This window comes from Lepisosteus oculatus, chromosome 14, assembly GCF_040954835.1.
Source record: "Lepisosteus oculatus isolate fLepOcu1 chromosome 14, fLepOcu1.hap2, whole genome shotgun sequence".
Taxonomy (NCBI): Eukaryota; Metazoa; Chordata; class Actinopteri; order Semionotiformes; family Lepisosteidae; genus Lepisosteus; species Lepisosteus oculatus.
Window position 1 is genome coordinate 5,732,566 of NC_090709.1, and position 64,645 is coordinate 5,797,210.

The window sequence follows — 64,645 nt, forward strand, 5'->3', positions numbered from 1 at the left end:
TCAAGCTGGCCCTTGAGGAATGGAGGCACTGGCTGGAGGGGGCTCAGCATCCTTTTGTTATTATCACGGACCACAAGAACTTGGCCTACATTCAATCGGCTAAACGCCTCAATTCTCGTCAAGCTCGCTGGTCTTTGTTCTTCTCGCGCTTCAACTTCATGATCACCTATACCCCTGGATCTAAGAATGGTAGGGCGGATGCACTTTCCAGGCTTCACGACCCCCCGGATTTGGATTATGCACCCGAACCGATAATTTCAACTGACCGTGTCGTGGCAGCAGTTCGTTGCTCGATTGAGGATCAAGTCAAGCGGGCCATGGACAAGACTACCATCCCCCTCCATTGCCCCGTGGACAAACTATTTGTGGTGGATAATTTACGTTCGGCGGTTTTACAGTGGAGCCATGATTCACGGTTCGCAGGCCACCCTGGGGTCAAACGTACGTTGGATCTCCTGAGTAAGGACTTCTGGTGGCCTACCATGAGGGCGGATGTAGCAGAATATATTCGAGCATGTCCTACCTGTGCCAGAACCAAGACCCCGCGTGCCAGAAAGATGGGTCTCTTGCACCCCCTCCCGGTCCCCTACCGCCCTTGGTCTCACATAGGGGTGGATTTCATCACGGATCTCCCCAACAGTCAAGGTAATACGGTTGTCATGGTGGTCTCGGATCGATTTTCCAAATCAGCCCACTTTGTTCCGCTTTCAGCCTTACCCACGGCCCAGGAGATGGCAATGTTGTTTGTCCAGCACATATTTCGTCTTCATGGTTTGCCCAGGGATGTGGTCTCAGACAGAGGTCCCCAGTTTATCTCGGCCTTTTGGAAAGCTTTTTGTCAAGCCCTGGGTACTCATGTGTCCTTAACGTCGGGATATCACCCTGAAGCCAACGGGCAGGTGGAGAGAACTAATCAGACGCTCCTGGCTTTCCTTAGAGCCTTCACTTCATCTTCCCAAGATGATTGGTCATCTTTACTTCCTTGGGCAGAGTACGCTCATAACTCCCTTACATACTCCTCCACAGGCATCTCCCCCTTCCTTTGCTCCTTAGGCTACCAACCTTCCCTCATCTCAGACTCCCCTCTGGTTACGACAATTCCTTCTTTGAGACAATACATCTCGAAGTTAAGAAGGATCTGGAAGGTGGCTAGGACATCTCTCCTCAAGTCTACTCAGCGCCAGGCCGCTTTTGCCAACAGACGTCGTAGACCTGCCCCTAGGTTCAGGAAGGGTCAGTTCGTCTGGCTGGCCACAAAGAACTTACCCTTGCGCCTATCCTCCAAGAAGCTAGGTCCCAAGTATATAGGCCCTTTCCGGATCCTCTCTCGAATTACACCGGTCACCTACCGACTAGCGCTCCCCCCCACTTTCAGAATCCATTCTGCCTTCCACGTCTCTCTTCTGAAACCATTTCACCGTTCACCCCTGGTGGCCCCTCCTGCTCGTCCTCCACCTCCTCGTACTGTTCAGGGGCGTCCGGCGTATACTGTTAATAAGATCCTGGACTCGAGATGGCACCGTAATACTTTGCAGTATCTTGTGGATTGGGAAGGGTATGGACCAGAGGACAGATCTTGGGTTCCAGAAAGGGATATTCTCGATCCAGCGCTCATCACTGACTTTCATCGCAATTTTCCCCAGCGACCATCTCGGGCGTCGGGAGCCGCCCGTGAAGGGGGGGGTACTGTAACAACCACTAACCAGCCCAGACCACCTCCGAAGAGGTCTAATCAGTCCCAGCAGGTGGGTGATAATTACAAACGCCGCCGCACGTGTTAATTCTCTTCAGACGTCTTACCGTGCGGCAGGCTGCATTATTTAAGCCGCTCTTACTCGCATATCAATGCTCGGTATTGAGTTCCCTACTTGTGGCTCTACCTAGCGTTTCTTGCACTTTGCCTTCTGGATTTTCTGACCTCATCGTTTTGCCTTCGGACTACGTTTCTTGCCTTGCCCCGTGGATTGTTTACTACCGGTGATTATTTTTGGTATCGACCCTGTTGCTCTTGTCCCGACCACGTATCTGTCTCTCGTTTTGGATTGTTTGCCACCAGTGCTGTTTACTGATCTTGACCTACCTTTCGCCTCCGGATTACGACCCAGCTCCGTGATAGCTCTGTCCGCCTACTCACCGCCCCAGGAATCCTGCATCTGCATTGGATCCTTTCATCACAACCCAGCCATCGTTACACCGATGATGGCATTCAGAAATTTCCTGCAACAAAGCGATGATATGGTCTTCAACAACACACGTGAAAAGCTTGTTCCCTACCCCTGCAGTCCTTCTCAAAGAAGGACCAAGTGTGCTCAGTGTTAAATGCACTGTTCTTTATTAATAATAATAATAAACTTTACTTTATACAGCACCTTTAAAGGTGGCTTCTCAAAGCACTTTGCAGAATGAGAACAATACAATGAAAAAATACACAAGATAAGCAGGATGAGAATACACAGTTAAAGGAGACAGTAGATGGTGGTACTAAATACAGTAGGAGCAAAGGGGTAAAGAATAGTTAATTAAAGGCTCTTCTAAAGAAGGAGGCTCTGAGTCTGGATTTGAAGGAGTTTAGACAAGGTGACTCTCTGATATCCTTGGGGATAGAGATCCAGAGGTTGGGGGAATAACCGGAGAAGGCCCTGTCACCCGTAGAGTGTAGACGGGCTTGGGGGACAGATAGGAGACCAGAATTAGAAGAGCCAAGGTTGCGATTAGGGGAGTAGGGCAATAAGAGCTCAGACAGGTACTGAGGTGCCAAGCCATGGAGAGGCTCATAGGTGAGCATGAGGATTTTAAAGTCGACATGAAACTTGACAGGGAACCAGTGCAAGGACTACAGGATAGGAATAATCCGATCACCGACCAGGTCCAGTGCTAATTTCTCCCTTGTGGCCGCTTGTTCATTTTCGACTGTCGACTCAGAAGAAGTCCTCTATTTGACTTGATCAACACCAATCCCTAGAGGATTTCGAAAGGCTGAATCAAAATAACATGTGACTCTGGGTGGACTCCAACCCACAACCTTTAAATGACTTAATTCTATTAACATCTAGAAGCCCAACACGCCCTCCATTGTGCCACAGAGCCAACACTTGTGCTAAAACATAAAATACCTGCAGAAAGCTGTAACACATGCATATCCTTTCATCCTTAAATTGAGCTCCATAAATATTGGCAGTGATTGGCCCGCTGTTTATGAATAGATACCACTGGGATTCACACCCAGGATCTTTTGTTTTTTAGTCAGGCACACTAACCAGCTAAGCCATGGCACCAAACATGCAAAATGTTATCTACAGCTTCAAACATCTGTGAGAAACAGGCAGCTTTGCAGTGTTACACCTGCTGGCTCAAAAGGTTAACCTTTTCAAAGATGAAGATCGGGAGAGGATTTCTTTGTCAATTCAATCAAACGTTTCAGAAATGCTGAAAGATTGGTGTGATTCATGCCCAGCGTGGGTTCTTGTTTGCTTACAAATAGAATTAATTTCTTACTCCAATCTACTCAGCTTCAATTTTTGCTAATCTTTTGTTTAATTGCTTCCTAATGTATACTGTGCTGATTACTGCACTGTTCAATTTACCAGTTGATTTTCATTTCTTGTTTTGAAAGACAAAGAGGCTGTTCAAAACGTTACCTCACACTTCAGCCGCAGAGGCGCAGAGAGAGATACTACAACAGGTAACACCCCATGAGAAATATCATGAGCATCTGTAAAACCTCTCTACCTGCCCACTCCCCACACTGACGTGTGTGAGGAGGGTTTTAAAGGGACATTTTGAAGTGTAGAAACATTTTATCGTTCCGTAATTTTCTGTGCAGTTTGTTCCCCTTCAACTCTGCCCAACAACAGAGGTAATGTTTAATACGACAAGAGTAAAGGCACACTGCACATCTGCAAAAGACCACATCCGAGTTTAGTTACAGCAACATCAGAGATTGGAAGGTACAGTAGGTAGTTTCAGATCACTTTTTTATTCAAGTTTTAAGCAACCCTGAATACCTTCTTAAGAAAAATTTGAGAATCCCAGCTAAATCCAGTACGATAGCTGCACTGATCTACAGTATACAGTTAGAACACTGTTTGTGCGTTAAAAGAAGACACACCGCCCAGAGCTTTTCTAAAACAGGAATTACACATTTTGGAATGCGCCCTCCTTTATAAATTAAATAAAAGGTCTGAAGTCTGCTCCAAAGAAGAACTATATTCAGAGCTGCCAAAGAAGTTGAGATTTCACCAAGTGACAGGAAATATCTCATAAAACGAAGGTACAGTCGTTTCCATGTTGGACAAGAGCTAAAGCCCAGTGTTCTTTAATTGAGTAATGTAAGGAAGGAATGTGCTGCAGTAGGTAGTGTGGCTGAGCGGTCTGAGGTGCTGGGTTTTAGGCTACAGTCTTTTTGGAGTAATGGGTTCAAATTCCGCTTCTGCCAGTTTCTTCTATGTTAAGACCTTGCTTCCGATGAGAATTTGATCAGTTAAGAATTTATTCGACAGTCTGTCGAGAGATTGGGATATCTTTCAAAATAGTCTTTGTCAGCTCAACATCAAGGCAGAAAAAAGCTTTAATTTGTCTTCTCAACAGAAATGCTCATTGACCCTTTCAGCTTCATGCGGGGAACAACAGCTGCCGAGATAACTTTTCAGTCAGTGCGAATCGTAGTGTGCTGTAAATTCCATTTAATATTGCTTTTGGCTTGCATTCAGCTTTTATCAGTGAAACTCGAATGCTCTGCTTTTTCACACCGAATTGTCAGCAGGAGTACAGTTTATGAAATCTTTGCACACAGCGCTCCATCAGGAATACTTTATCAAGTTTAGAAGAAATTGTGGGATTCTCTGCATGCGTTCACAACGCATACCTCAAACAACAGCACCATTCAATGGGAAATTGATTCTGCTTCTTGCTGTTGTTCCTGTGGTTGCGGTAGTTATAAAGTTGAACGCTCTTCCACCTTCTGCCATAGAATTCACAGGGTCGGCTTCATCAATTGGCTCACAAAGGTCAACTGTGATTCGGCTCCGGAAAAAATCAGCAGCAGTGTCGTTATTTTGTCAGTGGGTATGGCTGTCTTTTAAAACACAAGAAAAACACGAGTTTGTGGATTTCTCCAAATAGCAACAGCAAGTTTTAAACCTGCGATAAACATTCTTCCAGTTGAATAGTTTTCCTTCAAGGAAAAGGCAGCACAACAGGGAGAGTCAATATTTAAAGACTTCAGCATCTGTATTGGATTGCTTGTATGCAGATATCGCTCAGAATCCCTAATATTATTCTCCCGAATTCAGTTGTGCAGTGCTTTAGTGGTTTCAGAGTTTCTTTTATCGACACTGCTGTAGTAGAGAAGTGACATAATCACAAACACAACCATTTGTGCTGGCTGTTTCACTATTAAGCTTTGTTAACTATCACATGATTTTAACTAATTTAACGTCATCTTCAGGAAGGCAAGAGAGCGCTGCACACTGAGCTGAAAGCTGTGTGAGCTCCTAACTGGGTGTCCTGTGCTGTTACATGCGCTCTCATATAGATTGCCACCTTTAAAGGTGCAATATAAAATAAAGTTATTTATTATAATTATTATATAACAAGCTCAACCCCTGCCAACGATTCGGTGTGAAGAAGCAGAACATTCAAGTTTCACAGACAGAAGCAGCACGCAAGCACAACCAACATTAAAATGGAGGGCATTAAAACTGAGTTTCTCGAGAGACTGTGAAAAAGCAATTCATTCCATTTCATATGAAGTCAGCTGAAAACAACAAAACTACATACAATACAAACAAGAGCACATATAAAATATCAATAACATCGGCAGGGGCACATGCTATAATACAATTACACTTTTTGGAAAACAATTACACAAGGTAAATAAAGATAAGGTCCGCACAGCTTGTTCTTACATTTCGAAAGAGTCCGTAAATACCCCTTTACGTCTATTTTGAACTGTTCAAACGAAGGACTCTTCCCAGACCATTTCACTTTATACCACGTTCCTAAACGAGGATGCATCTCCTGTTTTAGAACTATTTTCGTTTCCTTTCTGGAACAACTTGTATTGAAAGAAATCTATACAGCTTGCGAAAGATGAAACACAAATCTTGCTTATCAGTGAAGAAGAGGTGCTCCCAGCAGGCCAGCTAATACCAGCAAAGTTTTTTTTTCACCCTGACCCAGAGAATGGAGAAAAGCGAGGCGCCTGTGGCTCTGCAGTGTAATCAGTTTGCGAGTTCGGCGGTTAGCTGAAAGAGTGGTAAATGGAGCTCGCCCCAGCCCGTCCTTATTCTTTTAAAGCGGATAAAAAATTAACTGCGCCGCCATTACTACCAGCTTTAAAAGACTGCCATGGGCACGGAAAAAAACACACTACAGATGAGTTTTCTGGAACCGAAGCACAGATTCCTTTTCGAACCAACTGATAAAGCTCAGCCAGTGAATACAGAATTTAACAGAATGTGAAAGCACGATCAACTTTGTAACTGCAACCACAGGAAAAACAGCAAGAAGCAGACTCCATTCTCCAAAGATTTAACAAGCTCAACCCCCGCCAACAATTCGGTGTGAAGAAGCAGAACATTCAAGTTTCACAGACAGAAGTAGCACGCCAGTACAACCAACATTAAAGCGGAGGGCACACTACGATTTGCATTGACACAAAAGTGATCTCAGCAGACGTCGTTCCCTGCATAACGCAAAAAGTGGCAAAACGCATTTAGGTTGAGAGGACGCAAGAAGGATTTTGGTTTGTGCCTTGATGTCAAGCTGAGAAAGTATCTTTAAACACTTTGCTTAGTTTCTCGAGAGACTGCCAAAAAGCAGCTCCCTCCCTTTCGTCTGAAGTCAGCTGAAAGGAGGTTGCGACTGAAGCACCTAGCAGTGGTGGGATTCGAACCCACACCCCCGCAGAGACTGGAGCCTTAATCCCGCGCCTTAGACCGCTCGGCCACGCTACCCACTGTGCCCTCTCTCTTTGTCTCACTACTTGCCTGGAGGAAGCCGGTTGGGTTTTGCTCTTGTCGCCCGACTTAGTGGCGTTATGACCGTGGAATCGACTGCACCTGCTTTTTCTGAGATGCTTCCCCTCTCATGGCGAGATCTCGACTTCTTTAACACCTCTGGATAAAGATCTTCTGCGAAGCAGGTTTCAGACCTCTGTGTACAGCACCCTTGATGTCATTTTATTTTTACAGCAGCCGCATCCGGAAAGTTGTGTCTTTTACTTTTTATTTGAACAACAAAACTACATACAATACAAACAAGAGCACATATAAGGTATCAAGAAAATCGTCAGGGGCACATGCTATAATACAATTACACTTTTTGGAAAACAATTACACAAGGTAAATAAAGATAAGGTCCGCACAGCTTGTTCTTACATTTCGAAAGAGTCCGTAAATACCCCTTTACGTCTATTTTGAACTGTTCAAACGAAGGACTCTTCCCAGACCATTTCACTTTATACCACGTTCCTAAACGAGGATGCATCTCCTGTTTTAGAACTATTTTGGGCGGTATGTCTTATACAACTTCGAGCGGAAGCCTGGGGCGGCGGAGAGCTGTGATCGTGCAGACCTTGAGGTGTCACCTCTTTGTCTGCTTTCCCGCCCCCCCTCCGCCCAAGCTCTGCTCCAAAGTAGCCCGGCAACCCCTCACACCTGCACGTGTCCCACAACACTCTCCCGCTCCTCTTGGTGTGCTCATGCCGCAACACAGGAAGGCTGGAGCAGGTGACTGTGCGTGCTGTGCACTGCTGAAATTGCTCAATTGGGAGAGCGTTAGACTGAAGATCTAAAGGTCCCTGGTTCGATCCTGGGTTTTGGCATTTTGTTTCATCGCGCCCTTTGTTCCTCTCTCCAGCACCCCCTGCCTAAAGTGACGCTTCCCTTTCTCAGCTCGAAACGCAAGCGAGACACCAGCAGCGGTCCCTGCAGGTTTCCGAAATATAGCGGCTATCACGTTCGCCTAACACGAGAAAGATTCCCGATTCGAGACTGGGCGGAAACAGCCTCATTTTGCACGCTCCTGTACTTCACAGAGGTATTGAGCGACCGGTCATTTGTTCCCAATGTATTTCCGGTGCCTTCATGCACTCTTGTACCAAACGCACGTTCCTTCTGTACGCGGAGCCGATCATTTGCAATTGGGCTGTGCCTACAGACCAGGACGAGCTCTGTCGGCTCAAAAGCAGTGCAGGACCTGCAAGAACAACAGAAAGATTAGCATCCAGCGGGGGCTTCTTAGTGAGCCCAAGATCTCATCAAGAATCGGCTCCAGCAACAGGGCTGGGCGCATTGTTCCATTCTCCGACCACTCTCGGTGTAAACAAGTCCCTCCTGGTCTCTGCTTGAAATGCACTTTCCTGCATTTGCTTTGGTGTAACTGGCTTCCCCTGCATGGGCGAATGTGAAGAAGATCCTTAGTAAGTCATTGAAGAAACCGGAGAAGAGGTCGGACAGGCCTCTGTCATTCATCAACTATCCAGTCAGGCAGTACTCCTCTGTAAAGCGCCGTTCGTTCACATCGATTGGCTTTTTTTTGCCTTAATTCGTGCAAGTAGTAAAAGCAGACGCCCCTTTAGGGAGCCTATCAGCACCCGGAGTTTTCCCCTTCTGTAAGCTCTCCATAGCCTCTCAGCTCTTCTACTGTCAAATCCCCCTCAAGTACTTCCCTATCTTCTTCACTCAAAACGTTTTCTAGCTTTGAGGTAAAAAAATGAATTTCTTCATCCTTTACCTCTGTAGAGCTGTACAGTCTTGAGTAGAAGTGTCACGCCCTCTGCAGCCAGAGGGCGGTCCTTCTCTGTCCTGTCCCTAGTTTCTGGTCTGCTGTCCTTCTTGTCCCTCTCTTTCCCTTGGGCTATATTTTTCCGGGTTTTGCACTCTGTCCTCGCTCAGCATTGACGTTCGGATGTCCTGAGACCCGTCTAGCACCAGGGCGCCCCACGTCCGCTCCCTGAGGGCACAGGTTTCTATACGGCATTCCTGAACTCTTTGCACTAATGAGCCCGGGCCTTTTTCCTGTCTCGCCGCTACGCATATGGGTCTTTTTCCGCTCTCCTGTTCCCCACGGTGAGTCCCTTTGGATGTCCGTGCAAGAAGGCCTCGATGCAGGAGAGGATAGCACTCAACTACACTTTCCATGACAGACTTGGAGCCTACCACTTTCCTGAAAAAGAAGCGAGTACACTTCTCATTTTCTTCCAAGAACTGCACTCAGCTTCTTAACAGCACTCCTCGACTACTTTCTTCGGCTGTGCTCCGGATGTCCTTTTTTAAAAGGGTGATATCCTCGAGCACATCGAAGCCACTGTGCAGCATCGTGTAGAGACGCTGCAGCTGCCTCTGTTTCCTGGCTAGCACTCCTCTCCGTCTTGCAGCAGCCTTCCTTCCCTCAGCCATGAAAAAGGCCTTTGTCCTCACCTTCACCTCCTCCCACCACTCTCCTACTGACCCGTACAGACACTGCAAGGACAGCCACTGTGATAGTTTCTCCTTGTAGCGGGATACTACCCCCTCGTTCTCTAGCAGCTTTGTGTTGAGTTTCCAGAGGCCTGGGCCAAAGACAGTCCCGCCCTGGAGTCAGAGGCTCTGTTATTGTCCCCTGACCAAACAGAAGGCCCTTTATCCAACATATCTTCAAAGCTTTTATACCTCTCTTGATAGGCTAAAGCACACTCCTGCAACATCAACACATCTCCCTCTCTCTGCTGGAGGTAATCCAAGACAGACTGGCATTTAACTCTGTCATTGATACCTCTGGTGTTAAGAGAAATTATGTTTAGAGCCATATTACATAAGAAAGTGGAACCAGTCTTTACAAATCACATTTCTCTTCTGTCTCACCTGTTACCTTCTTCTTTTTCTTCTTACCAATTTCCTGCCAGCCATCCTCTGAATGAGCCTTCATCAGGGTGGCAGCAGTAAAAGCGTTCACGGAGTCCATTTCAAGGAAGGGGGTAGAGGGAGGGGTGGAGGGGTTCCAGCTGTCCCAATCGCCATGCTCTCCTTCCTCCTCGCTCGGGGAGAAAACAGAGTCATTTTTCCTTTTCCTCAAGAGGGGAAAGGGGTGCAGCCGATGCACCAGTCTCCTCTTCCCCCTCACCCACCAGCTGCTGCAGATCCTCCGTGATGGACTGGATGGAGGAGAGGAGGGCATCTGTAGCACTTGCAGAGTCTGAGAAAAGCAGCTCCGCTGAATCCTTGGTATCGTCGCTGGACCCGCTCCACCGGGGGGCCCCACACTGGCCCTCGTTCTGAGGAGCAGGAGTGAGGGAGGGGTCCTCGCTGTTCTCTGGGGTTTTCAAACCCTCGTGCTTGTCTGGTGCAGTCTGCGGTTGTGGGGGCATAGTGGATTTCTCTTCCACCGGCCCCGGAGCCACAGCAGGACTGATCCTGGCTGGAGGCTGAGAGTCTTTGTCCAACAAGGGTTCTTTGTTTGCCAGATTCGAGAACATAACAACATGCACTGTTTTCCTCTCTCTCTGTGTCAGAGGCTGCAAGTTGATCTTCTCAAGGGCAGGAACTTTCCCTCTTTTTGCCTCAAACACATCCACACATCGTTCAAACAGAGAATAGGTAGCAAATACAACCTCAAATGCTTTCTGACCTGGGAGAGCGAAGATGAAATCCAAGTGCTGAGGTTCAAAGCCAAGTTCCTTCTGCAACACTTTTCTGCTAAACTGCATGCGATCCATGAAGAGGTCATCCAAAAGCTCAAAACGCACAGCATTCTTGCCGGATCCAAAAGTTGCCATTTCGTAAACTGCAAAACAAACACTGCTTCCACAAAACAAGAAAACAATCCAACTACTCCACCTACAGGATGATCAAGGTATCACCCCTGCCAGGTAAGTATAAGTTGTATAAGGCCCTGCAAGTGGCCCACACCCACAGCACAAAGCGCGCAGCCTAGCCCAGCTACTCGCCCCGCACGCCACTGCCTCCTGCTGGGCCCACTCTTTCGCACACTCACACGCCACACTAACACTCAAAAGGGTGGGCAAAACGAGAAAACGTTTCCTACACATCTACAGTCGCCAATGCGCATTCTCAGCATGTCCCGGGATGCAATTTGGCCTCATTTGCATAACACCAGACCCGCAAATCGCTACGCAAGCTCGCGTTGTGCGCCTGCCACGCACCGAACAAACACCGGAGCCTTTTCAGCAATTTCCAAAAAATGGGCCTGCTCGCCTGCCCACAAGGCTCCATCTCTTACCCGCTCTCCAGAGCCTGCTGCCTTCTGTGCTGTTCTCTCGGAACCACTGCAGCGCACACAACTCCTGCAGCGCGGGGAGAAAGTTTCCACGGTCCGCCGCAGGGAAGGCTCGCTCCGTGCGCACACGTCCTTTCAATGCCAGTTCAACAAGTGCTCCGCATTAGCAGCGTCAGGGCTCCGGCATGTCGCACCTCACCTCACCTCGCACAGTCCCTTCCTCGAATGTCTGGCGCTGGGCATGCCCCGCTCTCCTCCACCTTATCTTATCGCGTGTGACCACCGACAATGGCCACAATGCCGGGGAATGGCACCTGTAAAGTGTTAATTGGGGCACAGGAACAGCCCGTCTCGTCTCGGGGGCCGGCTTCAAAGACAATACAGCAAACACAACGGGGTGGGGGAAGAAGACGACACGACACATGCAGGTACATTCAGCTCCGGTGGGAACGAGTCATTTGTCGGTCTTTTCAAGTGCTGGGAGTCGAGTAATCCTTCGCTTGTATTGTTTCTCCCCAGTGACTAGATCTCACCCTGCGACTCTCGACTGGGCTCACCCACGGCAGCCCAGCAGGTGTGAGCCTAGCCGGCACCCGGATGGGAGATTCCCCCGGAAAAGCTCAGGTTGTTGCTGCTCCTACAAGAGGTGTGACTGGGACCAGTAGGGAGCGCTCACCCTGCGGTCTGTGTGGCTTTCTTATGCCCCAGCATCCTGATGGCGACACTCTGCTGCACGAACAGCCGCCGTCCTTCGGGGGACGTGTAAAACCGAAGTCCCGACCCTCTTTGGCCATTAAGAAATCCCAGGGCGTCTCTCAAAAAGAGACTCCGGGGTGTCTCTCTGGTGTTAGTGTTCCCCTTTACCAATCAGTCGGGGTCTCCTCCTAATCCCCGTCTCATATGTAACAATCAATGACGAGGCCCCCCTGTCCCGCGATATTGTATTTGTCTCCTGGCCGCTGGCTGGCGCCATGAGATTTAGTACTCGCGCAAGAGACCGGGGGCAGAGCGTGAATGTGGTCCCCCGCCCCCCACAAAGTGTGTGCTCCAGGTTCCCTCTCGGGGCTCTGCAATACAGCGGAAAGGCAGCGAGAAGGAGCCTCTTGCTCTGAGGCCACAAGAGTGCTGAAATAAACACGTGACAGCCCAGAAATGTTTTGAGTGCTGTGCACTGGAGGTTTTTGTCTTGTGAAGACTTGCCTTGTGCTCCTCCGAGCAGTTTCTTTGTTCTCCTCCAGTGCGGGACAAGCCAACACAAGGGAGCACATTCGCCAACATCCAGGTATGCAATGCGATTTGGAAAGAGGCTCCTTTCTAAAGAGTTGCACACGAACGATACTTCAGTCCCGCTCGGGGGGGCACAGAGCCCCAGCCACACACAGCTTCAAGTAGCGAGTTAGGCACCAAGACTTTTGCTTGCGGCCACACCACCCTGAATGTGCCTGATCTTGTCTGATCTCAGAAGCTAAGCAGGGTTGGGCCTGGTTAGTACTTGGATGGGAGACTTCCTGGGAATACCAGGTGCTGCAAGCTTTTGCTCTCTCGGCCAGCAGGGGTCGCCGTTGGTGCCGTAGGCTTTGGGAGGAAAACCTGGAGGATGGAAAGGTGATCTATAGCCTCATCTCTAGAGATGTTTTGTTGCTATGGCATGTGTGTGACCCATATAAAAAAAAAACCCGTTTGTAAAACGAATATCGAAGCTGCCTCTAAATCTGCAAATGAAGATGAGTCGATAAACCACTTGTTTTTCATATAACTATACATATATTCATTTATTACTGATTTCATTCATTGAGCACAGATACAATAGAGGTACAGCCATTCACTGTTTGACATGTCTGCACTGGTACAGAACCTAGCAATCAGAAAACGGGTGAAACTGTCTTGAGAATTAGCATACAGTACCGAGGCCCCCATGACCAAATAAATTGGCCTTAATAATGCAGACTACAGCAAAACGACTGACTTTGAAAAGGGAATGAATGTCCGGAAGGAGTAGTGTAACCAGCTTGAAATGCTTCTCCGGACCTCTAACTAAAAGAAACCGGGAACCAGCAGTGGCATCGACTCCTTTCGAACTGGGATCCTATCGCAGCACGTGGTGTCGTAACTCTTCCGTATCTGATATTGGACCAAGCACATCAGGGGAGAGCGCGAACGCAGTCCCCCACTACCAGAAATTATGCAGTCGAGATTCCCACATTTGGGGAATTCGCAGGGGTCAGCACAGCCGGAGTGCAATGGCCGAGCCTCGCCCTGGGTGAATCGATTTTTTAAGAACTTTATTTTCTTTTCACAAAAAAATACAGGACATCACAAATTAGAAAGCTTTACATTAATATACATACTTAAAACAGTATATATGATCACATCTCATTACATTTTGACACGGTACCAGTTACATAGCAACAATTTCTTTTTTTCTGGTGTAAATCACATTCTTTACTTAAACATGATAATGTTTTTCACAGTTTCTTGAGATATTGACCTATGCTCTCTATTTCCCACAGATTTTCTGCTTCCTCCCTCCTGTAACGGACGTCCGAAGGGACAAACCGTGGGGAGCAGGAGAGCGGAAAAAGACCCATATGCGTAGCGGCGAGACGGGAAAAAGGCCCGGGCTCATTAGTGCAAAGAGTCCAGGAATGCCGTATAGAAACCTATGCCCTCAGGGAGCGGACGTGGGGCGCCCTGGTGCTAGGCGGGTCTCAGGACATCCGAACCTCAATGCTGAGCGAGGACAGAGTGCAAAACCCGGAAATATATAGCCCAAGGGAAAGAGAGGTACAGGAAGGACAGCAGACCGGAAACTAGGGACAGGACAGAGAAGGAGCGCCCTCTGGCTGCAGAGGGCGTGACACCTCCTTTCTCTCCACAGATCTCTGAGGTAATAGTTCTCTCGGGTGATGAACAGGGCCAGGCTACCTGCTGCCTTGACTGGGACCTAGATGCCTTTGAACAGCCCCATGTTCCTCACTCTCCACAGGGCGTCTTTCCCACTGTTCACCACAGCCCAGATCCTGTCAAACACTTCAGGAGGAAGTTTGACAGGAGAGATGCCGTTGTAGCGGCAATGCTTGTTATTAAGACAGAATTAAGTGGTGGTATGCTGTCCTAAATGAGGCCCCATCTCACCCTCCATCTCTGTGGTGCAGCCACAGAGAAAGTATTCATGCAGGCTGATTTAAGATGTTTTCTTTTGATAAGGGACAGCTCCCAGATGGGGATGCACTTAGCTAAGCCTGGCTATCATGATCAATGGTCATCCATTGGCGCCTATCAGTCTAGGGAGTGCCAAATGGACATCTGGACTACATTCCTAAGTGTCAAGAGTAAGTGACTCATATCTCACCTAGATCAACCAATCAGGGACTGGCAGGGCGTGGTAATACCATGTGGGTCTCAAATGCCCGCCAAACTCTCAACCAATCAGCACACATCTGTGTCTTGGTCAAAAAGGGAGCGCAAGCTCAGATCGGGGCTCTCCTTTGCCATTTTCGCGCATCCTCAGAGACAATCGTGTGACAACCGCTGTTGTCTGCAAAGGGACTTGGACTTTGTTCTAAGCACAAGGCCGAGGATCCCGTACGTACTCAGAATTCTACCAACGTGAGTGCTCCACTTGATCAACGGCAGCCTACAGTTGGAACCTCATCGACAACCTGAATAGCTTATTCAGAAGCAGCGCTGGACCGGGAACGAACCAGCTTCTTCCCAGGCAAAAGAGTGACTTGTGAGGACTCGCAGTCACACTCTGTGCATAGAGACTTTCTACTAGCCAGCTGGACTGCTGGTAGATCTCCTCGGAGCAACGACTGCCCTGCGTGCCGCAGTCAGATTCCTCCGCCCGTCCTACTCCGAGCTGTACCTCAACTGGTTGGCCGGTAGCCAGAGGACGCCGGGACAACGCCCATTGGACAACCGCTGGAACAGAGGCTGCAACAGAGCCTGTCAGCTGGTTTGGTGTTCGTGCCGGGAGATTCCAAATCCATACACAGTGGATAAGTAAACCCCATGTTCTACATTGTGTCTCGAGAATTCAATTGTACCTCAACACAAGTTGTTATCAATTTAATTCATGAGTAATGTATTTACTTCTGAGTTTAGAGTAACAGTGGGTAATAACACTGATTAGCGATTTGGTAACCGAACGATATATATTGACATATATTCTCTGTTGTGTATCTCCTTGTGTTGGCATCTCTTCGAGATTATATACCTTGTATATTGATAACCCTCACAGTAAGGTCTGCCGCTCGTATCCAGGCAGACTGGTATATGTTTGGTGCACAATTTATATGAATAAATGTATCTCGTGTATTGAACACGTGTGTGTGTGTTGTTAGGTGTTCTGACGATTGATTTTCTAAAAGCCACAACGAACAACCTCGTGATTACTGCTACAATTAATAATTGTCTAAGTAAACCCATCAAACCTCTACAACCACGATACACCACCATAAACTATATTAATTTAGGAACATAAACATATAGTGTAAACTATATATGGCTGGTATTGGTAGTTTAAAGAAAAAATACACACCAGTATTCCACTTTCTTCCTAAACATTTTAAGCATCAAAGTCTTACATGTAGTAAGATTTTACCACGTTTCGGAAACGTTTTTACATGCTCCTTCTGACCATCTTAAGTTTATATACTTTGTGAAAAGTCATAAGATATTAACATTTTCTGTGAATGTGCTCGTTATCGGAGTAAACAAAAGCATACTTTTAGAATTTGATTAATAGGGAATATAATATGGAATCACGTACCTAAAGAAATTAATAACAATATAATTATTTTTATGTACTGTAGCTCAAATAGTAGTATAATACACTTTCTATAGATACATGTGCTTCTACGCAACGCAGAAGCACATCCACAAGTAACATTACCTAGCTAAGAGAGGACATTGGCTAGCCAATATGATAAATACAGTGGAAAAAAGCAATAGGGAAAATAAGACCTGCTGATCTGTTATACATACCAGGAAGAGAACAGAATATGATTTTTTTCTGTTCAAAACGTGTGCTGTCTGTATGAAATTCATGTATTTTAAACGTTTAATTAAGAAGAAAAAAACTTACAGAAAGATACTAAGCTGATCACGAGATAGGAAGATCACCCGTTTTTCGCGCATAAAAAGTGGCTATTAACTGGGTGAACTGTTATTAACTGGAGTCAACTGGGTGAAAACACATAATATGAACATGAAACAAAACAAAAAATAAAAATAAGATACAATCTACAGACATTAAAACCGGTGTCATGGAAATATAGCTATCAAGGAAGCCACAAGAGAGAGTTCTCACCTGAGTAAGGTCTTTATTTCAAGATTGGGAGCATCCAGAGACTCAATTTGTTACAAGCAGTATAGGGTTTTCATAAGACGTTGCGCTGTAAAAAAGCTCAGCGCTTTGTCCCTTCTAAAACTTCCACTTTCCCTAAGAGAAAACAGATTACATCAAAAAGCGAAAGAAGAAGCACTAGATATGTTATTCAAAGCTTATCAGTTACTTTCAGCTAATTCTAACGACCCAGACAGCATATATTGTTTTGGTACATTGTCTTCTAAAGTAACCTAAACAGTGTACTTTGTTGACGCACTGTTTTCTAAAATTCTGCACGTACTGTAGCACAGCAATTACATCCTTGAAATATATTATCTAAAAGCCCCAATATATTTCTTTGCAAAGCTCTCTACATTTTAAGAATCAATTTACAGGGATGGGCCTGGTTAGTACTTGGATGGGAGACCGCCTGGGAATACCAGGTGCTGTAAGCTTTTAAGCGCAGGAGGCGCCCTATCCCCGCTCGCTCGCTCATTCCCCTGTTCACACGCGCAGTGCGGCTTGTCCGTCTGTTTATTTGTCAGCTTTGGCAAGACACGGGTGCTTGTGTATTAGCGTGAGCGTTTTTTATTCTGATCATGAACAGTTTTACAAGTCCGCAAAGGATCGAGGAAAGGTTTATCGCCAGCTGAAAAGAGACACAGCGCTTCGGCTGTGGAGACTTGTTCGGCTGGCGTTCGGAGAGTCGCGTTTTTCAGAATTGTATTGAGATCGTTTTCCACAGAGCTCAGATGTCAAAGCACAGCAGCAGCTCTCCACAGCGATCCTCTATAGCGCCCTTTCTCCCGCAGCTCCGTCCTCATTGGAAGGAAGCAAGAGTGAAAGGCTGAAGTGAAATACAGAGGCAGCCATTCAAAATGAGCGTTAAAAACCCGCGGTTCAGTAACCAACCCGCATGGCACCGTAGGGCACCGCGGTAAGTGATTGGCTGGCCAAAATGACCGACAGGGGCACTCATGGTGCATTGGTTGGTAGTGAAAAGATTTAATCATTTAATGTCATTACTGTGCACGTTTCAATCCGCTTAGTTTTGAATATTTATATGGAATTTTACCACTAAAGGGAAATTTTAGTAGCTGAGCATAAAAAGAAGAGGAGCATAACGCATCTGAAGGTCATAAACGATATTAATTTAGGAACATAAATGTTACTGTATGTACATAAACTGTACTGTGTATGGCTGGTCTTGATAGTTTAAAGAAAAAATACACACCAGTCTTCCATTTCTCCCTAAACATTTTAAGCATGAAAGTTTTATGAAACGGTACCCAAATATGTGATTGCTGTATAGAATTAATTTTAATTTTTAAAAATTAAATTACCACGAAAATCTTCCGCCTGAGAACAGTCACCCGTTGCTACCCAACGCAGAAACACAGCCACTAACTAGGAAAGAGAAGACATTAGCTAGCCAATATGATAAAGAAATAAATGATTTTTTTGTTTATTTCTTTTGCACATTTATTTGAACATTTCCATCAATTGTACAAGCACTTGGAAACTGTCCAATCCCTAGTTCATCAAGCATTTACCGGTCTGGCGCCTGTCTGTGTCTTCTAGGATATAATGCCAACGAACTCTTGTTTTTATGTCCACTATAACTACGCTGGGCAAACGTTCCAAGGTCAAATTCTTCCAGCACGTGGGTACCTTTAAAGCGGAGATGACGGCACCGAAATTTTTTGGCGCGCCTTCTAATTCAAACGGAATTAAAAACTATACATCCCAGTTACCATGGTGGTGCTTGTGATCATTGCGTTTAACCAACGAAACAGGGCGAAAATCAGTCACATGACTTTGGGGCAGAGTTTCGAAAGCTTAACCTATCAGCAACAAAGCGAAATTTACACGATAGGCTACCTCAAACTGTCAGTTACACGACTGTGTATGTCGCTTAAGCCACTCCTATTTGGCATTTTAGTTATGGAGGCGAGAAGACGCCCCCCCCCCCCCCCTCTGGGTGTCTGATTTGCCGCCATCTTTAACTGTTCGGTGTCCGAATCGGAGTAGCTACGCGTAGGAAATAAAGTTAATCCCAACTACAAAACATATATTTTTGTGGTAAGAGGGCGCAAAACATCAGTATTTTCTGCTATTAATTACTGTACGATTTATAGTTGAAATCTGAGCCTAGATATAAAGTTAGATATAAAGTTAAAATCTCGACAAAGCAATGTAGGAAATACAGAGAAAATAAATCCTTTCTGACATCTAAAATCAGTTTCGATCAAGGTCTCTAAAACGAACAAGAAAAAGAGGATTTTCGGAGGGCAATTACGCTGTGTTTATATAGAATAACCGATTTATGAGCAATCTAATTTCTTGTTCGTTTAAAACAGTGAAATGTCAGCTGCAAAAGATCGCACCAGAAACAGCACTCTCTCTGCCTGTCATAGACATTCAGGAAAGGCTGAATGAAGTCATGTCAAGTACAATAATTCGGTGATCAATAATAACAGTTGTAGGACAGTATATAAGGAGGATAAGGATTTTGAAGTTGACTCGAAATCTGATAGGTAACCAGTGCAAGGACTTGAAAACAGGTATAATGCATCCCTGATAGGATTCTTGCTGTCATATTCTGAACATATTGAAGATTGCTCAGTGTGGATTTAATTTCCCCAGTGAACAGGATGTGCATTTATTAATTCTAGAAAAAAAGCCTTTCTTGATTTCTCTAGTTCTTAGTTTCTCTAGTTCCCTTTAAAATAAACTATTATTCCACAATGCAGAGTATTACATGGCCAGTATTTACACATGATATTTGTGATTTAAAGAAATTAACACAAGCAGCTTTTGGAGATATAAGTGTTGGCTGAGTTATTGCAGGATAAAAGACTAGAGATGTTGGCAAGAAGAAGATAATTTGGGGAAAGCTGAGGAATACACTTATAACAAGAACACTTCCTAATGGGGTTAGGCATACTTTTGATGAAGATGATTAAGTTAACAGACTATATGTTTACATAGATACTGAAATAAGGACTGTATTTTAGATTATGTGTAGTTGCTGGCATTGAACTGTGTGTTGGATGCACATGAATTGAAGGAATGGGCAAACATAGCTGATGCGGATCCACAGAGCCAGCATATTAAGATGTTTATAATTAGAGGCAATTTGTTTAAATAACTAGGTATGGATACTGATGTGCAAGAGAGGTGGAAAGGCTGTTTCCTTAAGCCAGCACTATAAAATGTTTTATTCTCAGTGAGATGCTGCCATTTCATAGTGGGTTTCTAACACTGTGTATGGTTCCATCCACACAGTGCCTTTACTTCCATTTCTAATCTCTTTATCCAGTACAGAGGATTTGGAGCCTATCCCAGTAAGGAACGGACACAAGGCAAAATACACCCTGGACATAGCGCCAGTCCATCACAGGACAGACAGACACAAACACACACACACCAGGGCCAGTTTTCCCATAAACCAATTAACTTACCAGTATGTTTTGGAGTGCGAGAGGGAGTCATATCACACATATGGAGAAAAACCATGTAACCCAGAGAGAACATGTAAACCCCACACACACAGGATGGCAGGAATTGAACCTAGGACCCCAGTGCTGCAAGATAGCAATGCTAACCACTTTGCCACCATTATAAATGGATGGATATCTTAGTTATCTTTCTAGTTCACAGGTTTGCATGCATAATTTAATTTTGAAAGCCACTGAGACATCAGGTACTACTGTTGTATTTATGAAAAAGAAACAAAACAAAAAACATACTAACAACTGTGCCATCCTACTCCTTAGTTAATACATTTTATTATTCATAAACAGTTAACATTGTTAGCAAAATATTTTGAATTATATTTAACCCTATTTTTTCTTTAAGTTTGTATTTAACATATTATATGATAGTCAGACTTAATGTATATTTGAACAATGAAAATATATTTTCACCAAGGGGTGCGGAACTATTTACATGGAAAACGGGCGATCTCCCCAGACTGTCCGCCCGTTTCACTGTTACCTGGATACCTCTTTATTTAGAACTCACTAACACTGATTTTTAGTTTAGAAGGATTCAAGTAGGGTTTTAGATGAAAGACAGCGACCTTAATCAAGCCCAAATCATAATTGAACCCATTCAGAGCCTACATTACATTTTAGCGTTTCATTCTGAGCAGAAGACCCTCACACCTGAAGAAGGCTTGCGTTTTCTCTCTTCTCTTTTAAGCATGTGTACAATGTGTAATACAATTACAATGTGTAATTACAATGCTGTAATACAATTTGAATCGTATGAGGGTGTATTATTAGGGGGAGGTGTCTTTCGCTGGAAATCTCGCCTGCTTCTACTTTACGAGTACAACCCCCTCTCTGCCGGAGTGCTGGTTGTGACGAATTAAACCGGTTTCACAGGTTTCAATCACAGACCATGTGACATGGGAGTCAGGAAACTAACACACAGCGCCACCGGATTTGATAACGCTATAAAAACGTTATAAAATAATATGACTAGGCACAGAACAAGTTTACAGCACAGTACAATAATAAATGCTGACCATGACTTTAGAAGCATAAATTGCCTTACACTCAATTTAAACACAAGCTGTCTTTAGCCCTCTAAGCTGGTTCATACAGAACTGTAGAGATCCAGGCTCAGAACACACAGCTTCATTAGTGAATACATATGCAGGACAACTAGAGAAGACGTTTTACAGAGGATGGATTTTTAGAAACATCCCATCAGTGACATCACTGAAGTCAACTCCTAGGTACTGTAACTGTCATGTGGATAGTTTCACAAGAATCAGACAAAGGTTTAAGCATCGCTTGTTCTAGATAAAACTGCAAAAAAAACAACAACAACCCATAATGTACTTCTTTGCGGCTCTGTTTGCCCAAATCATATATTCACAACGTGAAATTTAGAAAATAATATTACGTAACCAAAATCCGCAATATGGAAACAGAACCTGTGTAATTGTTGATAGATGATGTACTCGTAACATTTTTACAAGACAAACTACAACATTTAAAAAATGACTTGTATGTACTTGATATCTCTAATCAATCCACGGCGACATTGTTAAAGCAGAGTCCCAGTAAAACGAAACTAAAACGCCCTGCGCATACCGTTTCGCGCTTCTTATTAGTTGCTCAAAAGTAATTTGACCGTATGAAATGCATAATATAAACCTAGAAACATATACGTGAGCAGTATTTACGTACTGTAGTATCGGTGTTAAGACATACCTCTCAAATACTGTAAATCAAGTTAAAAATATCTCAAGACCGATTCTGGTCATAATGAAACCATTGTTTCGTGTATGCTTTCTTTAAAGTACCGAGACCAGCCATATACTGTATGTTTATGTTCCAAAATTAATATAGTTTATGGCCTTCACACGCGTTGCAGTATGCTCCTATTCTTTTTATGCTCAGCTACTAAGATTTCCCTTCAGTGGTAAAATTAGATATGAATATTCAATACTTAAACGGGCACAGTTAAGACATTAAATATACATATACATACTGTATACAGTACAGTTTTCATACAGTAATATGTTTATGTTCCTAAATCAATCTCTTTTATGAGCATGTGAAAGGCATGGTGAATCGATTCTCAAAAATTACTGTACTTTGCATGATTGGAAACAAATGCGTGATTGCGAAATGCTGTGGTGTTACTTTTACAAAGACGGTCAATGAAAAAAAGAATGTTGACCAGGGCAATACTTTGAGTTTACACTTACAGCTTGTCCAAGGTCATTCATTATTAATACTATTAGTAATATCTTCGTTAAAGACTTTGATGGCGACAGCTCAAACATGAGAGGTTGAGCTTTATTAGCTCCACCTTGAAGAATTTCCGGATACTATTATTTTGCTTGTCATATTATAGGAGAATTTACGGTAACTAGCGGTATTTACCGGTAACTTGCGGTAGACTGCGTACAGCGTACCGGAAAATAATGCGGTATCGCCCACGCATTTTGAATGGCTGCATCTGTATGTCCCCCAGCTCTGAGCCCATTGGGCCTGCTGGTGTGACCAGAGCTGCAGCGTCGCCATGCTGGTGGGGGTCAGTTCGGCTTTTCTGTTGGAATGAACAGGGGGGTTACATGATGGTGCTGTCTGTGGTCTGGCTGTCCTGCTGGTCTGGATGAGGGGTGCGTAGTGTGGTGCAGGTTCTTGTCCCATCCTGCTCTTGGTCCAGGTTGGAGGGCTGCACCGATTCTGAGTCTTGTTAGCTGGTATGGATGGGTTTGGGGGTGTTGATACCAGAGTGGTCCGGGGGGGGGGTGCAGGTGTCTCGGGGGCATTCTTGTTTTTCTGTGAGTTCAGGTTGATTCTGTTGGTTTTGCCACGAATCTCCCTCACGCAGGCAAGCGCTCCCGCATTCCTACGAGCTCTCCCCGTACCAAACGTGCACGTGTCAATCAGTCCTCTGCTTAAACCCTCATCTGCCCCCCGGTCATTGCTCACGATTGAGATTCTCTCCCGGAGCTTACGTACTAACTACACCTTTGCCTTACTACGACTTCTCCCCTGGACCTCGACCCCGCTTTTCCGACTACCGCTTTAGCCACTCGATTTTGTACCTTCGCCTGTTTTACGCTTTCTCGGATCCTGACCCCAGCCTGTCTCTTCGTTTACGCCTCTGCCTTCTGAATCCACACCGACGCAACTTCTACGCCTTCCCGGACTCCGACCCCTGCCAGTCCCTCGACTACACTTTCGCCTGTCGATTCTGTGCCTACGCCTGTGCTACGTGTGGAAGACCGAGTCAAAAGGTCAGGACAGTGACTATGCGTGGGAAAGGTTTTCTGTTCACACCTAAGACCACTGTCTTAGGTGCAAACTAAAGCCTGTGATTCCTCACACCCATTCAACCAGAGAAAATTGAAACAGATTGTAGGATGCCAAATGGCACCCCCCTGTCCTGTTTGTTTGACTTCTGACACTGCCCCTTTCCCTGTATGTTCCTTTGATATGTTAAAGTATTGCCTACTTTTAATGTATAAAAAAGGAAAGTATAACTTCAGTCCAGTGAACATGTCTTGAGTGCTAGGGGAAACCCTTTCTCTGTGATATGCTCCCCTTCAGCTGATTGTATTAAAGATCTCTGTTGACAATCTCCCAACCTGAATGAAGACTGAGTTTTCTTCGACATACGCCTTCCCGGACTCGGACCCCTGCCTGTTTACTCCGACTACGCCTGCGTCTCGCGCCAACCCTACCAAGGACACCGCATTGGATCCCTATCCTCAGCAGTCAGCCCCTGCGTGACAGGTTCTGAGTGTCTTGGTTACATCCGTTTGTGTGTATAGATGAAAAAGCTATTGAAGAGCACCCCGACACCCCCCACCCATCTCAGTGGAAGTTGCCATGTTCAAAAAATCCTAAAAAGATAATTAAAGTTTCACACAACAAAGCATGACTGTGAAAGGTCAGGAGGGCTGCCTAATGGTGGTGCTGGCCCCACTAGCACCTCTTCCAGCAGCAACTTTAGTTTTTCCCAGGAGGTCTCCCATCCAGGTACTGACCAGGCTCACACCTGCTTCAGTACTGAAGGCTGCTGATTATGGCCAGCAGCCATATCACCCTGCAACTCACAACTGGCAACCCACTGAAGCTAAGCAGGTGTGAGCCTGGTCAATACCTGGATGTTAGACCTCCTGGGAAAAACTAAGGTTCCTGCGGGAAGAGGTGCTAGTGGGGCCAGCAGGGGGCGCTCACCCTGCGGTCCATGTGGGTCCTAATGCCCCAGTATAGTGACGGGGACACTATACTGTAAACAGGCGCCTTCCTTCGAATGAGATGGAAAACTGAGGTCCTGACTCTCTGTGGTCATTAAAAATCCCATGGTGTTTCTTGAAAAGAGTAGGTGTGTAACCCCGGCGTCCTGGCCAAATTTCCCCATTGGCCCTTACCAATCATGGCCTCCTAATAATCCCCCTCTTTGAATTGGCTACATTTCTCTTCTCTCCTCCTCACTGATAGTGGTGAGTGTTCTGGCGCACTATGGCTGCCGTCGCATCATCCAGGTGAATGCTGCACATTGGTGGTGGTGGAGGGGAGTCCCCATTACTTGTAAAGCGCTTTGTGTGGAGTGTCCAGAAAAGCGCTATATAAGTGTAAGCAATTATTATTATTATTATTAATGAGCACAACACTTGATTACAGTAAAAAAATCATTAAAAAATAAAGAAATGTTCCACAACTCAAAGCAAGGTTGTATAAGGTTAGGGGAGCTGTCTGATGTGTAAAACACCTGGTTGCAGCACTGTGGCTGTTGTGCTTGAAGAGCTATTGACTCGTGAATACCACCCCCCTATCCCCATGTACCGTGTGTCTAATGGTGCCAAATTGAAAAAATCATTACAAAATAAATAAAGGGGCCGAAGCCACAGCAAGGTTGTTTAAGGTTAGGGGGCCTGTCTGGTGTGTAAAACATATGGTTTCAGCAGTGTGGCTGTTGTATTTGAATTGCTATTGAGCCATGAAGAAGACCCACCTATCCCAATGTATTACCAGTAGTGTTACCTTCAGAAAATCATAAAAAAATAAAGAAAGGGGTCACAGCCACAGCAAGGTTGTATGAGGTTAGGGGGCCTGTCTGGTGTGTAAAACATATGGTTTCAGCAGTGTGGCTGTTGTATTTGAATTGCTATTGTAGCGGCAATGCTTGTTAATAAGACAGAATTAAGCGTTGGTATGCTGTCCTAAAGGAGGCCCCATCTCACCCTCCATCTCTGTGGTGCTGCCACAGAGAAAGTATTCATGCAGGCTGATTTAAGATGTTTTCTTTTGATAAGGAACAAGCTCCCAGACGGGGATGCACTTAGCTAAGCCTGGCTATCATGATCAATGGTCATCCATTGGCGCCTATCAGTCTAGGGAGTGCCGAATGGACATCTGGACTGCATTCCTAAGTGTCAAGAGTAAATGACTTATATATCTCATCTTGACCAACCAATCAGGGACTGGCAGGGCGTGGTAATATCATGTGGGTCTCCAATGCCCGCCAAACTCTCAACCAATCAGCACACATCTGGGTCTTGGTCAAAAAGGGAGCGCAAGCTCAGATCGGGGCTCTCCTTGGCCATTTTCGCGCATCCTCAGAGACAATCACGTGACAACTGCTGTTGTCTGCAAAGGGACTTGGACTTTGTTCTAAGCGCGAGGCCGAGGATCCCATACGTACTCAGAATTCTACTAACGTGAATGCTCCGCTTGATCAACGGCAGCCTACAGTTGGACCCTTGTCGACAACCTGAATAGCTTATTCAGAAGCAGCGCTGGACCGGGAACGAACCAGCTTCTTCCCAGGCAAAAGAGTGACTTGTGAGAACTCGCGGTCACACTCTGTGCATAGAGACTTTCTACTAGTCAGCCGGACTGCTGGTAGATCCCCTCGGAGCAACGACTGCCCTGCGCGCCGCAGTCAAATTCCTCCACCCGTCCTACTCCGAGCTGCACCTTGACTGGTTTGCCGGTAGCCAGAGAACGCCGACACAACGCCCATTGGACAACCGCTGCAACAGAGGCTGCAACAGAGCCTGTCAGCTGGTTTGGTGTTCGTGCCGGGAGATTCCAAATCGATACACAGTGGATAAGTAAACCCCATGTTCTACATTGCGTCTCGAGAATTCAATTGTACCTCAACACAAGTTGTTATCAATTTAATTCATAAGTAATGTATTTACTTCCGAGTTTAGAGTAACAGTGGGTAATAACACTGATTAGCGATTTGATAACCGAACGATAAATATTGACATATATTCTCTGTTGTGTATTTCTTTGTGTTTGCATCTCTTCGAGATTATATACCTTGTATATTGATAACCCACACAGTAAGGTCTGCCGCTCGTATCCAGGCAGACTAGTATATCTTTGGTGCACAATTTATATTAATAAATGTATCTCGTGTATTGAACCCGTGTGTGTGCGTTGTTAGTTGTTCTGACGATTGATTTTCTAAAAGCTACAACGAACAAGCTCGTGATTACTGTTACAATTAATAATTGTCTCAGTAAACCCATCAAACCACTACATTTAATGGCGTCCCTGTGCAGGCGAGTTTAGAATGAAATGAGAATCAGTCGCACAGAATAACTGATGTTGCTGTGAGTTCAAGTTCAGCACAGCACCGCGGCTTCTATACGCGAATACCGGGTGTGCTGATAACTGCGTAAAGAAATCCCCCTGTTTTCTAGCATTTCGTGTAACGTGTGCTGATTGGAAATCCATCTGCTCGGGTGTTTAGATTCCATACTGTATTGTGGTAAAAAGGAAAAAAAGTAATACTCTTAAAGTTTCTCCGACGTAATGACAATGGCTGCTAAAATGTCTGAAGTGGAGTCGCTTATAAGTACTATTTCTAGCGACGACAATCCTGGTTACTGGAGCGGTATCGAAAAGTTGAACTTTGATGATATTGAGAAGCTGCAAGTAAATCTAGTAACTAAGGTAGCGAACCAGCTTAACACAGGAGGGTCTGTGAATGCAGTTCAGGTCCTATCGAGTTTCGCCTTAAATCTAGCTAAACAGCTGGAACTGTCTTTGTCCGAGCTGACAAAGTTTCAGAAGCTTCAGGGAAAGCTAGTAAGATATAAGGCGGAGCGAGTTGAGTTGTTGGATATAATCAGAGAAAAGAGAGTGAAAAATGAGGAAAGTGAAGACAGACTCAGGGAAGTTTTAGGTAAATTAGATGACCTGTCTGCTAGAGAAACTGCGGCTGAGGTAGCTAGGAGAGAACTGGAAGCGAGCTTGAAAGAAAAAGAAAAAGAAATTGAGAGTTTAAATGAGCTCAGCCAGGAAAGGCAAAAGGAGTTAGATGCTGCCGTACTGGAAGCAAAACAGGCTAGATCCCACTTGCATGCCAGCCCAACTAGCAGCCCGGAGCGCTCACCCAGCGTGCCGGGAGGAGGTTTCTCCCGGCCAGGGTCTGTGGTTGGATCGGCATGGGGGAGATCGCCAAGTCCTGCGCGAGACGCAAGGGCGATTCAATTCAGGCATAGACCCCCTGCTCCTGATCACGGCCGTCCTCCTGCCCGCGGAGAAACCGTAAAAATTAACCTCCACTCCCTGAGGCAGTTAGCCAAAAATGTAGAAAGGTTTGACCCGTCAGAGTCAGGGAATAATGTGGAAACCTACATCGATGAGCTGAGATATACTTTGCAGTTTATGCCCGAAGCGTCCGAACAGGAAAAGGCTATGTTAGTAAGGAAAACTACCAGCCGAGCGGTCCACGAGTGGATGTCTAGACAAGGACCGGATGTCTGTAATAGCTTTGAGGAGCTGTGTCAGGCAATGATCGGAGAATTTTCGGCTTTTATTGATCCCATATCTGCCGTGGCCGCTGCGCACCATATTAAGCACGAAAAAGCTGAAGCCCCTCGCGACTATTATGAGAGGCTTAGGCGCACTTATTTTGCGGGGCGGAATGAAGAGGGTTGCGAAGAGAACGTGAATTTCAAAGGTTTATTCATTGCTAATCTGCATCCCTCAGTCAGGAAAATGATTGTGATGCACACTGATGCAAAAGTGATGAAAATGGCTGACATTAGAAGGTTGGCTCAAAAAGCCTGGGGAGCTGAAGTCTCTGCCTCCTCAGAGCGAAAACCTGCTAAAACGGCCGTGTTCGCCACTTAAGCCAGCAGGGTTGACGACTCACCTCAGCTCGAGGGAGCTGAGGTTCCTGAGCCCTATAAGCCCCGGCGCAAAATAGGCAGGCAGGACCGCACTAAGTGTCAGAGCCGCCGTGAGCGCTATGGGGAAGGCAAGGGCTCAGGCAGATCCTATCATAAGGCTGGACGAAGGGAGTCGACTGCAGCCCGCCTGGCCCGGCTTGAACAAGCCCTGCTTGAGAGATCAGGACAGGGTAAACCTACCGCACCGAATGCAAGGAAGCGTGAATGAGCTTAGGGGGACCACGCCCCTTCTCACTGGAGGAGGCGGGGATCCATCCCAAACCCCTCCCTCAGTCTATCTATGAAGAAGGCTGTGACTCTGAGTTGGGCGCTGACCCCGCCCCTGAAGTCAAAGAAAAGGCAGGCTTCCAACAATTCTTAGGGAATCTCAGCCAGAAAGGCAAAGCAAGGCGTATTTATATCAAGGTTTCTCTTGAAAACGTCTTAGGTAGAGAAGCACTGATTGACACTGGGGCTGAAATTAGTTTGATGTCAGCCGATCTACTCAGCGAGCTCAAACGAGTAGCGAAAGGAAAAGGCATCAGACTTAAGGTAGAACCGTGTAAGATAGATATTTCCAGCTATACCCAGGATCATGCCAGGATCACACACCGAGTGTGGGTGGCACTTAGGTTCGGGCCAATGAACGTGGTGCATCCTGTTTACGTCTCTAGGTTTAAAACAGAGCCACTACTCATTGGCCAAGACCTGCTTGACAGGCTGGAGCCTCTGGTGGACTGCCAGCGTGGAAAATTGTGGGCTCAGGTCAAAAACCCTAAGCCTGTTGTACAGCAAAAAGGGGGGTTCAGTGGTTATGCTGTGATCACACAGTGCCCACTGAACACTATAGCTGAGTTGGAGGTCCCACCTGGTTCCTCTGGACGAGAAATAAATGTCTCTTCTTGCTTTCCAAAACTACAGGGAAGTCCTGCCCAGGCCAGCACTCCCACGGTCTCCCAACTACAGGAGCAGTGCTCCGAGCAGCTGCTTGACCTGCCAGGTAAAGCACACCCCTTTTTCATCAGTCCTCAGGGGGACCAGGACTACCACCCCATGGTGGTGGGAGGGGTCCAGGTGGCAGAAGTGCAGGTTGATGATGTAATTCTCAGCCTCAGCTCTGAGAAGTCCATAATCAGTGAAGGTCTGTTCAAGGACCTGTTGCGAAGCCGTCAGGTGACTCTGGTGACGCAGTCACAGGTTCTGTGGTGGGCGCCCCCACTTCATAGGTCCATTTGGAGCAAAGGAAGCTTAGTAGCTTCCATCTCCATCGGAAAAAGGAAGTTTGCTCACTACTTCCAGGTAGCACCTCAGCTGACCCATTCGGTCTGTATTGGTGCAGACCTGTTGGTTCGACTGGGCGCCCAGCTGGACACAGTAAACAGTGTGCTGTGGACACAGGTGAACCCAGATGCCCACTCTCTAAGCGGCAACCCCGAGAACATTCGGTCAGGTCAGATGATTCCTCAGGCCTGCCAGGTAGTAAATGAATCAGACCTGATCGTTCCTGCATCAACAGCAGGGTTTCCAGTACGCCTTGTCCTAAAGAAGGGATGCTGAGATGGTTTTCTTCCAACCATCAGCTCAGTTTATCAGACTGAACCTAGCAGTCTGTGGTACCCCCATACTGGAACGGAATGGCCGAGCCACCTGCCTGTTGGTGCAGAACATAGCAAAACAAGATGTCAAAATCCCTGCTCTCACAGACATGGGACTGGTAATTGACAATGGTTTCTTTGATTTCTAACTGGCCATCCCAGTACTGGGGCAGCTCCCTGGTCCCATGGCCAGGGAGGGGGGAACCGAGCAGGTGTACTACACCTACCCCCGGCGGATGATTGCAATTATGCCAATAGAGGGATTCTGCAACCAGGAGGTGTGCAGAGTGGACCTTAGCGAGAAGGATGAGATGGTTGTGTACACAGTACACGCAGGTGTTCCGACGGACCACTCAGCCGAGAGTGCGACCCGGGATACCGCCATGCCGTCAAAAGCGGGGTTCCTAGAGCAGGTACAGGAACAGGTTGGTAAGGCAGATGCCCTGGAAACGGAAAGCCAGCGTCAGCAGCTGCGTCAGATCTTCCAGGATTTCCAGGAAGTGTTTGCACGGGACGCCTATGACTGCGGGGTGACGGATTTGCACACAGTGCGCATTCCTACGGCCCCTGGCGCCCGCCCAACCTATGTCACGCAGTATCGCATTCCCCTCACGGCATACGAGTCCATAAAGCAGACGTTGGATGCTCTACTACAGCGTCAGATCATAAGGGAGTGTAACTCCACTTACAACTCCCCACTGTGGCCGGTGCTGAAACCCAATGGTAAGTGGCGTCTGACCATTGACTACCGGCAGCTGAATAAACAGGTTCCTTTGTCACGATGCCCAATGATCTACCTAGATCAGGAGTTAGCCAAGGTGACAACAGCGAAATATTTCACCACAGTGGATGTGGCCAATGGGTTCTGGACCCTTAAGGTAGAACCGACAGACCAGTACAAACTGGCCTTTTCCTTCGGAAACAGGCAGTTCACCTGGAATCGATGCCCCTTTGGGTATTCCAACTCCCCAGCGGAGTTCAACATATTTCTGTACAAAGCCATTAGTGATGCAGCCGCCAGGGGCAACCTGGTTTATGTGGACAATATTCTGATGCGGAGTCAGACCTGGGAAGAACACATGGTCGAGATCAGGCATGTGTTGACCCAGCTCTCCCGTGCAGGGGCCAAACTGTCCCTGGCTAAGGGACAGTGGGGTAGGACCCAAGTGGAGTATGTGGGACTGTTGGTGGGAGCCCAAGGCATACAGCCACAGTCCAGCAGAGTCCAAGCTATCCAGAATATGTAGTCGCCCACTAACCTGTCTGAACTGCGCAGCTTTCTGGGAGTATGTAATTATTCCCGGCAGTTTATTGAGGATTACGCTGAAATAGCAAGGCCCCTCCACAAGCTGTTGCAGAAAGACGTGCCCTTTGAGTGGGGGCCTTCCCCAGAACAGGCTGTGATGGAGCTGAAGCGCAAACTCGGTAGTGCGCCGTGCTTGGCCTACCCTGACAAAAATAAGGTCTTCTACCTTGAAGCAGGGTTCTCAGAGCACTGCCTTGGGGCTGCTCTGAGTCAGGAATATGACCAAGAGCGAAGGGTGGTGGCGTATGCCAGTCGAGCCCTGAGCCCAGTGGAGCAAAAGTTCTTGGACTGCGAGAAGGCCCTGTTGTCTAAGGTCTGGTCGGTAGAACACTTCCGTAGTTATGTTGGGGGACAAAAGATCATCATCGAAACCTGCCACCAACCTGTGACATTCCTGCATAGCCAGAGACTGAAAGCGGGCAGGGTGTCAAATAGCAGGATTGTGGCATGGATGATGGCCCTACAAGGCTATGAGATAGAGGTACGTTATGCACAGAGCAAGAAAATGTACCTGGGACAGGGCCTGGCTTTGGGCCAAGTGTGTCACGGCTGTGACACTGACATGGAAGCTCCAGAAATGATTCCCGCTGCTGAGCTACCGAACAATCATCGGTACTATGATGAGAACGTGGGCCAGGGCTTACCCATGGCCTATGTTGACGGTTGCTCTTTTCGCCACGAACAGCAGGTGCTAGCAGGGGTAGGAGTAGTCTGGCAAGACAATACTCCCTGTGGGCCGACCCGCTATAAGCTAGGACCAAAGACTAGTCAGTATGCGGAAGTAGCTGGGGTGCTGATCATCCTCCAGCAGGCCCTGACAAATGGCCTTAAACAATTTGTCATCTGTAGTGACTCGAACTACGCCCGACATAGCTTTGTGTCCCATCTTCTGTATTGGAAGGGTAACGGCATGAAAAATGCCCCGGGCAAGGAAGTAAAGAACAAAGAGTTGTTCCTGGCCAGTGACAAGCTCACGACCGAGGCTGGAATGATGGTTTACTGGAGGAAGGTGAAGGGACTCTCCCAGGTGAAGGGACCCGACAAAGACGGGAATGATGAGGCCGACCGGCTGGCCAAATCTGGTGCCTTAGAGGGTGAACCCTGGCAGTTCCAGCAGGAATGGCTACCCCCAGAAACCGTGGCTGAGGTCAAGGCGGTCACCTGAAGCAGGGCTAGACAGGATGTCGGAGCTGACCCTCAATCTGTAGTGCTTGGGTCACAGGGTTTTAACACCGATCTTGCGGAAATGCAGAAACAGGACCCAGCATATCGCTGACCCAGTGCGTCAACCTCTTTCGGAGCAGGTGCTGAGCCAGTCTCCGGAGCTGAAGGAGCTGGCAGAGGTGAAAGACAACCTAAAAATTATAAAGGGGTTGTTGGTTTGTGTACCAGTTGCACAAGGTGTCCCAAAGTGGGTAGTTCCCCGCTGTCATCGGGGGGTCATGATCCAACACGCTCATGACGAGCCCTGTGGGGGTCACCGGGGAATCAAGGCCATGTACGACACTATCCAGCAGGTGGCGTTCTGGCCTCACATGGGCCAAGACATCGCCGCGTATGTAAAGGGGTGTCTGACGTGTAGCCAGTTCCAACCATCACGGCCCTTGCACCGTGCACCACTCCAGAAAAAGGGCATGACATTCCCCTGGTCCAATCTACAAATGGATTGGGTGGGGCCGCTGGTGAGGTCATCCAGAGGGAACAAATATTTCCTCATTGTTACAGTGCCTTGCGAAAGTATTCGGCCCCCTTGAACTTTTAAACCTTTTGCCACATTTCAGGCTTCAAACATAAAGATATAAATTTTTTATTTTATGCGAAGAATCACCAACAAGTGGGACACAATTGTGAAGTGGAACGAAATCTATTGGATTTTTGAAACTTTTTTAACTAATAAAAAAATGAAAAGTGGGGCGTGCAAAATTATTCGGCCCCTTTACTTTCAGTGCAGCAAACTCACTCCAGAAGTTCAGCGAGGATCTCTGAATGATCCAATGTTGTCCTAAATGACTGATGGTGATAAATAGAATCCACCTGTGTGTAATCAAGTCTCTGTATAAATGCACCTGCTCTGTGATAGTCTCAAGGTTCTGTTGAAAGCGCAGAGAGCATCATGAAGACCAAGGAACACACCAGGCACCTGCAAATCTACCAAGACCTGGCCGTCCCTCTAAACTTTCAGCTCAGACAAGGAGAAGACTGATCAGAGATGCAGCCAAGAGGCCCATGATCACTCTGGATGAACTGCAGAGAACTACAGCTGAGGTGGGAGAGTCTGTCCATAGGACAACAATCAGTCTTACACTGCACAAATCTGGCCTTTATGGAAGAGTGGCAAGAAGAAAGCCTTTTCTCAAAGATATCCATAAAAAGTCTCGTCTAAAGTTTGCCACAAGCCACCTGGGAGACACCCCAAACATGTGGAAGAAGGTGCTCTGGTCAGATGAAACCAAAATCGAACTTTTTGGCCACAATGCAAAACGATATGTTTGGCGTAAAAGCAACACAGCTCATCACCCTCAACACACCATCCCCACTGTCAAACATGGTGGTGGCAGCATCATGGTTTGGGCCTGCTTTTCTTCAGCAGGGACAGGGAAGATGGTTAAAATTGAGAGGAAGATGGATGCAGCCAAATACAGGACCATTCTGGATGAAAACCTGTTGGAGTCTGCAAAAGACCTGAAACTGGGACGGAGATTTATCTTCCAACAAGACAATGATCCCAAACATACAGCAAAATCTACAAAGGAATGGTTCACAAATAAACGTATCCAGGTGTTTGAATGGCCAAGTCAAAGTCCAGACCTGAATCCAATCGAGAATCTGTGGAAAGAGCTGAAAACTGCTGTTCACAAACGCTCTCCATCCAACCTCACTGAGCTCGAGCTGTTTTGCAAGGAAGAATGGGCAAGAATTTCAGTCTCTCGATGTGCAAAACTGATAGAGACATACCCCAAGCGACTTGCAGCTGTAATCGCAGCAAAAGGTGGCTCTACAAAGTATTAACGCAAGGGGGCCGAATAATTTTGCACGCCCCACTTTTCATTTTTTTATTAGTTAAAAAAGTTTCAAAAATCCAATAGATTTCGTTCCACTTCACAATTGTGTCCCACTTGTTGGTGATTCTTCACATAAAATAAAAAAATTATATCTTTATGTTTGAAGCCTGAAATGTGGCAAAAGGTTGAAAAGTTCAAGGTGGCCGAATACTTTCGCAAGGCACTGTACGTGTGCATTCACAAAATGGATTGAGTGCCTCCCAGCACCCAACGACACGGCAGAGACAACTGCAGTGCTGTTGGTGAACCATGTGTTCAGTCGATGGGGACTCCCCCTGACCGTGGACTCGGATCGGGGAACCCATTTCACAGCTACAGTAATGGCAACCCTGTGGAATATGCTTGGGGTCAAGGCCCAGTTGCATATCTCCTACCACCCTCAATCCTCGGGCCAGGCAGAAAGGGCAAACCGAACGGTGGTTAGTATGCTCAAAAAGTTTGTCTCCACCAGCAGTAGAGACTGGGACATTAAGCTGCCCCTGGTTCTGATGGCCATCCGAGCCACGCCCTATTGCTCTACGGGGGTCCCACCTTTTGAGATGATGACAGGTCGGAAGATGACTCTTCCCCTACACTGTCTTTATGGGGTGGAGGACCTGAGCACGACGGGGGCTGCTACGGCCCATCAGTATGTGTCAGACCTTCGAGCACATCTGCAGGCAACCTTTGCTTTTGCCCAGAACAATCTGGGAAGGAGTGCAGAGGGTAGGAAAGCATACTATGACCGAAAGGCAGTTAACAAGGAATTCCAAGTAGGAGACAAGGTCCTGTACTTCCAATTTGCCAAACCCACAGGGGTGGCCCGGAAGTTCTTACCCAGTTGGACAGGACCCCACGAGATTGTCGATAAGGTATCACCGGTAGCTTATCGAATTCGGATTGAAAAAGGAAGGCAATCTCTGGTCTACAAGTGGGTGCATCGCAACCACCTCCGGTTGTATCGCCCACCTCAAATGGCGCCGGAGGACACAGAATAGGGTTAAAAGTCCAAACCCGATCAAAGAGGGGGGTGCCCCTTTGTAGTTGCAGGTAGTTAGGTACTGTAGTGTAGGTCCTGCTAGGAAAATATATTCAAAATTATAGTGGAACTGTACCATGTGCCTCATCTGTGTTCCAGAATGGGAATCCTAAAACTGCCACAGCTGCTGGGTTACGTAAGGAAATGACAGAAATTTATGACAGGCTGTATCAACAACAGCAGCGGCTGGAAAGCCTAGGGAAAACCTTACAGGGCACAATTTTAGCAGTAAACCTTCATGCAGCAGTGTTAAATAACACCCTCCACACCGTGGGCAGGATTGTCGACGTGTTACAGTGGGACTATGCTTATGTGCAACAGGTCAGAATGCTGATGCAGGATCTGCTTAGGGAGCTTAGTGCCACGGTAACTAGCCTAGCCATGGGACAGATTCCAACCTACTTGGTTCCACTGTCCTTAGTAGAAGAAGTACTGAGGACCACCACTTCCGATATGGTGCAGCCATTGCAAGTACATCTTGCATACAGTCTAGGCAGTGCCATTCCCATACATGTCAACCCCGAAGCCAAGGAAATAGGTTTCCTGTTGAACCTTCCCATCGTGAGTAGCAAGGATATCTATAGACTCAAGTCTATATCGAACGTTGGCTTCTGGAGGGGGGACATGCATGTGAAGTTGACCACCCCGCCGCTCGTAGCTTACCAGGAGGATGAGCCGAATTAGTACCTTGTTCCAAACCTGGAACTGTGTATATCAACCAAGGATATCCACTGGGTATGCCCAAGTAAGCCATTCCTTAGGGACACAACTCAGAGGTTGTGTGGTATCAGAAAGGGGGCTGCCACTGAAAAGTGTAAAGCCACAGTGACGAGCAAAAGTGAGGTTAACGAACTCCAGGTTGAGCAGGTGGGAAAGAAATGGCTGGTCAGCACACCACAGTTAACTGTTACAATAACCTATGACAGACATGATACAGCTACCGAAGTGCAGCTACCCAACCAAACAGTTTTTCTACAAGTTCCTGAAGGAGCTATAGTGCATCTCAACGATATAGCACTATATCACCTGGAGTCAGAACTGTATGAAACGGAACTCGAGATTGTGGACGCTTTCAGAGGACACAGCATTGACTTGGATGAGAGAATCCAAGAGACAGTAAGTCTTGAGGGCAGTTAGTCGAATTTGTTCTCAACGACACAAACTTAAAAACCACGCTGGTAGGTCCCAAGCACAGTCGTTGTGGATCCTCTGGGGCGCTGGGAACAGTAAATGTGGTCATCTTGACACTGCTGCTGGGTAGCTGGATCATGGCTGGGGTAATGTGTTGGATGCTGTTCTCTTGTATCAAAGCCTTGCGGGGTAGTTTGAATGAGACAAAGGGAGCAATGGTGTATCACCGAAATCAGGTAACCACTCCCAAACGTCTGCCTGCTGCAGAGCTATCCGATACTGATAGTGAACTGCCGGAAGTTTAAGGTCTAGGGCTAATGATGATGCCCGATGCCTCATTTCTATGTACCTTATAACCGAGAGCAGGTATACGCAATGTTCTTTCCAACACTATTTCCTGTACGAATTCTCAAGAGGTAATGTGAATATTGGGTGGCAAAATCCACCGTGGTACAACAGACATCACTTAACTCTGTTTTTGTTTTGAAGGCAACAACGCCTCAGGACCTTGTGACCTTCAAAAAGGGGGGATATGTAGCGGCAATGCTTGTTAATAAGACAGAATTAAGCATTGGTATGCGGTCCTAAATGAGGCCCCATCTCACCCTCCATCTCAGTGGTGCAGCCACAGAGAAAGTATTCATGCAGGCTGATTTAAGATGTTTTCTTTTGATAAGGGACAGCTCCCAAACGGGGATGCACTTAGCTAAGCCTGGCTATCATGATCAATGGTCATCCTTTGTCGCCTATCTGTCTAGGGAGTGCCAAATGGACATTTGGACTGCATTCCTAAGTGTCAAGAGTAAGTGACTCATATCTCACCTTGATCAACCAATCAGGGACGGGCAGGGCGTGGTAATACCACGTGGGTCTCCAATGCCTGCCAAACTCTCAACCAATCAGCACACACCTGTGTCTTGGTCAAAAAGGGAGCGCAAGCTCAGATCGGGGCTCTCCTTGGCCATTTTCGCGCATCCTCAGAGACAATCACGTGACAACTGCTGTTGTCTGCAAAGGGACTTGGACTTTGTACTAAGCGCGAGGCCGAGGATCCCGTACGTACTCAGAATTCTACCAACGTGAAAGCTCCGCTTGATCAACGGCAGCCTACAGTTGGACCCTCGTCGACAACCTGAATAGCTTATTCAGAAGCAGCGCTGGACCGGGAACGAACCAGCTTCTTCCCAGGCAAAAGAGTGACTTGTGAGGATTTGCGGTCACACTCTGTGCATAGAGACTTTCTACTAGCCAGCCGGACTCTCTCGGAGTCTTGCGCGCCACAGTCAGATTCCTCCGCCCGTCCTACTCCGAGCTGCACCTCGATTGGTTGGCCGGTAGCCAGAGGATGCCGACACAACGCCCATTGGACAACCGCTGGAACAGAGGCTGCAACAGAGCCTGTCAGCTGGTTTGGTGTTCGTGCCGGGAAATTCCAAATCCATACACAGTGGATAAGTAAACCCGATGTTCTACATTGCGTCTCGAGAATTCAATTGTACCTCAACACAAGTTGTTATCAATTTAATTCATGAGTAATGTATTTACTTCCGAGTTTAGAGTAACAGTGGGTAATAACACTGATTAGCGATTTGGTAACCGAACGATATATATTGACATATATTCTCTGTTGTGTATCTCTTTTTGTTTGCATCTCTTCGAGATTATATACCTTGTATATTGATAACCCACACAGTAAGGTCTGCTTCTCGTATCCAGGCAGACTAGTATATGTTTGGTGCACAATTTATACGAATAAATGTATCTCGTGTATTGAACCCGTGTGTGTGCGTTATTAGTTGTTCTGACGATTGATTTTCTAAAAGCTACAACGAACAACCTCGTGATTACTTCTACAGTTAATAATTGTCTCAGTAAACCCATCAAACCTCTACAAGCACGATACACCACCATAAACGATATTAATTTAGGAACATAAACATATAGTGTAAACTGTATATGGCTGGTATTGGTAGTTTAAAGAAAAAATACACACCAGTATTCCACTTTCTTCCTAAACATTTTAAGCATCAAAGTCTTACATGTGGTAAGATTTTACCACGTTTTGGAAATGTTTTTACATGCTCCTTCTGACCATCTTAAGTTTATATACTTTGTGAAAAGTCATAATATATTAATATTTTCTGTGAATGCGCTCGTTATCGGAGTAAACAAAAGCATACTTTTAGAATTTGATTAATAGGGAATATAATATGGAATCACGTACCTAAAGAAATTAATAACGATATAATTATTTTTATGTACTGTAGCTCAAATAGTAGTATAATACACTTTCTATGGATACATGTGCTTCTACGCAACGCAGAAACACATCCACAAGTAACATTACCTAGCTAAGAGAGGACATTGGCTAGCCAATATGATAAATACAGTGGAAAAAAGCAATTGGGAAAATAAGACCTGCTGATCTGTTATACATACCAGGAAGAGAACAGAATAGGATTTGTTTCTGTTCGAAACGTGTGTTGTCTTTATGAAATTCATGTATTTTAAACATTTAATTAAGAAGAAAAAAACTTACAGAAAGATACTAAGCTGATCACGAGATAGAAAGATCACCCGTTTTTCGCCCATAAAAAGTGGCTATTAACTGGGTGAACTGTTATTAACTGGAGTGAACTGGGTGAAAACACATAATCTAAAATAAGATACAATCTACAGACATTAAAACCGGTGTCATGGAAATATAACTATCAAGGAAGCCACAAGAGAGAGTTCTCACCTGAGTAAGGTCTTTATTTCAATATTGCAATATTGGGAGCCCTGCTGCCACTTCACAAAGTGCAACCAGAGACTCAATTTGTTACAAGCAGTACAGGGTTTTTATAAGACATTGCGCTGTAAAAAAGCTCAGCGCTTTGTCCCTTCTAAAACTTCCCCTTTCCCTAAGACAAAACAGATTACATCATAGAGCGAGAGAAGAAGCACTAGATTTGTTATTCAAAGCTTATCAGTTACTTTCAGCTAATTCTAACGACCCAGACAGCATATATTGTTTTGGTACATTGTCTTCTAAAGTAACCTAAACAGTGTACTTTGTTGACGCACTGTTTTCTAAAATTCTGCACGTACTGTAGCACAGCAATTACATCCTTGAAATATATTATCTAAAAGCACCAATATATATTTTTTTCAAAGCTCTCTACATTTAAAGAATCAATTTACTTATTAGATTTCCACTTCAATTCCCTCTTTTTTATTCTTGAAAATGATTAAAAGTTAGATTCTTCATATGGACTCCCAGGAGGCTCCCATACTTCGGATTCTTGTGTTCTTATCAGAACATACTGATGCGCAAACATATTCATTACCATATTTCAAAGCATTGGAATAATATATGTCGTACAGCAACACAAAAACAGGAAGACAAGTATCACAGCTACTATAATCGGTGTTAGTAACTTAAAGAAAAACATTCCCCCTGGCCCAAACAGTGAATCTAACCAGGAGAGAAATGGGTGAGGCTGTAGAATGAGGCATTAAAACATATACATAACAAGATGCATTAAATTTCTTTAACTTTACAGTATGATTTATAAGTTTATACCACAAATTACTCATATCCCCCTCATTATCAGTTTCATTCAGCCAGTTTGTATACAAAAAGGCTTCGAATGTAGATTCTTCCTCTTTCTGGGTGGTGTCAGGCTTCCACATAAAAAGGAAAAAGGCTGGGCACATCAGTACCAAGCATGTGATCCCCATCTATCCCTGTGGAGACATCACTCCTGCACTTTGCTCAGTTCGTTTGTGACCTTTTTACAGTGGGAAGCATGAATCCAGGGCACCCTTTCTGTGACTTTCACAGCAGTTGCAGTGGTCAGCAGCCTTGGTACGGCCCCCTCCACCATTTGACTCACACCCAGGTGTCCGACAGAGTGCATTAGTCGAGCTACAAAGGGCATTAGGCTGTGAGGGCATGCAGAGCGTCCAGTGTGCTGGCAGCACCACACTCTTTTCTAACCATGTCCTTTTCTCTGCTTTAGAGGCCTCAGCCTGAATATCCTGTAGCTGTCCCCTTTTCACCAACAGAGGTCTCACAGGGGTCTCAGACTCCTGTTCTACCAGGACTGTGCACCTGACAGCTACATCTGCAAAGTTGTTCCCCTGAGTTACTGGAAACATTTCTTTATTATGTGATTTACACTTTACCACAGCTACTTCAGTCAGTAGCTGCAAAGCTTCTAACAGTTCAGAGACAAACCCAGCATTCTTGACTAGAGTCCCTGCCATGTTGGGGAAATCCCTATTCCTTCACTGCCATCCAAAATTGTGGCATACACCAAATGTATATATACAGTCTATATAAATTGCTACAATTTTCCATTTAGCATATTTACAAGTTTCAATTAAATCTTTTCATTCGGTCTGCTAGTTCTACACCAGATTATCCACAGTTTATACAGCCAGGCAGGTAGCCTGCACAACACATAAACACGGCCCCTTGGCCACCGCATCAAGGGGTCCTGAATAATAATAACCCACCAGACGATGCCTATCTCCATGCTCCTGCACCAGCACAATGGCTCACAACCCATTTCTTTCACTTACAGACAGATTACATACAGATGATCCATCTGAGGGAATACAGTCCAGGGCCAGTGTCTGCAAGAAAGCTTGTTTCAAAACATCAAAAATGGTTTCTGCTGCAGGGGTCAAGGCAATTTTGTCTTTAGACTGCACTACCCCCCTTAAACCAATACGTCACTAGACAAGCTCGTTCTGAGAAGGCATTCACCCTGGCTTTATCATGTAGTTGGTTTTATACTCCTTTTTTCCTCTTTAGATCCAATACTTGGAGTAGCCTGGCCTTATGGATTCCCTCATTAGGTAAAACAATCACAATATCACATAACTCTATTGAGATAGTTCACATAAATTCCATTTCATACAGTAATTCCTTGTAAAAGCTGCAGGGCATCCCAGCTCAATAGGTCTGGGGTGTCCCCCACCCACATCAGTAGTTGAAACTGTACATCTTTTCCCAAGCATACTGTGACAGCTTGTATCTGCTTTAAACGCAACCCTTGCCCCCCTTCTCCTGTAGCCTCCTGTTACCCGTTAGAAAACTTTATATCACATCTTTATGCAGTTATAGTCTAAAAACAGGACAGCTGTGCTCCAGTTACTGCACACTGTAAGATTATTTCACTTTTATTTAAATCCTGAGATAAACTTATGAAGGCTACAAAGGGGTTTACTAGATTAAATCTATTAGTTCAAACACGGCTCTCGTTTCAGCTTCTGACATGTTCTTTAATTGTGAAATCAAGCCTCTTTCTTACAATTTCTCCAAAAAACACCCTTTGTTTTAGTAACTGCACACCAGCTTATTAGTAGTTTTGTCTGTGGGGTCTTGCCCCCCTTTCCCCCAGGGCTAGTTAACTCACCCCCCATCTGGATATGCCCAATCAGGAGATTTATCCCAGTCATTATTTTCTTGAAGGGGTCTTATATCTTGGTATAATAAAGTCGCACAATAATTGTGACAAACTGGCAGCTCCTTTCTCTCCTCCTTGGGAGTCTTTTTACCTCCCATTTGCAGCGCTCGCACTTCTGCATGCATGCTTAGCGAGTTATTAAATCAAATCTGTCTCCGCTCCCCGTAATATCAGGAAAGCACAGTTGTACATTCTTGGCAACATCAGGTTTTAACCCACTCAAGTAAATTTGTTTTATTACTGTGGAAGTATCTTCATTCACTTCCTTTTCATCAGCTAACCCCAAGAATACTATCCATAAAGTTATAAACCTTTCTGTAAAATCTAAAAAATCCTCACTTTCCTTTGCTAACATGCTGTTACTTTTTTCCAATCAGTTTTCGGTGGGTAATGCTCTTTCAAAAATCTCCACACTAATTCCCACCCTTCTCCCAGATTCTGTCTTAAGGCCTTCTATTTCTTCTTTTGCTTTTTCTTTTTCTACATATATAACTTCGTTTCATTCAGCCATTGCTTTAAGCTTTTCCATCAGGGATTTTTGCGTCTCATCTATGATATTCTGTTGAATTCTCAAATATTCCTCTAAAATAAAACCCTTATCTGTTTATTTTTATCCCAATGTTCATACACTTTTCTACATTCCTGTTCAGCCTAAATTCCGTCTGACAGTCCATATTTCTTTGCATTAATCTAATTTGTTTTCCTTCACACCAAACCATTTTCACGTCTCCCACGCGCCCCGCGGAATACCCCAGTCAAGACAAACTGACGAACTATCACAATACAGGAACACGGACCAGGTTCCAGATCCTGGCTTTAAACACACAGTTACCATTTTCGGCTCTTCTGCGAGTACAGTTCTAGTTACTTCAGCTTCAGAAAAACCCTGAACCCACCACAGCAACATGGAGAGGACAAGCGACTTTTTAGAAAAGAGGAGTCCTTACCTCTTTTTAGAAGCGGCCGCCTAACTTTTCCTCTCCATGTCCGTGTGGTTTAATTTAGATGGATACTTCTTCATCATTTTCGTCATGTATCCACCAATCTGCCTCTTCCTTTTTAGAGGACGTTGTAAACCTTTAGGAACAATATGATCTAGCAACAAGGTTATGTCACTGTAATTAGGCTTAAGACAATCAAGAACAAGACTTACCATTCTTTTAAAATTCTTTACGATCATCAGGCAATTTAGGAAAAGACTTGACTAATGCAAATAATTCACTAGGAGACCAAGGTCAATATACATATGCTGGAGTTCCTTCTGGACCTGTAAAAGTGCACATTGGCATTTCACGAACAAGTAAAAAGGCTTTGGCTCCGGACCACTTTCTAATTTTGGTGGAGACTTTTTCTTTTTAGTACGCATGGCCATGACTTTAGCTGCAGCTTGCTGTTCTTTAGTTTCAAGACTAGTCTTTTTTGAAGCTTCCCATCATTTCTGTGATTCCTCTTTCCCAGTTTTCCAATTCACTTTCTTTCCTTTCTTCTCATTCTCTTCTATTTCATTCTCATTCTCTTCCCTTAACATTTCTATTTTATCCCTGTCATCTCATCTTCAGGAAACTTCTTTTCCTAATTCCACTTTCCCCTGTCCATTCTGACCACTTACAAAGATCCTTCATAGTTATGGGCCCCTAATTATCATATATAAATTATGTGCAAGTTCCCTTACACCTATTACCAGTTCATGAACATAAACATTTTTTTATTCTGCCGGGACTCTAACCCAGACTATAATCGTTTACACCTATTCCTGCTTCTCTGAATTTGTCGTACATGTACTTTTGCTGGACTGCTCGGTCCCATTTTCGTCTTTGAATTTTCATTCCCCATTTTTACCAATCGGTGCCTTACTTAGTAGAACCTTATCACATTAACTACTCCGCAGAGCAAAACCTACATGTCTGTGTTAAGATAAGTTCTTTATATGTGTCCCAGACTGATCAAACCCGCGTGAGAACAACCTCACCAGCCTCCCTTTTCTCTGCAACAAAAAGATCACTTACTGATGTCAGACTGCTGTGAATTCTCCAGATGCGTCTCTCGAAGGATAAAAAGTTTATCCCCCGAGGTTGGTCCAATTTGCTAAAATTGTCCGGGTCCGGATGAAGTTTCAGCAGCCGTCCGCGCTCAGGTTTGTGATCCTGTACAAGCCCCCAAATTGTCATGGAAATATAACTATCAAGGAAGCCACAAGAGAGAGTTCTCACCTGAGTAAGGTCTTTATTTCAATTTTGCAATATTGGGAGCCCTGTTGCCACTCTGCAAAGTACATCAGAGACTCAACTCATTACAAGCAGCACAGGATTTTTATAAGATGTTGCAGTGTAAGGGAAAGTTCAGCATTTTGTCATTTCTAATACTTCCCCTTTCCTTAGACAAAAACAGATTACATCACAAAAACGAAAAAAAAAGAAGCACCAATATATTTTTTGCAAAGCTTATCAGTTACCTTCGGCTGATCTAATGACCCAGACAATACATAGTGTTTTGATACACTGTCTTCTAAAAATCTGTGCGTAGCACAGCAGTTACATTCTTGTTATATATTTTCCTAAAGCTCTCTACATTTTAAGAATCAATTTACTTATTTGATTTCTATTTCAATTTCCTCCTTTTTATTCTTAAAATGTTAAATGTTAGATTCATATGGATTCCCAGGAGGCTCCCATACTTTGGAAGCTTCGGAAATTAGATTTTCATTTCAATGGATATTTAACACTTTGAAGAAAAGTGATCTATAACCTCATCTCTAGAGATGTTTTGTTGCTATGGCAGGTGTGTGACCCATACATATAAAAAAAGCTGTTTGTAAAACGAATATCGAAGCTGCCTCTACATCTGCAAATTCGCAGGGGTCAGCACAGCCGGAGTGTAATGGTCGAGCCTCGCCCTGGGTGAACCTCCTTCTTGATCAAGGTATCTCCCCTACCAGGTAAGTATGAGTTGTACAAGCCCCTGCAGGCCCGCACCCACAGCACAAATCTCGCAGCCTAGGCCAGCTCCTTCGCCCTGCATGCCACCGCCTCCTGCTGTGCCCACTCTTCCGCACACTCACACGCCACACTAACACTCAAAAGTGTGGGCAAAACGAGAAATCGAGCGTGCCATTTCCTACACATCTGCAGTCGCCATTGCGCATTCGCAGCATGTCCCGGGACGCAATTCGGCCTCATTTGCATAACACCAGACCGGCAGATCACTACACAAGCTCGCGACGTGCACCTGCCACACACCGATCAAACACCGGAGTGTAGTGTGCTCTCTGAAGGCACCAGTTCTGTAGGGTTTGGGCATTTATGGGGACAATTATTAATTGTAGCCGTAAATCACAAAATGATTCTTTTGATGGCTTTAGAATCCAACCATGCGATATAACTCAAACAACGCACACACACACACAGGTACTAATACACGAGGATACATTTATTAATACATAGAATATGCATGTAAACCTAACAGATCTTATCGAGAGGGTTATCAGAATACAAAAGATATATATTCAATCAGTTACGAAGTGTTACATATATCAAGAGGACATACGTTCAGTATATCATTCATTTAGACTGTTTTGTAATTGAACTTGGTTACAACTTCTACATTAGATACTCAAAACAAGTACATAACTCTTAGGAATTAAATTGATATCAACTGGTTGGGATAACAATTGAATTCTCGAGCTGTAATGCAGTGAAGTTGAATACTCATCCAATCTCTAGGGATTCAGATCTCCTGCAGGCTCTCTGGCTCCGTGCAAGGCTGTGCTGTGCAGCTTGCGACGGTGCGCTGCTGATGCTCACTGACCGGCTAGTTAGTGTTGGCTTTAACTAGCAAAGTTTGTGCACAGGAGAAAAGATGACTGTGGGTCCCTGCAGGTTAGGAAGAAGACCGGTTCATTCCTGATGAAGCGCTAGTTCTGAATAGTGATTCAGCTGTCCACAGTTCCAACCTGTTCATGAGGCTTGCTGCTGATGCTAACCTCGGGTGGATCCTCTGGTTACTCTCTGGCAACCTCCACTCTAGACTCTTAGAACAAAGGAAAGTTTTGGCACTCAGACACACTGGCCGTTCCGTGGTTGTCAGGGCTGAGTCTCAGGATGGTCAGGAGGCGCGCTGCGAGAATGTCCTGCCCTTGGGAGCCTTCTGCTCCTGGGCCGTCCTGCCCTGGAATACTCCTTTGAATTCCCTTTAGAAAAGTCCACGAAATAGTCTCTCAGGCCCTCTGTGTTGCCTGTTTTTACCTGGAGGAACTTCAGCTCATTCATTGGCTGAAAGTTCCATGGGCATGAGAGTCCCACGTGGGTTACTCAGCCCTACCAGTCCCTGATTGGTTAATCAAGGTGAGATATGAGTCACTTACTCCTGACACTTAGGAATGCAGTCCAGATGTCCATCTGGCACACCCTAGACAGATAGGCGTCAATGGATGACCATTGATCATGATAGCCAGGCTTAGCTAAGTGCATCCCCATTTGGGAGCTGTCCCTTAACAAAAAAAAACATCTTTAAATCAGCCTGCATGAATAGTTTCTCTGTGGCTGCACCACAGAGATGAACAGAGAGATGGGGCCTCAGTTGGAAAAGCACAGCAACACTTAATTCTGTCTTATTAACAAGCATTGCCGCTACAAGTGAAAGACTGAAGAAAATAGAGCGGGGACGAAGGCAGTGAAGAGAGAGAACGTGGGAAGAAGAGAAAAAACGCAAGGGAAAAAAGCAGCGTCGTAAAAGAGGTGACGGAGCTGTCCTCTCTATAAGAAAGGTGCCATTGAAACTTACTCTTGCTTACGGCAACACGCCCTTGAGCACGCCTGATCTTTTCTGATCTCGGAAGCTAAGCAGGGATGGGCCTGGTTAGTACTTGGATGGGAGACCGCCTGGGAATACCAGGTGCTGTAAGCTTTTAAGCGCAGGAGGCGCCCTATCCCCGCTCGCTCGCTCATCCCCTGTTCACACGTGCAGTGCAGCTTTTCTGTCTGTTTATTTGTCAGCTTTGGCGAGACACGGGTGCTTGTGTATTAGTGTGAGCGTGTTTTATTCTGATCATGAACAGTTTTACAAGTCTGCAAAGGAACGAGGAAAGGTTTATCGCCAGCTGAAAAGAGACACAGCGCTTCGGCTGTGGAGATTTGTTCGGCTGGCGTTCTGGGAGACGCGTTTTTCAGAATTGTATTGAGATCGTTTTCCACAGAGCTCAGATGTCAAAGCACAGTAGCAGCTCTCCACAGAGATCCTCTATAGCACCCTTTCTCCCGCAGCTCCGTCCTCATTCAAAGGAAGCAAGAGTGAAAGGCTGAAGTGAAATAGAGCGGGGACTAAGGCAGTGAAGAGAGAGAACGTGGGAAGAAGAGAAAAACGAAAGGGAAAAAAAGCAGCGTTGTAAAAGAGGTGACGGAGCTGTCCTCTCTATAAGAAGGGTGCCATTGAGCCTTGCTCTCGCTTATGGCCACACCCCCTTGAGCAGGCCCTCTGATGTCACAGGGGGCATGGTCAGCGTGAGAGCAGGAAGAAGGAGAGGAATAGAGGATTTGTTTGTCTCAAGTAAGACTTTGTTTTTTGTGAATTTTTGTGGTTTTTTGGTGTTTTTGGTTGATTTTGAAGCCCTCCCCTTCAGCCTAGCGCTGTTTGGGGAGGGGAGAGGCTTTTGGTTTTTGGTTGTTGCTTTTTTGTTGCTTTCTGAGTCCTGTTTGTGTTTTAATGGTAGGAAAAATCATGGAGGCAGAGAATGTTATTGTAGTGGAGGAGGAGAGTGGTGTAAGAAAGAGAAGGATGAGGAATTCAGACCGACCCCCCTGGCGGGTTTTTGCGAGGGCGCATACTGTTGTGGTGGATGTGAGCGGCATGGAGAAACCATCTGCGGGTGCTATTATCGCAGCGGTGCACGGCAGGAGGGGGGTGGCCGTGCTGGTGAGGAGGGGAGTGTACGAGAGCGTAAGGCTCCTGCACCGCGACACGGATGGCCGGCTCCTGCAGGTCTGTCTCGGGTTTCTGGGACAGTCCGTGCTGCTGAGCAACATCTACGCCCCCAATGGGGAAGATGAGCGGCTCGCCTTATTCAAGCAGCCAGGGCTGGTCGTCGGAGATTTTAACTGTGCACTGAGTGCGCTCGATGTCGTGGTTGCGATGATCTTTAAGAGCAGCGCTGCTCGCAGCTTCCTGGAGCACAGTGCGGAGGCTCACGGGTTTGTGGATGCGTGGTGTCAGGCTTATGGTGCGCGGAGGGACTTTTTTCGGCGGCAGGTCGTTGAAGGTGTCTTGAGACAGAGCCGCATCGACCTGTTGCTGGGGCACATGAGTCTCTTCCCGTGCCTGAGCCGGATGCGCTATGTGTTGACGACCCTGAGCGACCATGCTGTGCTTCACTTCTCTGTAGCAGGGGCACAGGAGGACCGGGGCCCCGGCCCCTGGTGCTTTAATAACGAGCTCCTGGGGGAGGCTTCATTCTGTCAGGGCATAGAAGACCTAATCCGGCAGCAGCTGCAGTGTCCCCTGTATAGGTCAGAAAAGCTGGTCAGGTGGGATAATCTCAAGTACGGCATCAAAGAGTTCAGTATCTCGTATGGCCTGTCCCAGGGGCGGGAGAAGGCCAGGCGGGAGAGAGAGCTTCGGGCTCGGATCGCCTCAGAGCTCGGGCTCCTGGCAGATCACGGCAGGGGCTGCGAGCTCTTGCTGGAGCTGAGGGGTGAGCTGCAAGCCCTGGAGGAGGAGAAGTGGAGAGGAGCCAGGGTGCGCAGCAGAGCCCAGTATCTTGCCAAGGGCGAGAAGAGCACGAGGTTCTTCTTCGGCCTGGAGCAGGAGAGGCAGCGCAGCTCCTTCATCGAGGAGCTGGTGGGAGAGGACGGTGTGTGGCTCTCTGCCCCCGAGGCCGTTAGGAATGAGGTGTTTTCTTTTTATAGCGCCTTGTTCTGGTCCGAAGGGGTGGGTGAGTACCCGCCTGTCACAGAGCGATCGTGAGCTCTGTGACAGTGCGCTGAGCTTGGAGGAAGTGCTTGAAGCACTTCGGGGCTCGTCTCCTAACAAGAGCCCTGGGTGGGACGGGCTCTCCTCCAAGCTCTACAGACACTTTCAGCAGTCCCTGGGGCCCCTCCTTCTGGAGGTGTTCCAGGAGATTGCCAGGACCAGCGCTCTGACCCCATCTATGAGAAGGGGGGTGATCTCTCTTGTCTACAAAAAGCAGGGGGATCCCTCCCTTTTGAAAAACTTTCGCCCGATCAGCCTGTTGAACAGGGACTATAAGATACTAACTCGTGTTCTCTCCCTCAGGCTCGGGAAGGTTCTGCCCAGGATCCTGTCGCCTTCGCAGACCTACTGCATCAAGTGGAGAGACATCGCAGACACGGTGTGCGCCATCAGAGATGTTGTGGACCTTATGCGGGAGCAGCCGAGGGGTGGATACGTCCTGAAACTGGACCAGGAGAAGGCCTTCGACAGGGTGGAGCATTCCTTCCTGTTTGAGGTCTTGAAGAGCTTTGGCTTCGGCGAGGCCTTCATCTCCTGGGTGAGGCTCGTGTACAAGGGGATCGTGAGCTGTGTCAAGGTGAATGGTTCCCTCACGAGCTTCTTTCCAGTGACCTTGCCTGGGGGCAACTCCACCTCGTTGATCTACCAATATGCTGACGACACCAGACTGACGTTGGCAGAGGTGGCGGAGATCTCGGCCATTTTAGAGGTGGTGCAGGCCTACTGCGCTGCCTCGGGCGCCAAGGTAAACTTGGAGAAGTCTGAGGTCATGCCGGTGGGGAGGGCAGACCTTGCCCCGCTCTTCGGCTACCCTTTCAGGGTGGAGACGGGTCACCTGAAGTCCTTGCCGTCTACATTAACGCTGATGAGCAGGGCACTGGGCTTCTCCTGTGGAAGGAGAAGCTCATTAAGATGAGGGCCAATTAAATCGGTGGAGACACAGGTCCCTGACCCTAAAGGGAAGGGTCCTGCTCGTTAACACACTGTGCCTGTACCTCTTGTGGTACCCACTGTCTGTGATGCCTCTTCCTGAACGGGTAGAGAATGAGATTAGGCAACTGGTGGTGGGATTCGTGTGGGAGGGGAAGCCTCCGCGGGTCACTCATGACACCCTCATTGGGGAAATCTCCAGGGGTGGGCTGAAGCTGTGTGATGTAGGCCTGAAGCTGAAAAGCTTTAGGCTGAAAGTAGTGAAGAAGTTCCTTGACCTGGATAATGTCAGCATTTGGAAGATTGGTATGGCAAGCTACCTCGAGACTTGCGGGGGCTTGGGGCAGGAGACCCTCCTGGTGAGGCTGACTCCGGGGTTGATAAAACATCTGCCCTCCTTTTACAGGGAGGTCCTGCTGGCGAGGGGGTAGTTCATGTCCCAGCATGTCTCCTACACGCCGTAGACCCGGGCCCAGCTTCTGGAACAGCCTCTGTTCCTCAACCCCCTGCTGGTGTCTCGATGGAACAGGCAGCTCTACGAGGCTGCCATATCCAAGGTCAAGGATCTTCTTTATGAAGTAAAGGACGGATTTCTGCCCACCCAGGCTATTGTCGACGCTGTCCGAGAGGTCGACGACGAGCTGCCTGTCAGTAAGATCCGTTAGGATTACGAGCAGCTCAAACTCGGTCTCCCGGACAGTTGGCTGGAGAAGCTCCATCTACAAGACGGGGCATCAGGTCCGGCCTGGCCAGAGCTGAGGGTGAAGTGGGGGGACCGTGGGGTGGACCTCCTGGGGTGCACCACCAGCATGTTCTACAGGCTGATGGTGGTGAAACGCTTCAGAGTGCCGGTCTCAGAGGTGTTCTGGGGTAAGATCTTCCCCCAGCTCGAGCCAGGGCGTACTTGACGGATCTGCTGGATGGCCTGTTTCGCTCTGTTCGAGGAGCTGTTCTTGACGGGGTGCCCTGGAAGGAGCTGTTCCTCTTTGGGTACCGCGGGTCTGAGGGGGAGGGTTAACGCCATTTTAGTGAACCTCCTCCTCAGCATAACGAGGACAGCTGTCTGGGAGAGGAGGAACCTCATGATTTACAATGGCCTGAAGCCAGACCTTGTCAGGCTGTACATTGCCAGGGTGAAGGACTGCTTCTCTCTCAGCCTGGCCTACTGCAGGGCTGAAAGGCGGATGGCCGACTTTCGCAGGATCTTCTTAAAAAATAACATCTTTGTGGACATGCGAGAGGAAGGCCTGTACTTCCGGCTCTGAGATGGGGGTGTCTTTGAACAAAAGACACACACGGCTCCACCCTTTTCCACCCCTGAATAGCATTGGAGAGTTGAAGAGCATTCAATTCACATCGAATAGCATTGGCCCCTGAATAGCCCCTGAATAGCATTGGCGAAGCTCAGCACTGGGCCACTGGGCACAATTTCCCACTGTTTCCATAGTGTAGTGGTTATCACGTTAGCCTCACACGTGGAATGTCCCCAGTTCAAAACAGAGCAGCTTTTTTTGTTGCCACGCACACTGTTTGGGGATTCGCCTAGCGCTGTGATCGAACAGACCCACTCACCTCTTAGTGTGGCGGGATCTGCACAGTGCATGTCGCAGCGCTTTCTGCTTTCACTTCAATGTGCTTCCTGATGTCGAGTCGTGTGCTGTGCAGAGGCTCTGAAAGCGAGAGAAATGAAAAAGTGCACAGCGCTGTGAAAGAAAACACAGAGAAGTGAAAGGCAGTCCTTTCTCTAAGACCGGGGTAAAGTTAGCTTGAAGTTCGAAAACGATTTTGCCACGCCTGTAGTGCTTTCGCGAAATCTCTTAGAGTTACAAAAACACTTGCTTTGTGTATAAAATGCATTGTGAATGCTTTCTCAGCCTTCACTTTGTCATTTTTATGACTTTTTTTACCACGCTCAAATATTGTTTTGTCCATATCTTCACAATGGAAGCACAGAACGTCTTCAAACCAAATGCATTTTAAAGACCACAACTTGTGGAAATTTCCACATTCTCTACATCAAACTTTCAGTGAGCTAATTTCGTTTTTCATCGATGCATAATTACGCACTAACTGGAACCCGGGGGACCGCTGTGTGCACATGTTCACAATGCAAGAAATACTGTTCAATACGGCTTCATGCGAAAAACCCGTATATGACCTTAGGAAGCAGAACAGTGCAGTCTCCAATTACCCAGACTGTAAGATGACAAGATGAGTTGATGGAAAGAGCACAAAAGTTCAGCTCGTACAATAGGCAACGAAGATCCCAGCGTCGTCATCGCACTTGAAAGGACTGCCTTGCAGACCAAGGGCAGTGGGCGGTGCCCGGTAAGAGGGGCAGAGGCGGTAAGACATGATGCCGAGAAGCATGAAGCGAGGGGGATTAGCTCAAATGGTAGAGCGCTCGCTTAGCATGCGAGAGGTAGTGGGATCGATGCCCGCATCTTCCAGGTCTGAGTTTGGATCTCCGGAAGCCCGGTGCTCTCGTTTAGCCTCTGCGACTTCTGACAGGTGCTCCTCCGTTGCGGAGAGAATGTCCTTCAGTTGTCAAGCGTTGAAGGGCCACACCTCCTTCCCAACCTTAGTCTGCACTGAGTGCATCTCCGGCATTTTCTCGTCCAATTTGTCAGCTTAGCAAGTGAAAAGTATATCCAAGTGAAAACAGTGCTGATAATACTCTCACGAATTGTTAGAAGACGTGCTTTTGATCATCGATTGCTTAACAATCACATTCGTTCGACTTGAGCCATCAAGCTCGTAGTTTTCCTTCAAATCTTGAAAGCTCTCAGTGAGAACATCATAGGCTGCAGGACGCCCCGTAACTTGATTACTTCAACAGAAAGAAGAGCAGACAGCTCCACAAATATACGAGGCGCAGAGAGCGCAAGGCGAGCCGCACACATTTCGGTGGCTGAGAGAGGGCAGTTTTTGCTTCTGCATTTCCCAAGTAAGGACGCATGACAACAAGCGATCGCGGTGCTCATCTACGACATAGTGGTGATTTCAGTACGTGTTCTTTTGAACGAGCAATGAGGTTGCCGCCTTGGACAGCTGACTGCACGCTCTCATTGTGCCACGTGATGAGAATTCACCAGGCTCGTTCAGTCATTAGTCACATTCCATCGTTTGCCATAAGCAGACACTGCGAAGTGATGTGGATATCAGTTCCCAGTCTTGTGGAAGAGGAGGAAAAGAACACACGAGGGCTCGTCTGGGAGTCAAACCCAGGACCTCTCGCACCCTAAGCGAGAATCATACTACTAGACCAACGAGCCACGGCAGCACTTTCCATTTCAATCTGTCAGCGAGCTTGAGGATGGGGGAGAGGTGTCATTCGCTCGTCCAGTCAGACCTTCATCAATAAGTCAAGAAAGCCGCAATTACACGACTGCCTTGCAGACGAAGGGCAGTGAACTGTGCCCGGTAAGAGGGGAACAAGCGGCACTAGGTGACGCCGAGGCATAAGCCCCAGCGAGGGGGGTTGGCTTGTATGGTACAGCGCTTGCTTTGCATGTGGGAGATAGCAGGATCAATTCCCGTATCCTCCAGGTGTGTGCTTAGAGCTTGATGTGCCAAAAGGTGTCCTTCAGCCTGTGGTCACGCCTTGCATGGAGAGCATCGTGCAGCTGTCAAGCGTTTCGCAGCCCCACCCCCTTTTCTTCTTCTCTCTGGCTTAAGCGTCACTCCGCCACTCTCTCTTGACATTTCATGTCAGTATGTCAGAAGTCCGAGTGACATTTTTAATGGCTGAGTGAGGGCACGATGCTGAAGCAGAGAGGCCACTTCAGCCACAGAGACTTGTGCTAGGTGAGATCTGAAAGACGGACTCGCAACAGAAACAGACCAAAAATGTATCGGTAAGATCAAAAGGCAAATGCAACATTCAGCAGAGGGTGTCTAAAGATTAGGGAATGGGCGACTGAAATCCATGTGAGCCAAACTTTCCGGTGTGTGTACTGCAGCTGGGCTTGTTGGCGTAATTAGTAGTGCGTCAGTCTCGTCATCTGAAGGGCCTGAGTTTGATCCTCACACGGGGCAGGGCTTCTTCCTCTCTTGCTCTTTTCAAACACTTGCGGCAACTGTTCGCTCATAACCACGTCTGGAATGCGTGACCTTTACACGGGCGAGAAGCGACGCCGCATCCCTTTTCTAAAGAACATTCACATTCAGAAATAAGTCAAGAAATTTGCCATTACTTTCGCTCGCACTGCTGTCAGCCTGCCCATGTTGCCAAAGAAAGATTCACTCGGCGTCAACATGACAGAACAGCGATCACTTGAAAACAATGTTCCACACTCCGTAAGCAAGAACTTCAGTGTTTGCAGTCACCCGATATGCCGATAGTCAAAGGAGCGCAAAACACGAAGCATCAAAAGACAAGATGAGTTGATGGAAAGAGCGTTGAATTGATGAGCACAAAAGTTCAGCTCGTACAATAGGCAACGAAGGTCCCAGCGTCGTCATCGCACTTGAAAGGACTGCCTTGCAGACCAAGGGCAGTGGGAGGTTGCTGTTTTGAGACGGAGGCATTGGGATGGTGGGCCGAGATCTATTCTTCTTAAGGAATTCTTCATCGTGAAAGATCTGTCCACAGGTCATCCAAAGAACTCAGGGAATCATGTGCTACTGAAGGAAGTGAAGTGCTGAAACACATGACATGCCCCCTTGATCTCACATGCACAATTCTGCTGCAACATGCACAGCTACTGTCCACAACAGGCAGTGGGGCTTCAGCAGAATTTGCTACGCCACCTGCAATTACATATCCAGCTGCACACATATACATGGCCCTTCTGTCCTTTTCAGGATCTCAAAAAAAAGCATAGCGTGGTTTTCCTGCCACCTGATTGACCTCATCTCCCTCAGAATGTGCCCCGCCACATTCATTGCTAGAGCAGGACGGAGGCTAACGGACATGTCAGAACAGTGAGGTTCAACGATCTCTCCAAAATATTGTGGTTGTAGTGGAAGAGATATGTTTTAAATTGTACCTTGGTATTTCAAACTCTCTCTAGAATGTTATCCATTTCTATTTTATTTTGACAGGAACTGTTAAAAGGCTAATGACACTAGATGAAAAGAGAAGAAAGAAAACACAATGTTTCAGCCGTGGAGCCTTCTTCAGGTGTGAGGGCTCCACGGCTGAAATGTTGTGTTTTCTTTCTTTTCTTTTAAGCATGGAATAGACCTATTACTTGTTCCTTTGCAGCCTACACATGGTGATGCAGCTCCCCACCTGAACTGCTAATGATACTAGATACCTGGTAGTTTGTGGTACTTGGTTATTGTCTTATGTTTGCTCAAACTGCATATGTGTTGTAGCAGCGAGGCTTATTAATAAGAAAGAATTAAGTGTTCTGAGCCTTCCCAAATGAGGCCCCATCTCTATTCATCTCTGTGGTGCAGCCACAGAGAAACTATTCATGCAGGCTGATTTAAGGTTTCCTTTAATAAGGGACAGCTCCCAAAGGGGGATGCACTTAGCTAAGCCTGGCTATCATGATCAATGGTCATCCATTGGCGCCTATCTGTCTAGGGAGTGCCAGATGGACATCTGGACTGCATTCCTAGTTGTCAGGAGTAAATGACTCATATCTCACCTTGATCAACCAATCAGGGACTGGTAGGGCCGGGTAACCCACGTGGGACTCTGATGCCCATGGAACTTTCAGCCAATCAACGAGCTGAAGTTCCTCCAGGTAAAAACAGGAAACACAGAGAGCCTGTAGTAAGATTCAGGAGGATTCTGTGGACTTTTCTAAAGGGAATTCAAAGGAGAATTCAAGGGCAGGACGGCCCAGGAGCAGAAGGCTCCCAAGGGCAGGACATTCTTGCAGAGCGCCTCCTGACCATCCTGACACTCAGCCCGGACAACCACAGAACGGCCAGTGTGTCCGAGTGCCAGAACTTTCCTTTGTTCTAAGAGTCTAGAGCGGAGGTTGCCAGAGAGTAACCAGAGGATCCACCCGAGGTTAGCACCAGTAGCAGGCCTCGTGAACAGGTCGGAACTGTGGACAGCAGAATCACTATTCAGAACTAGCTCTTCATCAGGAACGAACCGGTCTTCTTCCTGACTTGCTGGGACCCACAGTCATCTTTTCTCCTGTGCACAAACTTTGCTAGTTAAAGCCAACAGTGAGCATCAGCAGCGCACCGTCACAAGCCGCACAGCACAGCCTGGCACGGAGCCAGAGAGCGCGGATTGGACAGCAACAGCCTGCAACTGTTTCTTTGAGTCCGCAGGAGATCTGAATCCCCAGAGATTGGATGAGTATTCAACTTCACTGCATTACTGCTCGAGAATTCAATTGTTATCCCAACCAGTTGATATCAATTTAATTCCTAAGAGTTATGTACTTGTTTTGAGTATCTAATGTAGAAGTTATAACCAAGTTAATTTACGAAACGGTCTAAATGAATGATATATTGAACGTATGTCCTTTTGATATGTGTAATACTTTGTAACTGACTGAATATATACCTTTTGTATTCTGATAACCCTCTCGATAAGATCTGTTAGGTTTATATGCATATTCTATGTATTAATAAATGTATCCTCGTGTACTAGTACCTGTGTGTGTGCGTTGTTTGAGTTATGTCGCATGGTTGGATTCTAAAGCCATCAAAAGAATCAATTTTGTGATTTACTGCTACAATTAATAATTGTCCCAGTAAATGCCCAAACCCTACAGAACTGGTGCCTTCAGAGAGCACACTACAGTGTGATTGCATATTTTTGTGTATTTTCAAATGTCAATATTTAATTCACTCACATTCCTGTATACTTGGAAGGAAGGCAGATTGGATTTGGCACAGGACGCCTGCTCATATATGTTGATCTTTGTTGGGCTGGAAAAACAATGATAAAAAGTTTATGAAAAAAGCTCTCCCCAACATTTCCCTTCTCTTGGCCATGGTTACACTGCCCTTTCTTTCCGTCTTTTGTCCTTCTACAAAGATTCCAGGGCTCTTTATCCACCATAATATCAGAAGCCAAAAATAACCATCTAATGTGTAAACAGCATTTGTAATGTTGGTAGTTGGAAGAGGTTAAGTATGTTTGCAAGACCTCGTTGATTACACCACAGACTTACCTTGTTTTTTTTTCTCTTTTAAAGGCTGTGCTGGACTGTACCACTATCATAGAAGATTTTTTTCAAGACACATCGCAGTTCCATAGTAGAATGTATCAATAGTAGAATTCCATAGGACATTATTTATCAACATCTAACATTACCCAGTGTGAGACTCTGCCAGTAAACCTCAGAGCATTGAGTTCTCCACTGGTGAAGATGGCTTTCTGAAGTCATGAAATCCACTGCTGGGATGCCTGAGAGACAGTGATTGAATCCTGGCTGGAATTAGGCTCTCTGTTAGTGTTGATCTGTGGGAATTATGTGGTAAAAAGGGAAAACTCCTTTACTTTAGTCACTTTGAAATTTCAAATGTACAGATCTTCAGAAACCCCAGTCTGAAGGATGAAGCAGGTTCTGCTCAAGGAGTTGCCTACGTTTTGCTCCATTCAATCCAAGCAGATAGTCCAACATTTGCCTTCTCTTGGCCATGATTACACTGCCCTTTCTTTCATCTTTGTACTTCTACAAAGATTTCAGGACTCTTAGTCCACCATAATATCAGAAGCCAAAATTAACCTTCTAACATGTACAAATAATTTGCAATGAAAGGAAGTGGAAGGGTTTAAGAATGTTTGTAAGACCTGGTTGATTACCACACATAGACATACTTTGTTGTCAGTTTTTTTTCTCTTTGAAAGGCTATAGGAGGGGTGTGATGGACTGTACCACTATCATAGAAGATGTTTTTCTTCTAAGGACACTTCTGTAGTGGCAAGGCGTGGGTAACCCCACGTGGGTCTTGAATGCCCGCGGAACTTTAAGCCACTGAACTACCGTAGTTCCTCCAGATAAAACAGGCAGCACGATGCCCAGAAGGTGCCCCTCATTTTCTTTCTGGAACAACTTGCTTTTCATGAAATTCATACAGCTTGTGAAAGATGAAATACAAATCTTGCCTTGTATATCGCAGGATGGTAAGAAAAAAGCATTATTTTCTTTTTTTTAAGCTTGCAAATGGAGAAAAGGGACACACGTGAGTCTCTGTTAATTGAAAGGTTAGTGGTTTGAGCCCACCCAGAAATGCACTTCTCATTATTGCAATGTAAACCTCATCTCTACTTATTCGGATTTCTTAGCAAAACCTTAACCCACTTGATATTTGCAAGAAATGTGAATGTTTTTGTTAAACAATTAAGTATGTAAGTCAATATCACTGGGAATGGCCAATAATGACCAACATTCAAGGACATCATATTCAGCCAAGGAGTTTGATCTTCGAACGGCTAGCAGAAGAATTCTCTCGATGCATCCTTAGTTAGAATATTTAAAATTACGACACAGATTTGTTGGAGAACTTGACAAGCAAAAAAGACAGTTGGACAGCATGATTATTCTAGGACTGTACATTTGTATTTTAATACTTTTGTATATTTATCTTAATTGTAATATACATGTAACCATAAATGCTGTTCTATGTATATACATTTTGTTGTATTTTATCATATTTTAGCTGAGGGCACAAGGGGGTCTATTATACCTTCCGAAACTTCCAAGACAACTATAACAGAGGCTCATATTTTAATATAATTTGCTTTAAAAGAAAACCACAATTTGTACGATATCATCCCTCAATATCGACGTTCAAATGAAGGATTTAAAGAAGCAACAGCGATAGGAGAGTACGTTGATTTTGGACCAATGTTTGCATCTGAACAATCCTTCCTCCTGGAAAGAAGAAAAAACAGGTATGTTTTGAGTCTCGTGATGATGCTCTTCTGGATAAAAAAAAAAAAACAGTGCAAATTTGTTTCGGATGTATTTTGGATAAAATGATAACTGTCATCGAAGAGAAATTTGATCAGTTGAATGCAGTCGAAACTTTTGACATTTTATATGATGACAGGACGTACATTTAGGACTCAGTACCGATAACGCTGCTGATATTGATGGAGTAGAAATTAAGTGTATTGGCAATTTTATCTGAGGCAAGAAGTACTAGAACACCTCCTATAAAAATGTTAGGATTCAGAGCAAGAAATATTTTTCCACTTCACCCAATGGTATTGCATTAACGAGGCTGAAGCTGGCTTCTTATTCGCCAGCTTCTTCTTCTGCCTTAAATGCTGCTGCTGTGATGTTATGTCGCCTTTCGCCTGTAGATGGCTCTTTACAGTAATTTTTAAAAGTACTAATCGGGATGGATTACTGTATTTATCCTCAGTAAATGGGAATATGTAAGTAGTGACTATCCAAATAACATTTTTGTGTGAAACACATTTCAGGAAATTGTAAACCAATTTTCAAAACTCACAATAACACAAACACAATAAGTAAATAAGACAAAGGCAAAACACAAGTTCACAGGCACTTTCTGCATATTTACCACGACCTTGCCTTCTGATCATAAAAAGTCTTAAAATCTTGCATTTTACAAGAACCTTTTTAATATAAATGGGACATTTAGAACATGGCATATGAGAACATATGGTTAACCGAGGATGAGCAACGGGTGATTGCACTTTCTGCTTCTTGCTATAAACCTACCCCCTGGTTAAAAAAACATCTAAAAATTCTGACACTGAGGTGTGAGAGACAATGGAACAGACTATCAAAATCCTGAACTTTAGGAAATTTTACTGTGCCAATTTTTTAAATATGACCCTGTGAACATGGCATGTCCCTCCTTCCTCATTACCAAAACATCTCAATGTTCCGACACTATGTACATTGGTAATTACAACACTTCACTGTTGCATTTCTGAGTTGTGACATTGTGAACATGGCATGTTAAAGTATATAGAATCAGATCAGAACAGGCTAAATGCAATTCATAGTAATTTATCATTTTCTTACTTTCTAAATGAAAAAAAAATGTCAGTGATTATGACACTTCGGTATGACATAAAATATGCTTCAATGACAGAATAAATAATCATGGAAAAAATACCCACAGTGGACATTCATATTTGTGATTATAGGAATGTTAAATATCAGGTGAGTAGCTGCGTCAGCATGCGTAGGCTGCAAAGGAACAAGTAAAAGGTTGTTCCATGCTGAAAAGAGAAGAAAGGAAACACAACGTGTTGGCCGTGGAGCCTTCTTCAGGTGTTAGAAAGACAGGGCAGTATGCACAGATAATTTTCATTTTATCTTTGCTTACTGCAGTTTATCTTTGATGACAACATCAAAGACATTAAGGGATTCTTACGGCTAACAGCTCCACATCAACTTCCTTTTATAACTAACCTCATCAGATCTCTCAACTCCCAACTCTTCCAGTTTCTCACTTCAGAGAAGGATAAAAAACTCAATCATCCTCTACAGAGAAAAACCATCAACACCCCTACCACCTCCACCAGTCCAAACCTTATTGTTACTGTACCCTCTGACCTTTCCCTTTCACCCTTTTGCATCCTCAGCTAACATATTTTAATATTACAACACAATTACAATAAATTGTACAGTATTTACAGTTTAAAATTAAGGTAAATATGTCAAAATATCAAAATCCAACTGCACAGTGCTAACAAAATAATGCTTGTCAAGTTCTCAAACAAATCTGCATTGTATTTTAAAAATATTTCAGCAGAGGATGTGACGGGAGTATAAATGACGATTCGACGATTATTTTTCTTGGGTGAATATGGTTTTCTGGGGAGTTGCGATGTTGGGCATTATTGGACATTTTTGACACGTGTTGAACAGTCGCATTTCCTACAAATATATTAAATATTATAAACAATGTTTACATCGCAAACGAAACCCGTCCCTGGGTGGACTCGAACCACCAACTTCTCAGTTAATATCCGAACGCGCTAACCGATTGCGCTACAGAGACTGACGAGCGGAGTCTTTCCTCGAATCAAAAAAAAAATCTCTTACCGTTTATTTTGCCAGCCGGTAATATTTCTTCTGCACTGATAACCAAGAACTGAATTTCATGTTTCGCAAGCTGTGTGAATTTCATCAAAAACAAGTTTTCCAGAAAGGAAATGAACACATGCATTTAACGAAATCAAGCCCTTTGTGAGTGCCCAAAATGGTACGTTCTGTACTACAAGATAGGAAGAAATACACGGCTGGGATTTGAATCTCGGTTCTTTTGTTTAATAAAGAGGCACTTTAACCAACTAAGCTACGGTGACAGAACTGCCATCACCTATTACAGCCACTTGTACACACCGCTCAGAGACATCTGCGTTCAGAAAGCGCTGAACCTGCTCTCAGAGCAAATTGCCTCTTTTACATACAGTAGCAGCCCCGACACTGAGAAACGAAGAGAACTGACTTTTATCCGGCATTTTTCATGTCCAATGCGTTTGACATCTCCCAAGGGCGACAGAGTTCTTTTGCAACACTAATTCTTCTTCTTTTTTATTTCTGTAAGCTTTGATAAAAAAACGAGAAATCGTGCAAGGGAAAAATGTTTTTTTTTTTCATAGAGAAAACGTGCACCAGGAAATGTTGTGTTGAGAAGAGGTGATTTAACATGATACGTGACCTAATTTATCGGAGTAAATGCTCACCCAGCAAGGTCTGGAGAAGTTGGAGAGTGTGGTGGATGTAATAATTATACGGTGTTGTGGAAGAAAACAGTCTTTCTTTGAATTCTCAATCAATGGGAATTTCAGTGCGAAACATAAACCCTTTTTCTGATTTAAAGAGATAATATTTTAAAACTCATAAAAAATCAGAAAACACGTTTCTCACTTTGAAATTTTAGAAGGGGCGGTATATTACTAGTAGCGAAGCTCAGCACCCTATGGGGGAATTCCGGTTATGTGAAATACCAGCAGTTTAATAAATAACGCATCTGATTTTGGATCATAAGATTGTAGGTTCGACTTCTACCTGCCTCATGTAAATTTTATTCAAGCTCCTCAGTAATAGATGTCTATTATGTAATGAACCGCACCTGAAAGCAAAACTTGGGTCTGCTTCCTTTGTTTTCCAGCATGAAATAGCAAATTGTTACAAAAAGTACCTGCTAATGTCCAATAGCGTTTTTTTTTTCAAATTACATTTTCAGGCTTCAGACACTTTTTAATAAAACAAAAGTGTCCGGAAACTCCCTAACTTTCAGGTTTGCTTGAACCTGTATTAAAAGAAGTTATTTGAAACTTCCGGGATTCCATTCTCTGATGTAGCTGTCTCTAAAGACGGATGTGATGTTTCGCAGATGTGAACTGTGCCTTCTCTCTTGTGTTCAAGGGTATTCGCTGTGTGAGATCCTAACTGTATGTCCAGTAGGGCTCTATTTTGTTTAGATTATCTATGTGGTGTACAGATAGAATTCAACTACATGGTTTGAATTCCGTGTTCAGGACGAGCAGAACCTGAAAAACTAAAAGCAGACCTCGACGTGATTTGAACATGCAGCCATCTGACCTGGAGTCAGACATGCTATCTTTGCGCCACGAGGTCACAACTGTCAGTGCCTTTGAATTCCCCAAAGGAGACAAATCAGCTTCACAAAAAAAAAATCCTGTGAAGAGCGCCGCTCTTCCGAAGAGAGTCTCTTCATCCCAGACCACATTTTATTCTTCCTGCGCAGCTCTTGTGCAGGTGTTGTTCTCAATAACAGATTCAGGAACACTGACTGTTTTTCTATTTTTTTTTTAAGTAAGTATCCCATGGTGCAACGGTAGCACGTCTGACTCTAAATCTCCAAATTCATTTTCAAAGTATATCAGAGTCAACTGATACTGATCAGGTTCTGCTGCTGAACCCGCAGTCTTCACCTTAAAGTTCAATTCCCCAAGCCTTCTGACCTTATATGTCCATCCCTTCTCATCAAAACTCGTATTTTCACAGGGTACCCTACAGAAATTGCAGTATAGAATGAAAAACTCCAGTAGATCTCGGCCACTGTTGGTGATTTTCCTTTAAAAACAAATTAATCTCCTGAAATTTGTATCACTTTCACTGAGACCAAGGAGTGTTAAGCTGTACATGAGTCTTTGTGGCTCGGTTGTTAACAAAAAGGGTGGTGGTTTGAGCCCTCCCAGGGACGCTATGAGCCTTTTAAAGTACACACCCGTCTCACTTTATCTCCACGGCCGGTCTTGTACCGCAATCAAATACAGAGCCCGCAGGGGGCAGTAGGCTCGCAAATATAGCTCACTGTGTATATAATGAAGAAGCAGAGGTTAGTTTCTTATCTGCGCGTTACAGGGTCTTATGCAACTCGTACCAACAGCTGGGATTTGATCCCTGCACGGGCTATTAGTTGAAAGGCCATTGTAAATGACGTGTAAGAGATTTATAGATAGATACTTTATTGATCCCGTGAGGGGAATTAATCAAGCTTATCCAGCTGGCTTTTATGTTTCACACTAAATTGCGATCTTGAAACCAAAATAGTTAGAAATATGGAACACAACCGTTGTTCCCCAAGAAGGAAAGCTGTTTAACACTGATGTCACACCTTTTTAATCAACCCAGATTGTGAAGACAACTCTGCCCTGTCAAAAGAAAATGTTGCACAAAAGTTGGAAAGCACACTCTGAATCCATCTGTACTGTATATTTGATTTCCGCAAACCGTTCAAGGCTGCTTGGTGCTTCGCAAGCAAGTCATTTAACTTCATTTTAATATGGATGTAACCATAAATGTTCTTAAGCATGTTGTACTTTTGTCGTACTTTTTAAAACATTTTAACTGAGGACGCACGACAACTATTATACCTTGTGATACATGCAAGACATCTGTAAACGAAGATGTAATTACAGTCAACTTGGCAATTAACAGAAAACCACAATTTGTATAATATTATTTCTCTATGTCGATGATCAGTTGAAGGATTTGAAGAAACGATATAATATTATTCCTCGATATCGATGATCAGTTGAAGGATTTAAGGAAACAGCAGCGATAGAAGGTGATTTTAGTTTTGAACCCATCTTTACACCTCAATAATCCATGTGCCTCGAAAAGAGAAAAGACAGGCATGTTTTGAGTCTCATAATGATCATCTTCTTGATCCAAAGAAATGTATAAATTTGATTCCTTCCGTAGTATTTTGGATTTTCTTACGAAGATCTCACGAAGTATTGCCAGGATCTATATTTAGCGTTCTGTAGTGATAACACAGCTGATATTGATTGAGTAGAAATCTATGATGTATAGACAACTTTATCTGAAGCGAGAAATCCAAGAATGCTACTTATGAAGTGTTAGGATTCATACCAAGATATACTTTTTGTTTTCAACCCAAAATGCTGCTATTGCATTACACATTATGTGAACATTACCAGTTTTGGTAGCTTCTCTGCGCGAAACTAATTATCAAAACTGAAACTAATTACAAAATTACTTAAGATCAACCATGACAAAAAATTATAAATCAGGACTAATATTAATATCAACTCATATTACTACAGAAGAAAAGATTTGACTGAAATATTAATAATACTATGCAAGCCTAAAAAGTAGAACAATTCAATTTATATAACTTTTATTTTTTTTATATTTTGAGAAATGGGCTCACACACCGGAAGACACTAACGTTTCTCTTCGTTAGAGTATGTGAATAACAGTTTAACCCAAAATGTTTGGAGTCCAGAGGGAGGACTCGCTCGCTGAATGATCTCTCAAGAAATCCCTGGTGAGATTCAAAAGGTGTTTTTTTCAACAGCTACGAAAAGTTTGATGATCTTCTCTGGATTTTCTGAATATGACGTTAAATTAGTTCAAATCAGTTGGTAGTTAACAAAACTAAATGCTTTGGAGGTACATTTAAAACAGCAGAGCAACACTGTAGCACTTCGAGTGTGCCTGAGTTTAATTGTGTAAACCTGTCTCTCTATGAACACGACCAAAGAGTTCTCACTCAACAGAAGACTGCGATGTGAGCACAGTAATATAAAGCACCTGGAGATGCGGGGGA

General features: G+C 45.3%; 5 non-coding genes and 2 pseudogenes across 5 annotated transcripts; 3 read left to right on the forward strand and 4 right to left on the reverse strand.

Moving 5' to 3' along the window:
• Nucleotides 1-7,752: 7,752 nt before the first annotated feature.
• trnaf-gaa (transfer RNA phenylalanine (anticodon GAA)) lies at nucleotides 7,753-7,825 on the forward strand. The gene has a single exon. It is a non-coding gene; the product is annotated as a tRNA-Phe (tRNA).
• Nucleotides 7,826-12,631: 4,806 nt separating this feature from the next.
• Nucleotides 12,632-12,750, forward strand: LOC138244134 (5S ribosomal RNA). The gene has a single exon (XR_011192748.1). It is a non-coding gene; the product is annotated as a 5S ribosomal RNA (ribosomal RNA).
• A 609-nt stretch (nucleotides 12,751-13,359) lies between these two features.
• LOC138243533 (U1 spliceosomal RNA) lies at nucleotides 13,360-13,524 on the reverse strand. Its single transcript, XR_011192188.1, has one exon. It is a non-coding gene; the product is annotated as a U1 spliceosomal RNA (small nuclear RNA).
• A 31,066-nt stretch (nucleotides 13,525-44,590) lies between these two features.
• LOC138243704 (U1 spliceosomal RNA) lies at nucleotides 44,591-44,734 on the reverse strand (annotated as a pseudogene).
• Nucleotides 44,735-46,574: 1,840 nt separating this feature from the next.
• On the forward strand, nucleotides 46,575-46,693 carry LOC138218555 (5S ribosomal RNA; annotated as a pseudogene).
• A 6,191-nt stretch (nucleotides 46,694-52,884) lies between these two features.
• On the reverse strand, nucleotides 52,885-52,956 carry trnap-agg (transfer RNA proline (anticodon AGG)). The gene has a single exon. It is a non-coding gene; the product is annotated as a tRNA-Pro (tRNA).
• Nucleotides 52,957-60,521: 7,565 nt separating this feature from the next.
• On the reverse strand, nucleotides 60,522-60,595 carry trnan-auu (transfer RNA asparagine (anticodon AUU)). Its single transcript has one exon. It is a non-coding gene; the product is annotated as a tRNA-Asn (tRNA).
• Nucleotides 60,596-64,645: the final 4,050 nt, after the last annotated feature.